Here is a 72,089-nt window from a genome sequence, read left to right as displayed (position 1 = left end):
ACTAATTCTGGCAAAGTATTTCGTAGAAACCGTTAATACTCGTCACCATTTAGGCGGGGTGGAAGAAACACAGGTCAGAGTAAAGTGTTACCAACAATGCCACACCAGACATTAAGGCTAAATTGCTGTTGGTTGTTCTACAAATTTTCTAAAGAACCCGGCAAATGGGAAGGCAATTGGGGGTGAATCACGTCATCTTATGGCAAATACTTCATGGTCACCAGTTACACCCTTGCCATCTGCAAATGTCCAGTCTCTGAACAAAGCTTTTAAAAAATACGGTTTAAAAATCCTTAAGCCTAAAACGGCGTACGCGCACGCCACAATCATAAAAAAAACATAACACTAGCGCCAACTAAAGTTTGTCAAACCTTGACGCGGAGCGCTGGGGAGATTAGAGAGACGCCTAAACGCGCAAGTGCCATATCCAGAAGTCCTATAATTAATCAAAGTGGAGAGGGTCACTGAAGATCCACTGTTTCCGGCTATAATCCTAACGGCTGATGAAGCCAATCTGCACATTAACCATCAGTGGACTCAATTGTCAATGGAGTCAAAAAAAGCTCACAGCAACAGCAATTTAGTCTTAATTTCAGTACATCATTACAAACTTTCAATCGATATCTTTGCATTCTGAGTAGCTTGCTTTGAAATTCCCTTTCGAGAAGTGTATCTGTACCAGAAGCCACATTAGTAGTAGTGCCTTGTTTACCGGGCATGTGTTTAAAAGGGGTGGGTTAAAAAACCATCACTTAAGAGAATCGTTGACCGTAAATATACCAAGTGCCGTGGCGACGCACATCAAGAAGTGCAATTTCATGGTACTAACTCGGAGGCGATCCAACGAAGACGTTACTTATGCGATAAATGAAGTTCAGCTGACCCGAGTTAGAACAACCGGTTTCCCTCGAAATTCTACCACTCTCTTTCGCTCGATGTGTTTAGCGATTTTTGACTACGCGTCTCCAGTATGGAATCCTTCTCTGAAGAAAGACATTACATCGTTGTCCAGAGCGGATACAACGCAACTTCACTCGTTTCTACATGAAGTCTCAGCGCCCACATTTGCCAGTTCACATACCCTATAGCAAGCGTCTTAATACTCTCCGTCTTTTACCGTTATCCGTTCGACGCGACGTTTCTAACTTACTTACACTTATAAGACTCTTCGAGGCTGACATTTTCAATCTTAGTGAGTACATGAATCTGCGTTAGTCTTGCCCGACATACTACGAAAAATTTGGCAGATGAAGAACTCTTTTTTTTTTTACCGCAGCGCTCGCACTTGGAACAAGTTGCCCTCTGACATCCTGGAGAAAGTCACCGAATATTCAGTTCGTCAGTTGCTTTTAATATTTTCGTAAATTCTGTTTTCAGACTGGAATATTCAAAATTCTTAAGTTCCCTTTAGTGTTTTATTTAACCACATATTGTCTACCAGTGCGTTGAGTTTGCAAGTTCTCTCCCCACTGGTTTAAGGGGTTTTCCCCCGAGCTCTTCGGTTTCCCCTTCCATAAAAACTTGTTGAGGTTAACGGTAATAGTTAGTGTAGGGAGCTGTTGGCTCGCGTGGCTTGCAGGGCTTGCCACCACCCACCTGCCTCCTACGCATTGTAACCCGCCCACCTGAATTAAAGGCTTTAAAACTCGCTCGATGACTTAAGCCTAAGGTGGTGCCTTGGGTATTAGCCCTGCTGATTATTATTATTATTATTATTTATTATTATTTTTAATTTATTATCTTATGTTTGAATATGCTTTGCCTCTGTGGTTGCCAGCAAAGCACTATTTGCTTTGCAAAATAAATATTATTATTATAATTAAATTCTAGTGCTCTATAGATCCGGCACCGTAGGCCAACTTCATCTATCTAATTTTGGTGGAGCCGGAGCTTCTTGTATGCTTCTGGACCGATTTTCAAGCGACCTTATGTCACGTGATGAAAACGAAATCGAAAACGATGTAAAATTTTAAACTACTGAAACTGGAAAAATTAGAACTAATGAACAGTCGATTGCGACGCCTCACCAATCTTTAAAACCTTTTTTGGACGGACAGCAATGATGTTGCTAAAATAGCTGATACGATAGAACAGTGTTGCCAATGTGTGGGATAAATCCCACATTGTGGGATTTTTGGCGATTTTCTGGGCTGTGTGGGATAAAGGGATTTTTAAGCGAAAATCATTGATTTGGTGGGATTTTTGGCCTGAATTTTTGAAAAAGCACTATTTCCAGAAATTCATAAACCGAAAATATCAGACTACTATTTCTCTAACGCTATAAAAATTATTAGTAATTTTTATTTAATTTTTTTCCCGCGCTGGCCTACGAAACTTGAAAATATTTGGCATGTTTTCCGCTGAGTTTTGGGAGGAGCCGTGGCTGAAAATGTGTAGGGGGTTTGGCTGGAAATTTTGGAACTGGACTGTGGGATTTTCACTCGTCAAACATTGGCAACACTGATCGAATAGAGCTTGCCGATGACGATTTAAGTAGGCCTAGAACACGTAAATTTATACCGAGTGAACTTTCACCACAAAATAACACTTAGAAACAGAATTTAAAGTAAAATTACTGAGAATGCTTTAAATATAGAATAATTCATACACTACATTATTTATTAAGCGACGTACATCTTAGAACAATATTTTTGAAGCACTTACGAATTTGGTTTTTTTTTTCTATCGCTTCTCCAAATGCATAGAGGTTACTTAAATATGCGATGTAGCCGAACTGGCGAAGTACATATTTATTGCTAGATAGTTTGACAACAATTGATTAATAATAAAGTTCTTCGTGAAGTTCTTAAAAAAATAAAAGTAATAATTTCTTAAAATTTTACGGAAACTTTCATCCCCAGTACTGTGAGAAAAACGTTTCTAGCGCATTAGTCACTCACACGGGTAGACCAGTGTGAAAACAGAGTAACTTACGCCGAGGAGGGGGATGACATATCCCGTTTGTAAATACTCTTCGCTTAGAAAGAGTGATCATCGGGAGTTCGAGGAGGGGGAAGATAAACCGCGAAAGGACGGGTGGAAACAAAGAACTTCCATCTAACGTTAGAGCAATAGGGTTTTATAATTACGTTAATGTATTTCTGACAAAGGCATTTTGTTCAATTTTCATTGACTTATTTTCAACATAACTTTCTACACATAAATAGGTATATATAATATTGTATTTAACCTCATTTTTAATTTTTGAGTAAGTGTGTATTCGAATTGCAACCAAATTAAATTTACGCCCAATTAGGGAATCGCGGCTGCCATACTCCCAGTAAACACAAATAGATATACGGATATCCCTCGGGATATCCCTAAATATCTACATATCACGGTTTTACATCATATAGATATTCACTATTTATCCAGATATCATGGTTTTGGAGATCCAGCTGGGGGCCTATATCTTGTCTTGGCGAGGCGATACGCATGTCGTTATGGCGGAATCGATAAAATATCGCCATAACGACATCGACCGGCGAAAACCGTATTCTTGTCTCCAAAACTCACTTCGACATCGCCGTATCGCCAGCGAATTATAACGACAGGGCTGGGGATGTCGGAATCGCGTTTCTTTGTCGTTATGACGTCATTTTTCGCTTCGAATCGCGGTATTTTCAAAATGGCTGCTTTACAGCTCGCATGTTTTGAGTTTTGGCGTCTGTCAGAAATGGAAGAAACGAAGAGTTTGGGGTGGGAGAGAGTTCTAAGAGATAGATCAAAAGCTTTTGAACTTTCGGAAAATTAGTTTAGAAGTTTATTTCACCTAGATAAGTATTTAGTAATAGAGATTTGTGAGCATCTAAAAGCGACGTTAGAGTCAAACGCGTCTAACGTAAGAGTTACGGATCTCCCTGTAGATTCAAAGGTGAGCCATGAATTTAAGAATTAAATTTCGTAATTATTAGCGTTTTAATAATTATATGGTTCATTAGGCGTTAGTGGCTGTTCGATTTTGTGCTTACCAGAAAGCAGCTAGTTGGCAAAGATTTGTTTCTTGATGTCAGTCAGGCCACGGTCAGTCGCTGTCTGCATCAAGAAACCGATGCAATAAATAGCATTTTAATGCCAAAATGGATAAAATTTCCACTGAGTAAAGGGAAGCCATAAAGTTGAGGTAATTATCAAATCATCTCATAGCAGATAATTATTAATTTAACAATGCGTATAGATTTATGGAGAAGACCAGATTTCCCGGGGGCCATTGCTGCAATAGATTGTACGCACATTGCAAATGTTGCTCCAAATTCACGAGATTCAAATTATCGTGAACATTTGTACATTAACAGGAAAGGATGCCATTCCTTAAACGTGCAATTGGTAAGCTTTATTTATATATCTAAATAATATACATGTACATTCAAAAATTTACATAGTTTTTATAGGTTTGCGATTGTGATATGGTAATTTTGAATGTCAAAGCCAAGTTTCCTGGGCGTACTCATGATGCCCACATATACAAGGCATCAATGGTTTCAAGATATCTTTGAAAAAAGTTACCTAGCAACCAAGAACTCTAGAGATCATTCCTAAGGTAAGTTTTGAGTATTAACTTCTCAATATAAAGGTAAGTATGAGGGTGTATAGGTAACAGAAAAACAACTATATTTCTTTTCAAAACTTTATTAGTGAAATTGTAAAAGATTCTTCAAAATAAAAAATTTGAATTTTTCACTTACTTTGTTTTAAAACTAAGCATATGAAACTCAAATAGTTTTTACAATACAAATTCCCCTTTGAGAACTAGCTATATGGCACCAAGTTTCCAACTGATCTTCCATTATCTTAGTTTGCTTATCAAGATTTGAATTTATTTTCTCAAGAAATTGTTGAGCCCTTGCATATGGCCCTGTTGCCTTTGTTGGTTGCGACCTTAAACGGTTTAAGCCAAATTATCTTTTCCAAATTTTAAATATTTTTAAAGTAAATGATTTTCTACTTACCTCGTGCAGCTGGAGAAATATTTTTACCTTGGGAGTGATTAGAACCAAAGAATATAAAGCCCCAGGAATGGAAGGATTGATATTATTGGCCGCGTGTTTTGGCCGAGCTAGAAACTTCCGGCAAAGCAAATCAGAGTAACTGGAAACGGTTACCGCAACCAGGTCTCTCTTTGAAAACGAGAGGTGCAAAAGTTCCACTAGACGAAGCTACACCTTCCTTTCCTGGGGCTTTATATTCATTGTTAGAACTCACAGACGCTACTGGTAAACTATGATTAAATCTTGGAGATCTGCGGGAATGGGAGCCAGTGGGAGAAGAATGGGCGATAGTGACTGAATATGGAGGAGCCATTGTTGAAGAAGCTGCGGGACTTTGATCTAAAGTAGCCAATGCCGCATCCATTTTCTTCAATTATCTGTTGTTAAAATCAAGAAATGTTACCATGAAATGTATTCATGAAAGAATACTTACCCCAAAACCAGCTTCTGGTACTTCGTAGTGGCCAAATGTACCCCCTAGGCCGCTCAATAAACGAGAGCTGCCCAGCATTTGCTCGACCTTCCTCAGTTGTCTTAGTTCTAGTTTGGGAAGTTCCAGTCAGCCAAACTCTGGAACATTTATGCATAAGTAATAGAAGTAACAGTATTTCTATTCCAAAAAAATTACTGCACCTCCAGTACGGTCCACAACAAGCATTAAGCCTTTGGACAAGACTAATGCACATCACGGTGTACTGTACGCCTCGTTTGTACAGTTTGCATCAAACTTACGGCTAACGAAACGTTCATTAGCCTCCATGTATTCTAAAATTAAAACCTTTAGATTTCCGCAGAATTTTGTGGCGCGACTCAATGTTATTTTAAAAAAAACTACCAACGAAGAACAAAAATGACAACTGCGAAAACGTAAACAAACGCAAAAATATTACAGCAGCCGACAGAAATAAATAAGTGCGATTCGTATTGGACGATTAGAGGGGCACGTCACCGGATGTTGACGTCACAACTCGCCTGGCGGTATTTTCGTTTTTACGACATTTCTGATAGCGACAGGGGGACAAGAATAAGGTTCCAAGCGAATGTCGTTATCTCGAATGTCGGTATGGCGAAGTGATAAGGCGGAATCGTTATGTCGTAACCGAGACAAGAATAGGCCCCCAGTAGATATTTAATATATCTGAGGCATGTCGTAGCGATATACTAGGGATTTTAAATGCAACCTTTTAAGGTATAGATGTAGGCGCATTAGAACTCTGATACTCCTAAAAAAATTCAATAGTTTATTTTGGCTCCGTAATTATTTTGAACATTAACTACCTTACAATCTGCTAAGATATCGCTAGCTCATTACTATGAACTCATATAATATAATTAATTATTATCACACATCGATCATTATGCTTCATTTAAAGTCTGCGGTATTCTCCAAATATATTAGAAAAATTATATTAACCCAATTCCTTTTTGTTTAATTAAAGAAAAACACATTCTCTATGTAGTATTTACACAATTGGATAATTACTGAATATTCGTGGGACGTTATATGTCTGGAGACTAACTACACTAGGGTATATTAAAGAGTCGGTTACTTCAGATATAAAATATTTTCTTCAAAATAAGCTCTGTTTTTAAAACAAGCTCGCCAGAAGGCGGTAATATTATTATTTTGTTGCCCCTTGTCTCATTTAAACGGAGAGAAGCATATCCTCGAAATCATTGTTACATGAGAAAATTAAATTGGACGGCTTTTAATATCAATACATATCAGCGGAATGCCAATAACTGACCAGTAGATGGCAGTAATCGACTCATTATCGTAATTTTTAAATAATCGCACCCGCAAAACAACGACTATCTCACCACTAATCGTCGACTGAAATAAAAATGAACGTAACTTTATTTACATGGTTTTTGCTTAAAGCGTTATTTAAAATCTATTGTGATTTCTGAAGTGGCCTGAACCGCAGCCTTTTAGTCTAAAAATTCCTAAGTATTCTTAACTTTTTTAATTTTTAAATCATTATTATCTTAAATGCCCGCGAAAATGTTACTTGGAATTTGCTTTTAGGCTACGTTATGGACTCAAGCTCGTAAAGAAATATTACCTTGTTATAATTTACATAGAAAAATCAAAAGTTATCTGTCCAATCGCTAGTCATAGGTAACGTACTATTTTAACATTTGCAAACATAACTGACCAATTTTAGAAATTTATCTTACCAATTTTAGAAATTTATGTCACCAATTTTAGAAATTTATGTTACCAATTTTAGAAATTTATGTCACCAATTTTAGAAATTTATGTTATCAATTTGGAAAATTTATCATACTAATTTTGGAAACGTAATTTTCCAATTTTGGAAACGTATTTTACCAATTTTGGAAACGTATTTTACCAATTTTGTAAATGTATTTTACCATTAAAGATTGAATATACAACCAAAAGTGGACAAACTTGTTCCAAACGATGGTCGAATAGCTTTCCATATAAAAAAACATGTCCAAATTTGGACGGGTAAAGATTTAGCTAAAAATGTACTAAAAATGCTGCTGTCTCAGAGTCTACAATTTGGAAACATTTATTTTGAAAGAAAATATTGCTTCCGCCCAAAACGAACTCTTGGTTTTTAGTGCCAGAGACCTCTATAGAAGTGCCACAAATCTCCAGAGGCGTAGCGAAGGTTTGTTGCGCCAAGGGCAAATCTCTTGAATGGCATTTATTTTTAAACATCATATAAAAATGCGCCCCCTAATGACTAGTGGTTTGTTTACATAAAGGTCGTCAAACAGATTTTGGCGCCTCGAATGAGTGGCGCTCAGGGCATGACGCAACCTTTGCCCTCCCCTCGCTACGTTTCTGCAAATCTCATCAAAAATCTTGAAAATCCTTTATTCCTTTAGAAAAATTTTGAAATGGCACTTGTGTCTCTCGAATATTAGGAAATGTCGGCGAACGCGACCTTCAAATAATTATAAACGGAACAGCAGGTTCGCGGTAAAAAACTTTAAGAAATAACTTTTATCTGGAAGCATTACCAAAGGCTGCACAGCCTTTTATAACTCTTGATTCCCAATACTAGATTATATTGACTTCGCTCAACACCAGCTAATCGCGAAAGCGTCAGAGATAAAACTCGGCGGAATAGATAAAAAAATTCCGATTAATCATAAAAATGGCGGTTAACTGTAACAAAGTTGTAACTTAAGTATATCCGTCATGTTTAAGAGAGGTGGTCCAGCCTCATTCTGACAGAGATAGAAACATATCTAGAGCGGTTGTATATTCATGGATAAAATGAATAATTTCATGATATTATCCACGGATAAAAACGATTTAATATGGGAAAAAGCAATAAATTACTTATTATTGTTCGTAAATTTTTGATTATTTATATACAATAAATAAACGGTTAATTTTATCCAAACGCCTAGAGAAATTGCATACCATTCATCCCCTCCCTCCCCAGCCAGTCCACGACGTCACTGTTTCATCGCGTCTTGGGAGCAACGGCGGCCGCGGACGAGAAACCCAAAATCCAATATTTCGTTACCCTCCCTCGTCCCCACCGGCAACGAAATAAAAATCAACGACTCGATTACACACGTACTGCACACTAAAATTATTTTATTTTCTTGTTTCTAATTATTTACAAACGTGAATAGATGAATATTCAGATATTTATCGCCTTTGGAACTACCGTTTAAAATACTAACAGAATATATGGAACTCAAACTAAAACAACAATTCGAGGACTGGGAAACTTGTGAAAAAAACCATTACGAATACTGCAAAAGTAACTTTTCTCCCATTTTAAGTAAATATAAACATGCTACTACGGTCGAGAGTAGTAATAAGACTGCAAGTAAAAGAGCTCGAAATGGAGTATTCACTCCTTTGGACGAAAAACTCAAGTATGCAAAAGTTCAAATGGTTTGCGTACATTATGGCCTGTATGACTCGAAATCCAAGGGACAAAGAAAATCATCCACTTTTACTAACTTTTGTCCTGCTCATGTTACATATTCGGCAAGCGCAAAATTGCAATCTTTGTACATATCATCTATTGATCTGAATCATAACCACGACGTAGGGCCACAACTTTACGAAAAGTACCCAGCCAATCGCGCATTGCGCTAAGCAAATGTTGATCAAAAAGGGAAAATAATTGATTTCTTTCGAGTTAGAGGAGATAACAAACTCGTTCTTCAAGAAGTGAGAAACGAAACCGGAAGGTATGAAATTCCCAAGTCACTGCAAAACTTTAAGTCGAAACAGTTACTGAAAGACAAACCTGGTGAAAATATGGATTCGGCACAGAGACTACTTTTACAATTTCAGAAAGACCAAAACGATGACCCAGAAATGGTAATTTAATTAATATTCTGACTTTCTCACCCTCTTCGAAATATGGGCAATTTCACCAAACGTTTACTTATTACTCCAAAATAATCAAACATTCAATTTAGTCAACAATGCAATCTCTATCATAGCGCTAGCAGGAGCTAAGCCCTAGCCCCTGGGGCACCATGCTTCAGTAGGGTGCTCATACTAGAAATGGTAAAAATAAAGGGTTTTGATAATTTAACCATTATATTAGATTTAAACTGTTATGGGAGGGGCACTTTTTCATATCAGACGCCATCAAATTGCTCATATAATCACAGTAAACGCGAGTTAAATATATTTTTAGAGTGATGTACCCTCGGAATAGGTATACATGCCTTTATCAATATTCTAAAATACTGGAAATTAATCTTCCCAAAACATCTGTCGAAACCAATCTTATTTCCAAAAAAGTCAGTTCCAAATTGGCAGATCCCTTTCAGCGCAGTCAATAAATTTTCAACTCACTTAAAGCGTAGCTATTAAAAATTAGTAGATCGTTTAAAGTGCCAATTTTTAAAGGGTCGTTTGTGTAGATTTTTTAAAGCGCAATTTCGTGAAAGAGCAACATAACAAGCGCGCGATATTATTCAAGAATCAAGATGGGATTTCACGAACTGCAGCTTCCTCGAAGCTAGGTTCACACGTTCGCGGTAGAAAACGGCTTGATTCGGTTCAAAACGGATTAGCCTCGTTCACACTACTCCTCGGAAACGTGTTTCATTCGATTTGAATAGATTTCAAAGCTACGTTTGTATGCGGCTGGAGATATGTTGCGTTAATTTGCAGCTCCAAAAATGGCAATTTCTAAAACAAAAATAAGTTCGTAAAGATATTGCTCTTCATATCACTTATAGTGAGGTTCATGTAGCAACGACCCTGACTTTCGAAAGTGGTTTATCACGAAAACCTTTCATGGGCCATTTAGAGCTGTAAATTCAATAGAAATGCAAAAACCACGTCTTAGCGCAATTTATTTTTCTTACCTTAACAAATTGTGCGTACAGCCAAAGGTTAGGGACCTATAATGACAGGTTAATGACAAGGATTATTTAAATGTGCAAAACAAAATTCTGCGGCGTAGCAATTTTTGCAAAGTTAAAACCGGAAGTTACTGGGTTATTATAAGAAAATGGTTTCGACGGTAGTTTTTGAGATAAACTTAATGCTATTTCTAATGGTATCATAATTACCATAATTGCATAAGTACCACACACAACGATTTCGTATAATGATAGTCTGTCGTAGAGTAATTGTGTAAGCGGAAGGGTCTGAACAAGGAACTTCCGTTCTTACGCAACTCTTCAAGGCTTTAATTCAGTACTAAACTATAGCTTTTAAAATGTAAACACGCTAAAATGTCGTTGTCTAGCAGCAGACCAACAGTCACCTAACCAGCGATGCCTCGCAGCAAGAGAAGCCGGGTTCGATCCCAGCTTTTGGCACTGGGTGAAAATACGGAATCACTCCTTCTGCGTAGAGTTTGCAAGTTCTCTCCCCACTGGTTAAAGGGTGTTCCCCGAGATTTTCGGTTTCCCCTTCGCATAAAACCTTACTGAGGTTAACTTTAATAGTTAGTGTAGGGAGCTGTCGGTTAGATCGCGTGGCATGAAGGGCTGGCCACCACCCTCGGACGCATGGTCACCCGGCCACCGGTAATTAAGCCATTAAAAGTCGCAAAGCTGACTTGGTATTAGCCTAGCTAATTATTAATAAGTACTGCGACTTTATTAATGCGTTCCCCGTGCAGACTTTACACGCCAGCTAATTAATGTATTGAACAGTTACTAAACTTACTGCCACTGCACACCCGTCAACGGTCTTAAGAGTAAGGGTCATTATTGTTGTGATCATTTAAATTGGTAGATTATTACTTAGCTAAAATTATTTTATTTCCAATTTATAAATTAATTTGTAATTCGAAATAACAAGGTGTGCACACTATAGACGTATTACTATATTATCCTGATTTCGAGGGGGGAGCCACCGATTGAAAAAAAATGTACATACAGCCATACGTTTCGGGGGGGGGGGGAGTACGTGCCCTTGTGTCGCCCTGGCTACGCTACTGAGTTAAAACCCTAATGTCAGTGTTATTAATTCACACTCTTTTACACACCTTGTTGTTAGTATTTCTCTCTAACCTAGTTTTGAATAATTTCTCTCTACAACAAGATGATTTATATGTTCATTGGCGAAACAGACTAACATTTAAACACTTTCCGTTGTAAGAATAGGAAGTATTATACTTATGAATAAATGTTACTTGTGATGTCATGTATACCAATCTCAGTCTGTGACTCACTTTCGCATATAGTTGCCACTCTTAAAAGATGTCACACTTTTATATTTGATTTAGGTAATTGAAGTTTCTATCGAACCATTAACCAAATACTTGGAGTTTGTATTTTGGCAAACTGGTCGCATGAGAGAAGTATATGACAAATACCCGGAGCACATGCTCTGTGACGCCACGTTTTGCTTAAATCGTTGTGGTATGCCCTTGTATATCATAATGGTGGTTGATGGAAATCTCCAGAGTGAAATAGTGGCGCTATGCTTAACTAAAAATATGAAAAAGGATTATGTTCAAAAGCTCTTCGAGACTTTTCAAAATTACAATAATAATTGGAAATGTACAAGATCAATTATGGTTGATAAAGACCTAGGTGAAATAACGGTACTCAAAGAACTTTTTCCACGAACTGATGTCGAAATTTGTTTATTTCATGTACTGAAAGCAATGAAAGCCAAAATATCGTCTCTTAGGATGATATCAACCGCAAGTTTGGCTGCCCGAAACCACGCACAAAAACTAGCCTATTCTTTTTCAGAAAACATTTTTAAAGAAAATGTCGAACGCATGTTAGCTGACGAGGATCAATGCAGTTACCCAGAGTTTCTAAAATACATGAACGATAATTGGATATCAATCAAGGATATGTGGGCGCATGCCTAACGAAGGCAACATTTTAATCTGGGAGAATCGACGAACAATAGATTAGAATCATACAATCAAAAAATTAAAGCAATTTGCAAGCGAAACGCTGCACTTGACGACTTTTATAATGATATGAAAATATTTTGTGGCTACGTTGAAAATATAAATGATCACGAAAAATTTAAAGCAAAAACAAAAAACACGTTTCCTCGTCTGAACTTTGAAAACGACGATTTGAGAAGTGTAGCTCACGAAATTTATGAAAAGGTCGTCCCAGCGTTTTCAGACAAAATTGTTCAAAACCTCTTAAAAATTGTATCATGTAATAGTACCTGCACCTCGTTGAACAACTGCGATTCTCTGATCGTGAAAATCGACAACCTACCGGATGCAATTTCAAATTGAATTTCATGCTCGTGTTCAACATTTGTTCCATGTACTCATATTTTTATTGCCCGGAAATATTTGGGAAATACCATTTTTACAGAAGAAATTTTGTCAAATAGGCTCCACAAATCGAAATGGATTGACGGCTTAAGCTCCAAAAGTGTTACACTGAAGCGAGTGGTCTTTCAAACCTGGCACCCGTCAAGACCAAACAAATGCAGGACTTCCCAGGAAAAATATAGTGAAGCCATGCCAATTCTGCAGACTGGGGAATGTTTTGTCTTCTTGCGGCCAAGAAACATTTCGAAGGCGAATGAAAATTATTAATAAAATTGCCAGGTCTTTGGCAGAGAGATCTGAGATTAAAGTCTTTATTGATAATAAAGAGTATGATCCCGATGAAGACACAGTTGAAGAGATCGAAGATCGCGAGGAAAGTAGCGACAACGAGCAGAATGGCGATTTCAACGACAATGACAAGCGCAGTGAAGAAAGTGAGCAAATCTTAGATAAAAAACATGAAATGGAGGAAAGTGACGAAGACGGGGTCGAGTTTCAAACTATGGATGGTTTCAACGTGGCCGAAGAAGAGCGTGAAAAAGGTGAGCAAAGTGATAACCAAAGACAAGAAATGGAGAAAAGTGACGAAGACGGGGTCGAGTTTCAAACTAGTGACGGTTTCAAGATCGCCGACGAAAAGCGTGAAAAAAGCGAGCAAAGCGATAACAAAAGACATGAAATGGAGAAAAGTGACGAAGACGGGGTCGAGTTTCAAACTATGGACGGGTTCAACGTGGCCGAAGAAGAGCGTGAAAAAATCGAGCAAAGCGTAGATAACAAAAGACATGAAATGGAGAAAACTTATGGTTTAAACACCGAACACAAGGAGAATAAAAAAATTCTGCAGAACGAGAGTAGTAAAAGTCAGGAAACGCAGAAAATCGTGGAACCCGGGGAGTTTCGAGATAATAAGGAGATTCGGCAAAATGAGCACAGATATAGTTTCAAAAACAGTAAAATTGTTGAAAATGACAAAGTTGGGCTATATCAGTCACACGAGGAACCTGACATCGGCACAAAGCAGAAAAACTTTAAACGTGTTACGAAGTATCCGAAAAAATTAAATTTTAAAAGGAAAAGACCTGATATTAATGAAAAAAAAAAACAGTTTAAGAAAATAAAACTGATGAAAGATCCAGTCAAAATTAAAAAGACCCTCTTTCAGGTTGAAACGGAAGATAACACACATAAACTCGGTTTAGTCAAAATCTATAAGAAAAGTAATTTAACATTACCAAATGTGAAAGAGCCTTTAAAATGAGGAATTACTGGAAGACCGAAAGGAATTTTCCAAACTGTCATAGGTTTAAAAAGAAGCAGATTAAGTAAAGTCAAAAATAATTTTGAACGAAGTCCTCTTCGGATACAAGATAATAGACATTCGTTAACCCCAGTTAAAGTTCAATCTGAAGATTACCCAAATTACAATGAAGACATAGAAGAAAAAGATATTTGGCTAAAAATTCCATTTGTTTTGACTGAAAATCACAAAAATAGTGTGCTTTCAAGAATTAAAATATACATGAATAGTGAAGTAATTGACGCAGCTCAATTGATTTTGAAAAATCAATTTCGAAACGTCACTGCTGGACTAAACTCAACGTTTAGGGTCAATGTGGATTTCGGAAAATATAGAATTCCATTTGTTCAAAATACAGTACCAAACGAAGGCTATTTTGTCCAAATATACAATATTGAGCAACATATGATTTGTGCCGCCGGTTTTTATAAAGATGTAGAAGCAAACATCTGAATTTACGATTCCCTAAAATACACAAGTATACAACACAGAATTCATCGATTGCCTCAGATTGTTTCGCTCTTAAGTAGCCAATTTAAAAATACTAATGTCGAAAATTTAAACGTAAAGTTTATTAACCCATGTAGCACAAAGTAGTCGGCCCGACTGCTACGAATTTCGTCGGGAAGACGGTGTCGGATGTGCTGTCCATTCAGTGGCAACTGAAGAGTCGGGATGTCCTACCCAGCCTACTGTTGGCCGACTGGTTTTAGATATACTGTCGGCCCGACAGTATAACGACCCTTTACCGACTCAAATTTGTTAGGTTGGCCGGCAGTCGGCATCAAACTATATTTTAAACGAATTGAAAAAGCCCTCAATACGACTGCAGAGCCGACTTCAAAAATATAATTTTAAATTAAACTTTTTCGAGCAGAAAATAGTCCCACTTTCCACGACAATCCGCCCGATTCCCGAAGCAAAGACTGCGCTTGGACTCCCTCGAAAGTGTATCACGTGGTATATGTATGACCTTGCCCTTCTAGCTGTTTAGAAGTGTAGCGGCGTAGGTGGAACCGTGGAAATAGTGTTTGGGTCAATTCCGATCGGAACTTTCTATGGGAAACTTTTGAATTTTAAATATGGCACCTCTAATATAGTAAAAACATGTCTCTTAAATAATAATATAAATAAATAGTGATATTCCGATGTTTACAAAATATAACTGTCTATTTCAGAAGAACTTAAGATCAAAAACCGTCAAATATATGAGGCCGTCGTAATTCAACGGAACAGCACAGTAGCGTAGACAAGGGGGGTTTCCATGTCAAAACAACTCCCTTGGGCCTACCTTTGACTCTACTAAATTTCCACTCCCTTTTCAACCCTCCTCTTAATATTTACATACATGAAACCGTCCCTTTGCAAAATTTCTGGCTACGCCACTGGAATAGCAAATACGAAACCAATTTTAACCACTCAAAGAAGTATTGGTGTAAAGTCGGGCTTTAAGGTGAAACGTCGTGTGTGAAGTCTTTAGTCGGTAAACCCTACAATATTTAGGCCAGAGTATTGCCTAGACGTAATTTTACATTCTAATTTCTACAGTAGGCAAAGAGTCGAAACATTGGACCAATATTATTATCTGTAATAAAACTATTGGTCGGTATTGCCGACTTTAAATTTAGAGGTGGAAAAAAAGTCGGCAAATGCGACTTATCTGAAACTGACTGTCGGAGAGCCCGACTCATGCATAACTATTTGAACAACAGACGGCAAAGAGTCGAAAATTGGGACCAATATTATTATCTGTAATAAAACTATTGGTCGGTATTGCCGACTTTAAATTTAGAGGTGGAAAAAAGTCGGCAAATGCGACTTATCTGAAACTGACTGTCGGAGAGCCCGACTCATGCATAACTATTTGAACAAAAGACGGCAAAGAGTCGAAAAATGGGACCAATATTATTATCTGTAATAAAACTATTGGTCGGTATTGCCGACTTTAAATTTAGAGGTGGAAAAAAGTCGGCAAATGCGACTTATCTGAAACTGACTGTCGGAGAGCCCGACTCATGCATAACTATTTGAACAAAAGACGGCAAAGAGTCGAAAAATGGGACCAATATTATTATCTGTAATAAAACTATTGGTCGGTATTGCCGACTTTAAATTTAGAGGTGGAAAAAAGTCGGCAAATGCGACTTATCTGAAACTGACTGTCGGAGAGCCCGACTCATGCATAACTATTTGAACAAAAGACGGCAAAGAGTCGAAAAATGGGACCAATATTATTATCTGTAATAAATCTATTGGTCGGTATTGCCGACTTTAAATTTAGAGGTGGAAAAAAAGTCGGCAAATGCGACTTATCTGAAACTGACTGTCGGAGAGCCCGACTCATGCATAACTATTTGAACAAAAGACGGCAAAGAGTCGAAAAATGGGACCAATATTATTATCTGTAATAAATCTATTGGTCGGTATTGCCGACTTTAAATTTAGAGGTGGAAAAAAAGTCGGCGAATGCGACTTATCTGAAACTGACTGTCGGAGAGCCCGACTCATGCATAACTATTTGAACAACAGACGGCCAAGAGTAGGAAAATTGGACCACATTTTTTTCACGTATTTCATATGTCGGGCTTGAGTCGGTTGCAGTCGGGAGAACCGACCTGACTGTTATCCGACTATCAGACTCTTAACCGACTACTAACCGACAGTGCTGTGCTACATGGGAAGTCACAGAACAAGAAGAAGTCGATTGCGGTGCCCATGCCGTAGCGAATGCCGTTAATTCCTGACTTCACGCCGAACCTGTTGTCTAGTTTACAACATGTCAAAAAACATTATGAGGAAGCACCTACACGATTGTCTAGAGATAAATAGTTTTACCCCCTTCCCGACTCGAAAGAAGAATCCCACTGATATTACGGTACTGCACGAAAGCACCTACAATTTAGTTTATTGCGTTTGCAGGCAGCCTTAACATTGAGTAGTATCATCAAACCTGCGTAAGCAGAGTAAAAAAACCCGAAAAAGGGGTATGAATGGTTGTGTGAGTTCGTCTGTGATACGAAGATGATTGCCTTATCGTAATAAGTCTATTACGACATCGCAAATAAATTTGGTACTTATAGCATAATAAAATATTTTTAGTAAACCTAGACTAGTTTTAAATTAAATCTATTTGTCATACATAAAATACACTTTGTTTTTGTGCTTTATACCAAGGACCTATTTAATGGGAGTTTGGAGGGTTCAACCCCAGAAATGTAAACGTCCTGGGGAGTGAGTTGTCAAATCATTTCAAATATGACCCTCTCCGTCAATGCACCCATGGTTGAGATGTTTCGCGGAATACTATAACATACACATCGTATTTCCATTTCGGGGGTGAAAACCCCCTTTTATGAATAGTAATACCTCGACACTCACTTTAATCAAATCGAATGAAGCCTGAATTAATTGGAAATAAAGTGCCATTGAACGAGCTATAGACGTTAGGTAGTACCTACCCAAAACTAGCGCCGCGGAGAACATACATTATATTCATTTTTACCATCGTCAACTTACTAGAGTATCTCCTAAACCGATCATGGACTTAGCTACATTCAAACAAAAGGTCGAAATCTCGTTGAAGCGGCTAGACATAAATTTAGCCTAGTTAACACTTTGAAATTATTTCTATTCTGACGTAGGTTAAATAAGCCTTCACTACATAGGGGGCAGGGAATTTGGAAATATATTGCAAATAGATCGAATTCAAGAGTCAGTGGGTGAAAATTCCATTCCCCTTATGAGGACCCCTAAAGTAATTTGATCAGAACTTTGTCTTCTCTTAAAGGGAATATAACCTCTGGTATTTCTGTCGCCCTTTGAGGGTTCCAATATTGTAACACCTGCGGCGCTGATAATCGCTGATTGTGAGTGGAATAAAGGAAATTGATGGGGTCTTCCATAAAGAACGCGTTGGAGGCTCTATTCCCTTTAAGCTTAGAAAAGTGGAAGGGAAGACGCTGAGCAGACGACGATATCGTCGTTATGACGTAAGGAAAGTGAATGCTCACTTCATATGAAAAAAAAAAATTTTACCCCACTGAATTTCGGAATCAACTCATTGATACTCGGTTTGGATAAATTTATTAAAGCTATTATAACGTCCAACGTTTTCTTTACGGAAAACCCCTACACATTTTGATAATACCTCAAAAGCAATACGACGGAGTAGCCAATATTGAAATTCTTTGAGAGTGGGGGGCCGAAATATTACACGTCGCTCAATGGTCCCTCACTCTAACTGAAAATTAGTTCCCCGAAGTTACTTCCAGGACTACGTTCAGTAATGTTCCATAGAGTACAATATTGCGCATATGCGGTTTTTGGAGTCACGTTGAAACCGTTCGGTCAAAAAATTCATTATTTCTTTGACCATTTGTTTCGTAACGTTACGGGGCTAAATAAAAGAGCTGTAGCAAAAGACCATTTCCGACGTAGCTTTGGCAAAAAAACTTAATAACTTAACGGATGTCTTGAGCGTTACCAGGGTTGTAGATTTTAAATAATTTTCTACCACGGATGGCGCTAGTGACGCTAAGTAGCCCCTACAGATATTTTGTAGGCTTTACCTCATTACACTGGAGTACCTACAGAAAGGGAACACTACCAAGTTTTCGTGTCGATCGATCTCGGTTCTTTATGATCTAAATTAGTTGATTGTCGCTTTGTTATAAATTCATAGCCAATTTAATTTTTGAAATTTGCGAACAATCTAAGCAAACCTAAGCTAATTAAGAGCCAAAAGGCAAAACTACGGTCAGTTTTATTCCTTTATTAATTCTAGTACAAAATTTGTAATTCAGTTCAAATATATATCTGAGAAACTGAAATTTAATGTTCGCTAATTATAAATATTTAAAAAATAAATTTCCTTAAAATTCACACGTGTAAAAACGAAACAGAAATTAAAGCGATCCCAGTTAGCTTGTAAAATTTAAATTTCCCGCTATCTCCTATAAGACAGGCTGCACCTCAGTACTTCTATGCATTGGGGGAATGCCCATAAGCATCTAAAGGGGCTACACAGTGTCGGGCGCGCCATCTATTTGCCACTTTTTCTTTAGCCAAACTCTCCTATCGTAGAATTGCTAAGTGATCGAACTATGCGTTACTGAACACAGCCTAATCGTTCACTTCAATGAGCATCAAGACGACTACCTGTAGTTCGAATACTCGAATTTGAATCCGAGAACGAGTATCAGTATTCGAACTCGATTGCTGTTTTTCTAGATCTCGAACTGGTACCAGAGTTCTCTGCCACAAGACTTAGTAATTACTGGAACACGACTAAAGATAATAAATAAAATGTAAAATACTTGATAATGCCCAATTTTTTTAGACGCGTCAAATTTTGTTCAAGACTGAGTGAAACAAGACGTACGACCGAGGGGCTAACCGCTCTTAGAAAATCTGTAAACCGATTTTGCCGGATTACGCTTAGATTAGCACTGCCAAAGGCAGGGACTTCAAAGATTACGCGTAATCACATTAGTACAGTCAAAGCTACGGCTCTGTACACCGATCACGCGGAGTGATCAGCCCCTCGCGTACTACGGTGAGAATACAAAAAATCCTCATGATGTATTAAGTTTGTTTGACCTATACACAGCATTCTGCAACGCCTGGTAAATGTATTGTCACACTTATTTGATACTTCTGGTCAAACGTTGAAAGCGGCGCGGACGACTTTGAACAGTGTCACACGACTTCGAACGGCCTTGAAAGATATTCTGTATAAACCGCGAATTTACAATGTTGAAAGTTACGGGGTCCGTATTCGCGGTCCAAAAAACCTTACTTTTTATTTAAATTAAATAACGTAGTTGCAAATCTAGGTTATATGGCACTCACATCTATTCAAAATTATAACTTTTATGATAATCAAACTTCAATTAAGAAACGTTATGTAGACCTTTAAACGAAAATATTAAACCACGAAAATTGGGGTCCCGGAAATTACTCCGAAAACCATACTTAAAAGTAATATTTACTGATAAAACCGAAGATATAGGTCCACTACACAGTACCTAAAACCATATGTAACATAATCACTTATAAGTATGCCATAAAAGCATTTTCGTTAATGAAACCTTGTTCACGGGATATGACGTAAATTACGTCACTTACAACTCTGTGACGAAATACGCGTCATCAACTTTACTGATGGGAAACGGAAGTTAGTGAGAATTCCTCGCGCGTTTCTGGCTTTGCCCATGTCAAGTTTAGCTCGTGCCTCGTGATCACATGATTTCATTTCCATGGTAACCTTTTCAATAGCGCAAGGATTATAAGCATTTTTGCATTTTTGGGTCCACTTAATGTATGTTCCGCGTGAAACAAGGTCTCATTGAATTTTTTTCAATGGAAATGTTATACAGAGGCATACTTATGAGTAATTATGTTACATATGCTAAAACTAATACACATAATTCCTTAAGATTGTGTGTAAAAAGCAATCGTAGAGCGATATTTCGCGAATTCTAGGAGGCCTAACGTAATTATACAACTTGTTTTGAAGTTTTCGCGAAGTTAATAATAATATAAATTAAGGTAGGGAATTAATTAAAAATTATTAAATTTTAAATGGCTGGGATAAAAACAATTGGAATTTAAAAAGTAGAAAAATGAACATGAAAATTATAACAGGTAAGATATAGAAGAAATGTGCGAAATATAACACATAATTAACACATCTTCAGGAGCTATCCGGTTTCAGACTGACCTCGAAGATATTTTCAAAAATAGGACCTGGGCAAAATTTTAAAACATCATTAGCAGAGTTGCGGGACCCCGATTGTAAAATGGATGTAATCCAAATTCATTTGAAAATTTCTTATCGATTAATGTATAATTTACTATTATTCTTCCACTCACGAGCGCCAGGATTTCAACCCATGCACCCACCTCTCGAGCTACTACACTGATCCCTTACTGTTGCGGCCCCCTACCTAATCAGTCCCTTGGGATTGTGTCGAATTAAATTGTATTGAATAACCAACTTCTTGTTCTTCAATTCTAAAATAATGATATAAATCATTACGCGGCTAAGGACTTTGAATTCAAATAACTATTGAATTGTCTATTATGTAGTAAGTTAATTTTGTGAATTTGAGAATTAAATGCGTTTTTACTCGTATGTATTGCCATTAAACTAACTGTAGTAATTTAGCCAACCAAGACAATACAAGATACGTTTTTCGTTCCCAAACCCAATACATGCGACAAGGCTTAACTACTGGAAATATAGAGGGGAAAAATATGTCGTCTGCAGCAGAATCTTAAACGGAATAGTTTAACATTACGCAACATAAATCATAACAGACGACGTCAAGTTTTTACCGGAAATGGTCCCCCTATTTTAATTCGTTAAGCCTTGCCGAGTTTATCGGGAATAAGGTGGGTTGAAATTGAATAAATATTTTTTTTTAATTTTTAGCGTAAATTCCCATTTAACACCAACGATAGATGGTAAGATTAAATAATATAATTTACAGACGTGCCCCGAAATGTCTCTAAATTAATAAAGACAATTCTAAAAGAAGAAAGGTTAATGTGTTTCTCAAGTAATGCTTTTTATACGACCCCTTAAAATATCAAAAAACATATCCTCAAAGATTAAAAAGTTGAAGATACCACGTCGTTAATAGACAATCCCAAACACTTCTTACAAATAAATGTAATTTGAAAACAGACGGAGCCGTGTGACACAATTTAGTAACGACCCCCAACAAGAGAGTGCTTAATCAATTTAACAAGATTAAAGGAAATACAACTTCAACGCGTTCTTTATGGACGACCCCTAACAATTTTAGATATAATTACTAGCTAGCGCCATGAGGTTTTGTACCCTTGAAGTAAAAATGAGGGGCGAAAATAGTGGGCCCCGCGCGGCAAACACTATTTTGTATGGCACGCCAAACCGGACAAAATTCGTTTTACTCTCTCTCGCTCTCAGAATGGTAAATACGCCCTCTCTCTTATATCGTTTGCTCTCTCACTGTCCCAAATAACGAATATATCGCCCTCTCTCTGACATGCTCTAGCGCGCTCTCTCTAACATCGTCTTTCACCCTCTCTCTAATATCCTCTGGCGCGCTCTCTCTGACATCCTCTAGCGCGCTCTCTCTAACATCATCTTTCACCCTCTCTCTAATATCCTCTGGCGCGCTCTCTCTGACATCCTCTAGCGCGCTCTCTCTGACATCGTCTTTCACCCTCTCTCTAATATCCTCTGGCGCGCTCTCTCTGACATCCTCTGGCGCGCTCTCTCTGACATCCTCTGGCGCGCTCTCTCTGACATCCTCTAGCGCGCTCTCTCTGACATCGTCTTTCACCCTCTCTCTAATATCCTATGGCGCGCTCTCTCTGACATCCTCTAGCGCGCTCTCTCTAACATCGTCTTTCACCCTCTCTCTAATATCCTCTGGCGCGCTCTCTCTGACATCCTCTAGCGCGCTCTCTCTAACATCATCTTTCACCCTCTCTCTAATATCCTCTGGCGCGCTCTCTCTGACATCCTCTAGCGCGCTCTCTCTAACATCATCTTTCACCCTCTCTCTAATATCCTCTGGCGCGCTCTCTCTGACATCCTCTAGCGCGCTCTCTCTGACATCGTCTTTCACCCTCTCTCTAATATCCTCTGGCGCGCTCTCTCTGACATCCTCTAGCGCGCTCTCTCTAACATCATCTTTCACCCTCTCTCTAATATCCTCTGGCGCGCTCTCTCTGACATCCTCTAGCGCGCTCTCTCTGACATCGTCTTTCACCCTCTCTCTAATATCCTCTGGCGCGCTCTCTCTGACATCCTCTGGCGCGCTCTCTCTGACATCCTCTAGCGCGCTCTCTCTGACATCGTCTTTCACCCTCTCTCTAATATCCTATGGCGCGCTCTCTCTGACATCCTCTAGCGCGCTCTCTCTGACATCGTCTTTCACCCTCTCTCTAATATCCTCTGGCGCGCTCTCTCTGACATCCTCTAGCGCGCTCTCTCTAACATCGTCTTTCACCCTCTCTCTAATATCCTCTGGCGCGCTCTCTCTGACATCCTCTAGCGCGCTCTCTCTAACATCATCTTTCACCCTCTCTCTAATATCCTCTGGCGCGCTCTCTCTGACATCCTCTAGCGCGCTCTCTCTGACATCGTCTTTCACCCTCTCTCTAATATCCTCTGGCGCGCTCTCTCTGACATCCTCTGGCGCGCTCTCTCTGACATCCTCTAGCGCGCTCTCTCTGACATCGTCTTTCACCCTCTCTCTAATATCCTATGGCGCGCTCTCTCTGACATCCTCTAGCGCGCTCTCTCTAACATCGTCTTTCACCCTCTCTCTGACATCGTCTAGCGCGCTCTCTCTAACATCATCTTTCACCCTCTCTCTAATATCCTCTGGCGCGCTCTCTCTGACATCCTCTAGCGCGCTCTCTCTAACATCATCTTTCACCCTCTCTCTAATATCCTCTGGCGCGCTCTCTCTGACATCCTCTAGCGCGCTCTCTCTAACATCATCTTTCACCCTCTCTCTAATATCCTCTGGCGCGCTCTCTCTGACATCCTCTAGCGCGCTCTCTCTGACATCGTCTTTCACCCTCTCTCTAATATCCTCTGGCGCGCTCTCTCTGACATCCTCTAGCGCGCTCTCTCTAACATCGTCTTTCACCCTCTCTCTAATATCCTCTGGCGCGCTCTCTCTGACATCCTCTAGCGCGCTCTCTCTAACATCATCTTTCACCCTCTCTCTAATATCCTCTGGCGCGCTCTCTCTGACATCCTCTAGCGCGCTCTCTCTGACATCGTCTTTCACCCTCTCTCTAATATCCTCTGGCGCGCTCTCTCTGACATCCTCTGGCGCACTCTCTCTGACATCCTCTAGCGCGCTCTCTCTGACATCGTCTTTCACCCTCTCTCTAATATCCTATGGCGCGCTCTCTCTGACATCCTCTAGCGCGCTCTCTCTAACATCGTCTTTCACCCTCTCTCTGACATCGTCTAGCGCGCTCTCTCTAACATCATCTTTCACCCTCTCTCTAATATCCTCTGGCGCGCTCTCTCTGACATCCTCTAGCGCGCTCTCTCTAACATCATCTTTCACCCTCTCTCTAATATCCTCTGGCGCGCTCTCTCTAACATCATCTTTCACCCTCTCTCTAATATCCTCTGGCGCGCTCTCTCTGACATCCTCTAGCGCGCTCTCTCTGACATCGTCTTTCACCCTCTCTCTAATATCCTCTGGCGCGCTCTCTCTGACATCCTCTAGCGCGCTCTCTCTAACATCGTCTTTCACCCTCTCTCTAATATCCTCTGGCGCGCTCTCTCTGACATCCTCTAGCGCGCTCTCTCTAACATCATCTTTCACCCTCTCTCTAATATCCTCTGGCGCGCTCTCTCTGACATCCTCTAGCGCGCTCTCTCTAACATCATCTTTCACCCTCTCTCTAATATCCTCTGGCGCGCTCTCTCTGACATCCTCTAGCGCGCTCTCTCTGACATCGTCTTTCACCCTCTCTCTAATATCCTCTGGCGCGCTCTCTCTGACATCCTCTGGCGCACTCTCTCTGACATCCTCTAGCGCGCTCTCTCTGACATCGTCTTTCACCCTCTCTCTAATATCCTATGGCGCGCTCTCTCTGACATCCTCTAGCGCGCTCTCTCTGACATCGTCTTTCACCCTCTCTCTAATATCCTCTGGCGCGCTCTCTCTGACATCCTCTGGCGCGCTCTCTCTGACATCCTCTAGCGCGCTCTCTCTGACATCGTCTTTCACCCTCTCTCTAATATCCTATGGCGCGCTCTCTCTGACATCCTCTAGCGCGCTCTCTCTAACATCGTCTTTCACCCTCTCTCTGACATCGTCTAGCGCGCTCTCTCTAACATCATCTTTCACCCTCTCTCTAATATCCTCTGGCGCGCTCTCTCTGACATCCTCTAGCGCGCTCTCTCTAACATCATCTTTCACCCTCTCTCTAATATCCTCTGGCGCGCTCTCTCTGACATCCTCTAGCGCGCTCTCTCTAACATCATCTTTCACCCTCTCTCTAATATCCTCTGGCGCGCTCTCTCTGACATCCTCTAGCGCGCTCTCTCTGACATCGTCTTTCACCCTCTCTCTAATATCCTCTGGCGCGCTCTCTCTGACATCCTCTAGCGCGCTCTCTCTAACATCGTCTTTCACCCTCTCTCTAATATCCTCTGGCGCGCTCTCTCTGACATCCTCTAGCGCGCTCTCTCTAACATCATCTTTCACCCTCTCTCTAATATCCTCTGGCGCGCTCTCTCTGACATCCTCTAGCGCGCTCTCTCTGACATCGTCTTTCACCCTCTCTCTAATATCCTCTGGCGCGCTCTCTCTGACATCCTCTGGCGCACTCTCTCTGACATCCTCTAGCGCGCTCTCTCTGACATCGTCTTTCACCCTCTCTCTAATATCCTATGGCGCGCTCTCTCTGACATCCTCTAGCGCGCTCTCTCTGACATCGTCTTTCACCCTCTCTCTAATATCCTCTGGCGCGCTCTCTCTGACATCCTCTAGCGCGCTCTCTCTAACATCGTCTTTCACCCTCTCTCTAATATCCTCTGGCGCGCTCTCTCTGACATCCTCTAGCGCGCTCTCTCTAACATCGTCTTTCACCCTCTCTCTAATATCCTCTGGCGCGCTCTCTCTGACATCCTCTAGCGCGCTCTCTCTAACATCAATCTTCACCCTCTCTCTAATATCCTCTGGCGCGCTCTCTCTGACATCCTCTAGCGCGCTCTCTCTGACATCGTCTTTCACCCTCTCTCTAATATCCTCTGGCGCGCTCTCTCTGACATCCTCTGGCGCGCTCTCTCTGACATCCTCTAGCGCGCTCTCTCTGACATCGTCTTTCACCCTCTCTCTAATATCCTATGGCGCGCTCTCTCTGACATCCTCTAGCGCGCTCTCTCTAACATCGTCTTTCACCCTCTCTCTGACATCGTCTAGCGCGCTCTCTCTAACATCGTCTTTCACCCTCTCTCTAATATCCTTCAGCGCGATCTCTCTAACATCATCTTTTTTTTTTTTTTTTTTTTTAATAATAATAATCAGCTAGGCTAATACCCAAGGCACCACCTTAGGCCTAAGTCATCATGCGACTTTTGAAGCCCTTAATTCAGGTGGCCGGGTTACAATGCGTAGGAGGGTGGTGGCAAGCCCTGCATGCCACGAGATCGAGCCAACAGCTCCCTACACTAACTATTACCGTTAACCTAGACAAGTTTTTATGGAAGGGGAAACCGAAGAACTCGGGGGAAAACCCCTTAAACCAGTGGGGAGAGAACTTGCAAACTCAACGCAGAAGGAGTGGTTCCGAGTTTTCACCCAGTGCCACAAGCTGGGATCGAACCCGGCTCCTCTTGCTGCGAGGCGAAAGTGCTAACCACTCCGCCACCCCACTCTCTAACATCGACTTTCACCCTCTCTCTAACATCCTTTGGCGCACTCTCTTTGACATCGTCTTTCACCCTCTCTCTAATATCCTCTGGCGCGCTCTCTCTGACATCCTCTGGCGCGCTCTCTCTGACATCCTCTAGCGCGCTCTCTCTGACATCGTCTTTCACCCTCTCTCTAATATCCTCTGGCACGCTCTCTCTGACATCCTCTAGCGCGCTCTCGAACATCGTCTTTCACCCTCTCTCTGATATCCTCTAGCGAGCTATCACTGACATCGTGTTTCACCCTCTCTCTAACATCCTCTAGCGCACCAAACCAGACAAATTTCGTATTTGGTCTCTCTCTCAGACTGCATTTGCTACGTAAAATCGCCCGCTAGTTGACAGCGAAAATCGCCCGTATTTCTTTCCACAATAAAAAAAGGCCTTTAATTTTTCTCGGCCAAAAAGGACGCAAATTAAAAACAAGTTGGCAAGCCAAAATATACCTCTCCTCGGAAGAGTTCAGTGAAGCGTAACTTTATCCGTGGTTCTGCGGTAGAACGCTCACCTGTCGTGCAAGAGGGCTCGGCTTCGAATCCCGGCCGATTAAAAAAATATACTACACCCAATGACAAAAAGAAGGCGCTTTTGGAAAAACCTTTTCCCTGATTCTAAGAAACTGGGTACGCAGTGATTACCCTTTGCCCCGAAAATGCGAACGCGTTCGCAGGCCTGACAGACAGACAGACAGGGTGGTTGTATATCCCCTTCTAGGGTACAAAGTCCCCTCGGAGAAGTAAAACTTGACGTCAATAACTTTATAACAGCGTAAAGGACTATCGCTTAGCTGTTTTTGAAAGTTAACAAGCGTCGGTGGCTGAGGTGTTAGATTAAATCTTTCCACGCAGCAGACCGGGTTCGATTCCCGGCCGGCGCCAATAAATCGCAAATAGACACTAAGACGAATACCGTGAACTATTGCTGGAAACCCTGCCATTGGAAGTTGAGAGGTTGTTAAACACTCAGCATTCGGGCCGTCCCAAAAGTCAACAAGAAAAAGTTTGGAGAGAAAATGCACGTACACACAACCAACACAAACATAACACAACCAACACTAACATAACACACTCAACACCCACAACCGCCATAACACAAACTAAACATTCACACCCTACACATAAACATTAAAATAACGTAATATCCAATCAAACTGCATCCACACTGTCGCGACGGTGAGCGTAAAACCATCAAAACCGAACCCAGCCGCATTGTAATCCGTTAACGCTCACCGTCAAACGGTGGTTTTGCCATCCGTTAGACTTCGCTCCCTAATTCCTAGCAACTGCGAACGCAAAGAGCCCTAGCAACTGCGAACGCGGTGATTTCAGCGTTGCCAACCTGATCGAATAGAATTATCGTACCAACACCCGAAAATTATCGTATTTCAGTTCTTTTTATCGTACGCTTCAAAAATATCTAGAGGTCTGACTAGCGAGTACAAAAGGGGGGAGAAATTAAAAGAGGGAACGGTTCTTTTCTCTCTTTAGACATAGAGGAATAGAGAATCACCGGCAGCGTTGCCATACGTACTATAATTATGGTACAAATACCATTTTGCATAATATTATAAATGGTACTATTTTTTTGAGAGCGTACTATAATTTAGCGTCAAAACTGGTAGTTTTCAACAACGTACATAACAAAAACTCATTCTTACTGAATTATCGTACAATTGTCAATATCGTAAGTTGTAATATCGTACATCCTACTGAATTATCGTACAATTGCCGATATCGTACGTTGTAATATCGTTCATCCTACTGAATTATCGTACAATTGGCGATATCGTACGTTGTGATATCGTACATCGTACGGAAGGTGAAATTATCGTACAAAACGATAATTATCGTACAGGTTGGCAACGCTGGGTGATTTCAACACAAAGCGTACGCAGTGATTACACTTTGCCCCGAAAATGTGTACGCGTTCGCAGGACACACACACCCACCCACAGACACGGTGATTGTATAACCCCTCCAGGGTACAACGTACCCTCGGAGAGGTAATTAAGAGTTGCTACGTGTTTTGAAGTGATGAAAGTGTAATACGTCATACATAAACAGAACATATTAGGCGATTAATGTATCGAAAATGATGATTAAAAAGGAAACCCTGCTTAAAAGGTATATTCGGTCATTTTATAGGTGTTTGAATGAAAGTAAAGTCGTTCTGTTTTCTGAAACGTGAACTGCAATATGGGCCTCAGATTTCAGAGTAAACCGATTTTTTATTAACTCTTTTTTTTAACGTAATTTTTTACAATTTTACGGACAACGTGTGATAACAGTATAAGATGGAAGGCTGTGGCTGGTTTTATTTTGATAAATAATTAGACCAGGTTTCAGAGTAATTTGATTTTTAATTTAGGGCACTATTTATTGTCTAACAAATATTTTATACCGAAGTTTAAAATAACTTTTTAAACATCATTTTCGATACATTTATCGCCTAATAAATTCTGTTTATGTATTACGTATTACACTTTCAACACTTCAAAACACGTAGCAACTCTTAATTTTTAATTTGCGTCCTTTTTGGCAGAGATTGATAAGTTAAAAATACTAAAATTTTAAGAAAAATATGTACAGTTTTTTTCTGGTAGCAAATTTTTCACTCAGTACAGTATCAGTCTGTAGAGCGTGACGCTAAGAAAATCTAATTTTAAATTTAAAACGCTGTTTCCATCTAGTGATTATTTTCAGTACTAAACATTTGACGGGTTTCGCCTTAAAATATATTATTTAAAATAGAGTTGACAAAGAGCCACGAGCTCGAAAGCTCCTCCGAAAATTTTATTATTATTTTACAAACGTCGAATTTAAGTTTTTTAAATTGAAAAATATATTGCATGTGCAATTCTTCTATTTTAAATAACTTATTTAAAACGTATGATTTCAAATATTGTCTTTCATAACCTATAAATAAGACACATTGAAAGATATCCAATTGAAGAAAAATATACTTAATTAATACAATAGACCTTTTTATTATGGAAAAAATATTTGAAATATCGGAAAACCAATTAAAAAGACAATTGAAAAAGTTTCAATAAATTAAATATCCAACAGTAATTGAAGAAAATTATATTAAAAAAATTAAAGGCCTTTTTTTATTGTGGAGAAAAAACGACGTCAAATAGCGGGCGATTTTACGTAGTAACTGCAGTCTGAGAGAGAGAGACCAATACTAAATTTGTCTGGTTTGGTGCGCTAGAGGATGTGAGTGAGAGCTCGCTAGAGGATGTCAGTGAGAGCTCGCTAGAGGATGTCCGAGAGGGTGAAAGACGATGTTAGAGAGAGCGTGCTAGAGGATATCAGAGAGAGGGGGAAAGACGATGTTAGAGAGAGCGCGCTAGAGCATGTCAGAGAGAGGGCGATATATTCGTAATTTGGGACAGCGAGAGAGCTAACGATATAAGAGAGAGGGCCTATTTACCATTCTGAGAGCGAGAGAGAGTAAAACGAATTTTGTCCGGTTTGGCGTGCCATAATTTTGGCCTGAAAACTTCGAGGCCCGAAAAACAGGCGAAATTAGTGTATTCCGCGCGGCCAAGTAAATTTTCGCCTGTTTCTCGGGCCAAAATAGTATTTATCTTATCACCAGCTATTTTAGACAGAAAAACAGGCCAAAATAACCCTAGGCTAATTACGCCCGAAAAACGGGCCAAAATAGCAACGGCCCAGAATATTCCCATAGCAAGCCTTATTTATTAAAAGATCATCTGCTGCTTTTTATTGGCGTTTCGAAAGAATTAATTGATTTATTTACAAATTATAATTAAAATTAACCTTATTTTAAATTATCACGGCCGAAATATTCGCGAATCACGTCAGAGTACCTAAAAGATTACAAACACGATACACGATCACGATTTTCTCACCTAATCGACAGGCGTCACCATAGAAATCTCATAGGTAACTAGAATGCTGCCGTGTAACTGGCAAATGGACCAAACGCCGTGGCAGACGATAGCCAATCAGAGCTCAAAAAGTGGTTCTGCCAAGAATTTAATGTCACCAGAGATGGTTTGAATACCTTACGTTACGAAATTTATATGAAGAAAATTGCAACTGCGAAAAACGAGTTGGACATGGCTCGGTTGCCGCCCACAGAAAACGCCGCCATTTTTCATTTACTACGTGTGCCATGGCAATGTGTCACGTGGATTACGCTAACTGAATGAGTGCTTGACCCCATTTTGTGGGGTTGGACAAAAAACAACGAAGAACTGCTTCCTTTTGCCACAGATATTGGGCCAGCCCCTGAAAAATTATTAAATATGATAAGGTGCTCGTGCAAGGTAACTGTTGAAGAACCATGTGGATTAAGATGTTCTTGTAGAAAATTCGGAGTGTAATGTTCAACAATTTGTAAAAAGTGTTCTGGTGTTGATTGTTTTAACAGTACCAAATGTGACGCGGTCAAAAGTGAAGACTTTTTAATTGGTGTGTAAAAAATTTAAATAAAAATAAAAAAGGTTCCAAACTAATAATCATTGTAGTTTCAAATTTTTTTGTTAAAAAATATTTAGTTTTATATACGTATCGCAGTGTAACAGTAAACATGAAAATTAGCGGGGAAAACATGAAATTGGTACTTTTGTGGTCCACCATCTTCAATCTATGACGGTCATCGTTATATTTTTACGCGTGTTTCATGTCACGCATGTCCAATATACTGTATTCTATGTAAGTTCAAAATATTTCGTCAATACGGCAAGTAGATTCACCGCAATAGTTGAAAAACCGCAATCCCAGATATGCCTAAAAAGAGGGAAAACAGATAATCGTTTTTCGCGCGTAAAAAAAAATGTGCATTAAGTTACGCACGTAAATAATTTATGTGTTAACTAACTATACTATATCTACCTAAAAATCCAAATATAGTTTCTGTTGCAAAGAGTTCCGGGTACACCCCCTTTTTTGCTGTACTATATGGTGCTTACCGCGCCCGGAACGAACTCTTGGAACCGGAAGTGAAAAGAGTCGTTAAACGGCTAACCGTACTTTTTACTTTTCGGTAGCTTCGGTACCGTCATCACCGGTCCGCATCGCTGATGTCTATGTAACCGCCTTAATTTTTCTATCCCACTTATGTGATTTCTATGATTCCACTACAGTATATAAGCCAGATAATATTTAGCATAATCACATAATGAGTGATTATTTTACGTAAGGCAAGGGTGATATACTGCTGTCTAACAATACACCAAGAACAAAATTAGGTGATTCCGAAAAAGACTGGTGGTAACATGATTTGGTTACTTTCTGCCGTATGGTTAAAGCACGCACGTCTTTTTTCATTTTCAACGCTCGCGAAATGGCGCTAGCTACAATCTACTAATACATCAAGAGCACGCACCAAAAAAAAACTCTTTTATACACGTATTTGTCGACATTATTTTTCAGAATCACCTATTATTGGCCTGTTGCACGCGGCAGTTTAACTTTACGCCCAATTTCAAATCGACCGCACTTTGGTAACTTGGTAATAGCAAAGATACCGTCCGAAACCCAAAATTTGTCGACTGCTAAGAAGTCTGCTCCAGTAATGACGTCTTTCTTCTACCGTCGTCGGAAAGTAATGGCGGTTTTTTCAGCGACTTCAGTTCTTGATTAAGGTTTTATTTTGTGTTTCCGATAAAATATATTTCACTTGCGTATCTTAAAGAAAGTAATTTCTTGGTAAGATTTTACTCACCATTGTCTTTTAAAAACTTTGGGGAGGGATATGCCCCATTTGCACTCCCTCTGGGGCCCTGGAAGACAAAGAATCGAGTAACCCCAGAGGCTACTCGATTCTTTGTCTTTTTATTAATATAAATCATTTATTTTCTGATATCCAAAATACTTCATGCTGGAAAGTTATTCTTAAACAGCTCTATTGGTGTTTCGGAATTGGAGTTTTAATGAAAGAAGTTGGATTTAATGAGTTAAAACCTTTATTACAGTTTGTTTTTTAAATTATTGAAAATGTTAACATTACTCAATTTGACTTCCTATTCGGTTCTCTTTCAGTGGATTTTTTATGTCCATTGAGATTAGTTTAATATCATTTATTGGAAGTATCTTTAAATAATATAAATCACAGTTTTGACTGAGATAAATACTATTTGCCACATGGGTTTTTTCACTTCACAACACTATGTCCAATACGTATGACACTCTTCTTGTTTATCTATCTCTTTGAAGTATAGATAACCTAAACTTTCCTAAAATTATATATTTTTTGAAACTTTGGAAGCTAAACATTTCAAATGTTGTCTTCCATATTTTTTGCTGTGAGACATGTTTTGTTAAAATTAGAGCTATAGCAATGCAACTGTTACTGAAAGACAGTTAACAAAATTTGTGGCAAGGGGGCTTAAGCCTTCTTAATAAACAATGTGTGCAACGTTTTTGAGGAGTACAATGGTTATCTATCCAAATTCCCAGAATGTGATCTTTTTTTTTTGAGAAAATTTTATCTTGAGGTGAAAGCTGTTGCTTTAGAGAATAAATGTAAATAACTCTCTACCCTTCCTTGATCTTGTCCAAAGGTTATATCATTGTAGATCATGCAAGTTTTTATTTAAAGCTTGCTGTAGTTTTGTTTCAAATTGTTTTATTTCAGTTTACAATGTGGACCCCGAGTTCTCAACAGTCATCCAAAGTGCAATATGATGATGAGCTGTGGGACGAAGAAGTGGATTACAAACCAGTTACTACCTACCAACCTACTAGAACATTCCACAATACTAGTAGATCCAATTCAAATGGTTCTAGGGATGATTACAATTCAGCTAAACCTGTACCGAGGTGAATATCTAAAATCAAGTTTAAAAAAGTGCATTGTGAAATTATTATCTGTTGTAATTATAAAATCATAATTTTTAAAATGAATATGATAGTTGGTTGTTAGTTGGTGTTGCAGGGCCTGCTAATCGGTACCTTTATCCCAACATGTAATCAAGCATCACATTAGAGTGCAATAGATTTTATTTCACTGGAATACATAAAAGCCAAGTGCTTATTAGGCCAGTATCATTTACTAAAACTGTACAAGGCAATTGACATTAAAAATTTGATTAGGTACAAAAACATGTAAAAAAACCTAACCTACAAAGACGGGCTGAAATGCATATTCCAATTTTTTTTAAACATACTAATGGAAAAGTGAGTTTTGACTAATGTAGGGGGGGAATTTAAAAAGCTGAGACATTGTGGTACGTCCGTTCTTTGTGGAATTTCTTCTGCTCCACATTGCACAAAATAATTTCTATTTAGATTACCATCACTTTGGCTTGATATGAGATCCCAGAGTGATAATATTCTAAGAAGATAGGAATCATCTATGCATGCTCCTAAACCCTGTTCATTCCCCTGTACCTCAAATACAGCATTTTTTCTCTCTCAGTCTTTCTTTAGACTGTACCCTTACCAAAAAAAAAGTTGGCTAAAAACCACTTAGGACAACTTGTATTTCAACTTGGTTTTCAGTTTGTATTTGGGACAAATGCCTACTTAAAAATAACTTAAATCCTCTTTATTAATCAACTTATTTCCAACTAAACCAGAATCAACATTTACATTTAACTACTTAAAAGCAACTTAAAAATATTATGTAATTTCCTGACTACTAAAAACCAACTAATTATAAACTTAGCAAAAGCAGTATTTTCCTACCAACTGAATAACAACTTATTACCCCTTTAATAGTAACTTGAAATATGCTGACAACTTGAGCCTACTTAATACCAACTCAATATCAACTAATAATGTGTATACAAACTAAATACAAACTGAAATCCAACTTATTTTTTGGTAAGGGTATGCACAGACCCAGTTTATATCTGTAAGATATAATCCATATTGATCCCCCTGCATCACGACTTGCATTGCATTTTAATTATGTCACTTCCTTTAGCCATATCACTAAAGATGTTTTACTGTGTTAGTGTGAATCTATTCTCTTATACCCTCCTTATTTCCTGAAATAGGGACAGAGGAAGCTGGTCTGGAGACTCAGCTGGAGTGAACAGAACATCTAGGGACTCAAGTGACAGGAGCAGTGCCAATAATTGGAGAGGAGATGATGGTGGCAGGAGAAGTAACAATTCTAAATGGAGGGGAAATGAATCTGGCCAAGAAAATAGTGCTCAGGAAGATATGGAAATCTCAGTGGATTCAAGCGTGGTTGGCAGAATTATTGGCAAGTTATGGTATTAGTTTAAAGCAACTGTCAGCTATATCATTGCCACCTGTATTATGATAAGGCCCTTGCTATTAGAGATGACAATGAATCTAACCGATTCTTCAATAAAAACAGCTTTACTGGAGAGTTTGGTGCCCTCTATTAATGGCAAAGGAAGCTAACATTCAAAATAGCGAAACAATAACATTGTCAGAGAACCATTGTAGAGTATTATAATTAGACTGCTTATACTCTACTTTGTGTACTTTAACAAATTATATATCCTATGTAAAACATATTGTTCAAATTACTATAGTTTAAACTATTGTTAAAATTACAATCGGGCCAACAATGCGAGAGATACCTTTATGTCCCACCTTTTTGGTCACATAGTAGCTTAAATAGGATTGGGGTGTGTTTTACAACATTTTATCTGAATTTGATTTTTTTTTCCAAAAACCTTTTCAGGGAGTGGTGGATCAAAAATAAGAGAGTTACAAGATGAGAGTGGAGCTCGTATTAATGTTATTAAAGATGGGCAACAAGGAAATGAAACCAACATTAAAATAAAAGGCAGTGCAGAAAATTGCAAAAAAGCGAAGGAAATGATCGAAGAAATTGTTAGTTCCTGTAGTAGAAGTAAGTTGACTATGTTTTATTTTTGTAATGATCAGGGAATTTAATTGTGATCCAAATATTTTTGGAGAGATTTTATTTTCAAAATATTTATTTTCTATTTTTGGATAAAGAAGTAATTGGAAAAAGTATTTTTTTTAAACAAAATCACTATGGTTTTCATTTTAAGCCGGAAAGGGTTTAAACTATAATCCCTAAACAAATTTTCTAAAACCTGTTGTGTACTCAACTTTGTAGCTGAATGGCAGATTCAACTAAATCCTAGTATTTTCCTAAGCTCTTATAGATTTTCTGGGCAACGAAAGTGGTTGAGTGCAAAAAAAATTGGAAGGCAAAACTCTGGTACCACATTCATTTCAGCACTGTGCATTTTCCATTTTTTTCGATGTGTGATGAGATAGACAGCTACATGTTTTCTGTAACTGTCCGCAATTATAATTACACTTATACTTTTTTCTAGTCTTTTCCCTATGACTCGATTGAGGCTAATTCACTTGCGTTAATTGCTCTGTCAACTAAATATTGTTAGACCTTCATTTAGTTACTTTAGACCGTCACTGGGTCCTTAATATGCAAACTATAATGAAAATTTAATGTGAACTTGTTTCCTTAGACTCATATCAGCGCAGTAGTGGTTATGGATCAAGTACCAGTCAAATTGAACCGTCCAGTCACACCACTGTCTCTGAAGATGGATTTGTACAAATAGATTGGACTGCTGCTTATGAGGAAAGTGCTAGAATACAAAAGGAGAAATGGGAAAGTAAGTTTCCTCTATTAAATTGCATATGGCATCTATGCAGTACATCCTGTGAAGCTCATGATTGGGTACCGATGTGGCTTAAACAGCGAAACATTGGAAACAAGAAGTTCTATTTTCTTGAGGTTCTTGGAATTTTATACATACCAAGACAAACTTATGGAAAATATTATAGACTTATGGCGCTACACAACCATAATTGGCCGTCCCATTTGTTTGCTACACAAGACAACACGTACTGATTTTTTTATTACATGTGAAATATTTCATTGCCTTTAATGTTGCGTAGTGCCGCCTTTTATCTATAAACATGACATATACCTCATTTCCATTTATTGATTTCCCAGATTTATTGTATTATATTTTGAATCGCTGCAGTTTTGGTTTTGTAAATGGGTGCTCATTAGTTGAATAAGATCAATGAAGAAATGTAAATTTTCTTTATTTTTATGAATTTTATTCGTTTTTGGGGAATAGTGGTCTTGTGCAAGAAACGATTGAATCTGACATTCCACCAACCACTTGAAAAATCATTGACGATAGTCGTATTAGTGATCGCACGGGGTGATATCTGAGTCGGGGAGAAAAAACCATGAAAAACCGGGGTTTTTTGGAATTTTTATTTTTAAGAGTTTTCTAATTACAAAAGTGACGAGAGTAGTCGCTTCAAAGGCCGACTATTTAAAAGTAAAAGTAAAACCATAAGTGTATTTTATTGTTACATAAGTGTGACACTTCCTATTCTTCACATTCAAAAGTTTTACTGAGAGCTACTCACAAGACAGACTGCATTAGTGGCTTCGTCACCGTTTTGCTTCCACTTGCTCCCGCGTCACACAGCCTTTAACAGCGCCTTGGTAGGGGGAGATTTTGTTGTGATGACGTAACTTCGTTACTAGCTCTCAGTACAATATTTCAAAAAGTTACAAACTTATTGAACAATATTATAGACTTATGCTAAAACCAAAAACTAAATCAAAACCATGGCGAACAAGAGGCGAGTGTGACGCGACCTTTGTACCTTCGAACAAGAGAAGTCGCTGAGAGATTAGGCTGCTGGCTTGCCCGGTCATTCTCCGTTTTGGTTGTAGGCTATAGCTAAGCACTCGCTCGGGCGTTTATTCTATTTTTTTATATTTAGAATACCCAACTAAAAAAAACCCGGGGATCCCCGACCCGGGAAGTCAGAGTCCCTGTACGATCACTAAGTCGCATCCCGTTCCATACCTTGTAATAGCAGATTTTGATTTACCAGTCTTATTTCTGGAATTTAGTTTAAAATAGAATAGTAGGATTAAAATAAAACATTTTTATAGTACATTTTTTTATTATTTTTTTAAATATTTTAACGTATGCTTTGCTTGTTTTTTTTCTGTTAATTTACTTACAAATCACTGAAGTTCAATTAGATTGATTAAATATATGGAAATACAATTGCCTATTTTATCATAGAACTACCTCCTATCATCAAGAACTTCTACCATGAAGATGAAGAAGTGGCAAATATGTCGCCCGAAGAAGTCAAGCAATTCAGGTGAATTTAACATGCCTCGAAAGTATATTAGTAGGTCTACTTCCTACCAAGTTTCCAAAGAAATATTACTGAAATTGACGTATTCAGTTTGTAACCCAGAAACTTCATTTAAACTACAGATCAATTCTGAAAAAATATTTCAAGTGATAAGCTAAGGGAACACCTAAGGGATCGAAGGTCTTGGCGTATGTAACATGTGTGTAGATTAGGGTATAGTAAACTACAGTGGCCGCAAATTATTTAATTTTTGAATTTAATTGGTTCTATAGGTTTTGCCGATTTTGGTTGAAGCTATCTAATCTTTTATTGGCTTGCGTCTGGTAGACATTAAAATTATCGAATAAGTAGATTAGTCCATTAAGAAAAGGGATTAAAAAGTTAAACCGTAAACAAATTTGAAGAAATTTAAATACTTACAAATAGCTCGTACCATCCCTTACCAAAAATTAAGTGGTCTAGGAACTTGGTTTTAAGTTTGTATTTGGGACAAATACCAACTAAAACCATACATAAAAACAACTTATTACCAACTAAAACCATACTGCCAACTTAATATCCACTTATTACCCCTTTAACTAGTTAATTGAAAAATGCTGACAACTTAAAACCAACTTAATACCAACTAAAATGTGTATACCAACTAAATACCGACTAAAAGCCAACTTATTTTTTGGTATGTGGCAATAGGTCTTAGAGCAAACAAAAAGACGCGAAACTCGGGCCAAATAAATCTTCGAGTGAAAACTAAACTAAATTAAATAAAATAGCCAGAAATTCCAATGGTAGACCAGTTTCGTCCTATGTGGGACTTGTCAGTACCGCAAAACTACTCTCAATCTTTTTAATAGAGCTTAGAGGTCGGTTGATTGGTCATCCTATAAGCAGACACTCACTTCCTATCATAAGGCCCCCTTACCAAAAAATAAGTTGGATTTCAGTTTGTATTTAGTTTGTATACACATTAATAGTTGATATTGAGTTGGTATTAAGTAGGCTCAAGTTGTCAGCATATTTCAAGTTACTATTAAAGGGTTAATAAGTTGTTATTCAGTTGGTAGGAAAATACTGCTTTTGCTAAGTTTATAATTAGTTGGTTTTTAGTAGTCAGGAAATTACATAATATTTTTAAGTTGGTTTTTAGATGTTTCCCTAGTAGGATTTAAGTTGCTTTTAAGTAGTTAAATGTAAATGTTGATTCTGGTTTAGTTGGAAATAAGTTGATTAATAAAGAGGATTTAAGTTATTTTTAAGTAAGCATTTGTCCCAAATACAAACTGAAAACCAAGTTGAAATACAAGTTGTCCTAAGTGGTTTTTAGCCAACCTATTTTTTGGTAAGGGCCATCCGAGAAGCCAAACAGGCTTCCTGGAGGGATTTCTGTGAGAGTATCTCTGATATACCCACTACAGCCAAACTAATGCATAGGCTGGAAACGAGCGATCTTTCCAACATCATAGCGAAGCAAATCTTGTGCTTTGTTTCAGAGACTATGCTTTTCCATGTTTAAAAGGCAGGGGCTGCACAATGAACCTTTGCTCAAAGTGCTAGGTTGGGTCTAACCCAACCAGCCCAACTATCACTAATTATAACCTTGGGGGAAATCTGGCTTGCGACTAATACACTAAAAAGAGAAACTTAGCCTAAACATTAAAAAACTCGAAACGTGTTGCGTATCAATGGAAAGCCAAATGGGGGGATCGTGGTGGAGAATAGGGTATTTAAGTTAAAAGGAACCACCTATGGATTGCATTGCAAAGGATAATAAAATTTGCGAATAAGTAGATTAGTCCATTAGGAAAAGGGATAAAAAAGCTTAACCCTAAACAAATTGAAGAAATTTAAATACTTACAAATAGCTTGTATTTTTTTTGCTGCAAATGAAGATTTAATTTTTTAATTTATTTGGTAAGGTTAAGTTAGGTTTTGCCGATTTTGGTTGAAGCTTTCTAAATTTTTATTGGCTTGTGTCTGGATGGAATTTACCCCGGATCATGTTCTCACATAGGTATTTATTTTAGCTGCGTGAATTATGTACAATACATCATGATTGTCACTGCCCAAGAACTTCCCATTGCGAATAACTTCCAGGTAAAGCCAGATAAATTTCTGATGCGAACTTCCTAACGCACTAGCGGCCACAGTTTCCAGTCACCAAAGTAATAGTTAGTCTCCTGTCCAAAACTAGATGCAGAAAGCCAAAAAGGGCAGCAAAAATCCCTCTTGTGTTTTGTTCCCACTGTCCCTATCTGAACTGTCCTTAATGGGGTCACTGGATCCCCAGGTGCGATCCATACTCGACATTCTAAAACCTTTCTGGGAGGGCTGTGCGAGGGTGGGTTCCGGGCAGTCCATGGTGTCGCCTTTTGTTGGGCCGTGATGAGGGTGTTTGTTTGCTATATGTGAGGCAGTCACTATAGCTGTCTCACTGGCCGAATGTGGTTTCGCAAAGTGCACTTTTGTCCCGGCCTGGTTAGTTTCGTAGGTCGCTGTAGTGCTTAGGCGGAGCAGCGGGGTACAAATACATAGTATTAGTATTATTTGTTTTGGTCCTCACGACTCCCTACTCCAATGTAAGATTAGGCCTATATTCACCAGCCGCTTCCACGCCTCTAGTCTCCTCAGTCCTGTAGGTCAGAGACTGGAGACTATGTTAGTGGCCAAAGCAGATTGATAAATTTAAACGCCTTTTATAGTTCAAACTTAACAAAATGTTGATGAATTTGGGAATTGTAACATAAAATGGTCTATTTGAGCAATTGTAAAATTACTGAAAGTAGCTAACTTGAAACTTTGAACCTAAATGTGTTTAATGTGATATTTAGAATTCTCTACCTAATTTGGTCTGGCAAGTATGAGAATATATTTGGAGTAGAAATTTTTAAAAGAGATTTGACTGCATCTTTGCAATGTTCATTCAATTTCTGCTCACATGGACAGGACCATTAATAGGAAGCACTATTACCTTATAATCGGCATATATAGTAGACCTTAATGTGACTTAAGACTTAAAATTACTTCATAATGCAAGCATAAAAAGTTAGTTTTTATTGTCAACTATTAATTTTTACGTCTTTCCACTAGCAGTGCTGGCAATCTACTGTTACCTTTAAAATGTTTGTATTAGTTAATTCTTTGCCTGCCCACTTTTTCTAAAAGCTATGTAAAGTTCACCTTTATTCTTAGCTAATTCGAATGTGATTGAGCTAAATAAATCTTATTATCTAGCCTGTCGCTTTGTAGTGGGTGGGCAAAAGGCCGGGCTGGAAAATATTTACTTCTCAATTTCAAAAAATATGACTCCGTTAAATCAAGATGTTACCTTCTCAGTGTGAATGGCATTGTGAAGATTGAATTGCTACCCAGAGCCAGATTTTCCATTGTACTAACGAGGAGACTACCCGAGGTGATAATCACCGATTTTGTTGAAACTAAGTGGGTATGTAGACCTTATGGTAACATGAAATTTCACCAAGGGAAAAATTGTAATGGGCATTAGTTTTGCCATGGCAACCGAAAATGTTTTTGAAAACACAGTATGTATATTTTCTCATTGAAAATATCATGGGAATCTGAGCACTTCTAAAAAAAAAAAAATTAAAATTTCAAAACAAAAAAATAGATCAAAATTGACAAATGAATTTTATGATATTTTGATGAGTTTTGGTCAATTTGATCAAAATATGTAAAAATTGATCAATTGTTATTTTCAATGAGAAAATATACGTACTGGGTTGTCAAAAACATTTTCGGTTGCCATGGCAAAACTAATGCCCATAGAAATCTCATAGGTAACTAGAATTTTTGCATTTTTTCCCTTGGTGAAATTTCATGTTACCATAAGGTCTACATACCCACCTACTGTTTGGCCCAGTATAACCATGGGAATGGAAGGGGAAAAAGTAAAAGAATAGCAAACAAAAATTAAGTATAAAATTATATGGGGTTTAGATACTTTTTTTAGTGCAGCTAGTTAATCCATGCTTCAGTTATCCTAAAATGTTATTTATTTCTTTGCAGGCTTGACAACATGAGTATTTGTGTCACAAAGATTGATGAAAATGATGAAAGACCCATTCCAAATCCAGTTACAAATTTCCATCAGGCTTTTTCTCATTTTTGTAAGAACCCTGTTAGTTTTTCTTCTTGGGATTTCATATTTATATCTGAGGCGTCACTATACTTTATGGGAGTTCTAATAATCATAATTAAATTATTTAATCATTTAAACCTTCATTAAATAATTTTATTCACAAATAAATCATTTCAATCACCATTAAATCATTTTATTCACAAATAAATCATTTCAATCACCATTAAATCATTTTATTCACCATAAAATCATTTTAATCACCAATAAATCATTTTAATCACCAATAAATCATTTTAATCACCAATAAATCATTTTAATCACCAATAAATCATTTTAATCACCAATAAATCATTTTAATCACTATTAAATCATTTTATTCACCAATAAATCATTTTATTCACCATTAAATCGTTTTAATCACCATTAAATCGTTTTAATCACCATTAAATCGTTTTAATCACCATTAAATTGTTTTAATCACCAATAAATTGTTTTAATCACCAATAAATCGTTTTAATCCTATTAAATCGTTTGAATCAAGATTTTATCGTTTGAATCAAGATTGGATCGTTTCAATCCTAATTGGATCGTTTCAATCCTAATTGGATCGTTTCAATCCTAATTGGATCGTTTCAATCCTAATTGGATCGTTTCAATCCTAATTGGATCGTTTCAATCCTAATTGGATCGTTTCAATCCTAATTGGATCGTTTCAATCCCGATTGGTTCGTTTCAATCCAGATTGATTCGTTTACGTTTGGATTTGAGTATTTACGTTTGGATCTGATTGTTTAATTTTTTTTTATCGTTTACGTTTGGATTTGATCGTTTACGTTTGGTATTGAATTATATCATAATATTTTGATTTTCAAAAGTCAGTGAAGGCATAAATTGAATTAGTTGTGTTTGTAATATCAGAAAGACCATGATTAAGATAAAAATATTACTACTATAAAATGTTTAAAATATTTGTTGCATGAAAATGCAATAGAAATGAAACTTATGAAGGCCTGAAAGTATTCTTTCATTTTATTTTTTTTATGTAATTCTACCGCAAAGTGTTTTATTTTCTGCTGAAGCATTGAGGTACACAGGGGCTGGCTAGTTCTTTTTAATCCTTCAGCTTTTTTTAACTTTGGTACGATTTACTCTAAATTATTCCCAATTACTTGTACATTTTTTTACTACGAAACTAATTGAAATGTCTTCTTGCCCAAAATATTTATATAAGTAATCAAAACTAAAACTAAACATTTTAAAACGATACTGAGGTTCTATAGTTGTTGTTGTTAAACATTTGTGTTAGAGTTACGTTGACATTTTAAACTGCATTGCTTATGTTTCACTCAGTTACTTATGAGCTTGTTTGTTGACATACGTAGTACACGTTTTGGCCACGTGATGGCGCAACCAGTTAGGTGGTGGGCATACAACTAATAGAAAAAGCATCTAAACTTGTTTTAGTAAACAACAGTATGTACAATAAAAATACAGTTAAAAATAATACAAGCGAAAAAATAGTTGAAAAGTAATTGATCTATGATTTATATTAGTTCACTCTATCTTATCATGCCAGCTCAGCCTGTCCACTCTCATTAATCAGAGAGGTGTTTCTGCCCCTAATTATAATGTATAGGTTAATTTCTATTAGTTTTCTCTATGTAACAGAAGATCAGTACTTTAAAATTTTTATTGTATCTCAATATAAATTTAATATCTGCTAAACCTTCAGGCAAGAAATGTTAGGTATACAATATAGGAAATATTGAACTTTTGTGGATATATCATGTCAGTTGAGGGCCATAAAATTCTGTAGATGATATTTTTTACACAATTAGAACATCAATTCATGAGAAATTGTTCCTAGGGCTCAAAACAAGTCCCTAGAATGACACAAAATCCGAATCAATAAATAAATGGAAAAGCACCATGGTGGTTTAGAAAAATTTCATTTTAAAGAATGGTCAAAGGAAATTGACAAGAAGTAATATTTCCGAGAGCCAGGAAAGGTATTGTTTTAATAGTGCTTGTGGAAAAAATGGAAACTTTTTACCTGTAAACAGAACGTCGTGTTTTTGCCAAGCCGTAATATGTCAAAAAAGCTACCTGGTTAAAAAAGAAAGCCATGAGGAACGCTTTTTGCTATCGTAAAGCTAAAAATTTCAATTATTTTGACAAGCACTATATAAACAGTGACCTCCAAGTCCTGGTTCTCAGAAATATTGCTTGGCGATGTCCTTGGAGGATGATTTATTGAAGTGTCTATTAAAGATTATATTTGGTTTTACTATGTTGAGACAATTTTAAACGTTTATCCCAGTCAAAGAGTAAGCTCCTCCCTAATAAAATCAAAACAACCTGATATCTTATTGTTAATTCCCTCACACTTGTTTAGCTCGTTGCAATTGAAGCGCTCCTTGATGCTATTTTTCCTCCCCCCTCTTGGCCCTTGCCACCACAGTATCAGTTTGATAAATTGTAGGCTCAATATTGAACAGGAAATATTTTGTGCTTTTTCATTTCCCTCTATGTTTATTGAATTTAGGGTGGAGCATGTCGTTTTGGGTCATCCACGAATGGGAGTAGAGGGCCGAGGTGGAGTGTATTATTCTTATTTTTCGAATATCATTGCACAGATAATTTTAAAATCATTTTGTTGTAGAAACTCTTGATTCTTAACCTTGAGGAGTTTTTTGATATTTTAATTTATTTTAATCTATTTTAATATTGTAGCTGAAATACTGCAAGAGATAAAAAAGCAAGGTTTCACTACACCTTCCCCTATACAAGTACAGTATTATTTTCTTAGTTCCGAAGTTTTACGTAATGGGATTTTAATTATGTACTTTACGAAATTTCAGGCTCAGTCATGGCCAATTCTATTGCAAGGATATGACTTAATTGGAGTTGCACAGGTATGTCTCATTGACTTAATGTTAAGCTTGGGACTGAGTGTGTGAATGTTAAATTATATTGTACTTAAGTTGTATACTTAAATTGAGTAATTGTTAAATTTAAGGCACAGTTCAATCAGTCTTTAAGTTGGCGCTAACACTGCTGAAACTAGTTGACAATTTTCTTTTAACTTTGAATTAATTTTTCTTACACAAAAATTTGATCACTTTTTACTTAATTGCAAAACAAAAGGCATAAGGTTAAAACTATTAATTTAGGGATAAAAAAATTAGCATTAAGTTATCTAATTTTATTTCTAAACAGTTCTCTATTTACTTTATTGACTTGTTTTTTTTTTTCAGACTGGAACTGGAAAAACTTTAGCATTTCTACTTCCAGCATTAATTCACATTGACAGCCAACTAATGTAATTTATTTGAATTGTATTTTAAGTAGAAGTAAATAGGGGAAGTGTCACTTTTTTCTGTTTCAATTTCACAATGGTAGCATTTAGTGTAAGAGAACGTCAGACCAAGAAATACACACTAGGAAGGAATTCTATTCCCCCATTCAACTGCTTAGGTTGTTCTTTATTTGGTTAGAGGATTTTTACTACTACCCTGCATAATATTAAATGAAAACCTCACAAAGTGATTGCGAAAATGTATTTATATCTATGAAGGGAGAATGACTATGTCAACATGATTTTTAGCTCTCAATCCCTTTCATGCCCAAAGTCATTTCCTTCTCGTTGGTTCCCTAAAACTGCAGTTTTCCAATTTGATTAATAAATACATTCTTGGTCATTGAAAACATTTAATTAAATATTGGTTTGGTCAATTGATTGCATAGTTGTTTTTAACTCTCTTTAACCAGTGTCACTAGGTCAAGCGGCGCAGTGGTTAGCACTTTCAACTTGCAGATAGAGCAGCCAGGTTGAATCCCAGTTTGTGGCACTGAGTTAAAACTCAAAACCACTCCTATGTTGAGTTCGCAATTTCTCTCCTCACTGGTTAAGAGGTTTTCCCCCGAGCTCTTTGGTTTCTATTTCCTTAAAAACTTGGGCAAAATTAAACTACAGCGGCCTCGTGTAATTTTGCTTTTTTTTTGGGCGGAGAATGTAGCACTTGACGCGTAGATTACGAAACTAATTTTTTTGGGCCGCAAATGATAATTTTTTTAATTAACTTAATTTTAAAAAGTAGTAATTTTAGAATATTACCGTTTTTTTGTTTTTTTTTTGGCGGAGAATGTCGCGCTTGACGCGTAGATAACTAAGTTATTTTTTTGGGCCGCAAATTAAAAAAAGTGATGGGCCATCTGTAACGCGACCTAGAGGACAGTACCAAGCCTTACGCATCAAGTATATACTTTTAATATCAACCAGAAAAAAGTGTTTGTGGCCCAAAAATACAAAACACCTAGAAAATGAACAAAAACTGTAATTGATTTTATAAAGTATGGGAATATCACGTGGAAATTATTAGGACACCGAAACTGTGGTGTCGGTGAACACACGACTGAAATAAGTACAACGAAACATGTGAAAATGCCCAAAAATGAGAAATTTTTAAAATTACATTAAAAATTGAAATAATCATTTGCGGCCAAAATAAAAAATACCCTCGGCATCTACGTGACAAGGTCTATCAGGCGCAACCAAAATTAATATAAAATTCAATGAAAATGATAAATTTTTAAAATTACATTAAAAATTAAATAATCGTTTGCGGCCAAAATAAAAAATACCCTCGGCATCTACGTGACAAGGTCTATCAGGCGCAACCAAAATTAATATAAAATTCAATGAGGCCGCTGTAGTTCACTTCACCCAAAACTTGTTGAGGTTAATGGTAATAGTGATTGTAGGGAACTTTTGGCTCCTGTGGCATAATGGTATTAAAGGGAATATATAATCTTTATGGAAAACCCCTTCAATTTTTCTTATTTCCCTGTACAGTGGCGCCAAACATTTCTAAAGCCAAAGGCAAGAGCGGCCAGAGGTGGATATGTAGGTGTTCTACACCAAATACCTTTTAAGGCCTGACCACCACCCTCCTTTGCAGTATAACTTGGCTACCTTAATTAATGGCATTAAAAGTCACTAGATTTTTTGGGTATTATTATAATTATTATTATAATTTCTGTTCTATCGATTTTTAGAAAAGGCATAGCAGTTGTTTGAAAATAGATCATTATAGCAAACTTTTCCTTAAGGAAAACAGCTTGTCTTTGATTTATCTTAGATCTCTTAACTGTTTTGTTATTATTTTATTTATGGGTAATTCATATGATGTTTAAGTAAGTTTTTGTGATTCATATGTGTATTTTTTTCTAATATTTAGGCCAAGGAATGAGAGAGTGGGTCCTAGCTGTTTAATTATGGCACCAACTAGGGAGCTTGCTCAACAGATTGAAAGAGAAACCAAGAAATACGAATATAGAAACATAAAGTGGTAAGAATCCTTTCTTTTATAAGATGTTTTTCTTACACAAAAGATGTTCATTATCTTTTACACTTTGCCAATCAATGAAGAAATAGATAATTTTTACAAAATGTACATAAATGAATAGATTTTATACTTTATTTTGCAGTAAAGCAATCTACAAAGTTCTTAACATTAGAAATTTGAAAAAATTAAGTCTTTAAGGTGAGTGGTCGAGTAGTAATCTTGCCTCATTGCTTGTGGTACTGCGTGGAAATCATAAACCACGTCTTGCTTTGAGTTTGTTATTTAGTTAAAGGGATTTTCCCCAATTTGTAGTTTCCATTTTTCATGAAAATCTGCTGAAAAATCAAGTAATAATAAGTGTAACCCATCCACTTAGAGCAATGGCATTACAAGGTCTAGCTTGTATTTTTTAAGTATAGATAATTGTAGGTAGTTCATATCAATAGCATTTTATGAATATCAATGGTCTTAAATATCATTAGTAAGCTGCTATGATGTTAAAATTTCTCATTGACAATTTTTGTTTAACTCATATCATTTAAAAAAATATAGGCTATTTTCAGAAACATGTTGATTTTTCAAATTATCAGTGTTATCAGAAGTAAATAAACCGAAGTTATCAAAATAGCGCTCAGAATCCTTATGAAAATGATGAGAAAATCGAGTAAAATAAAAGCTAATTTCCATCCCCATCTTTTGACGCGATAAATTGCACGTGGGAATTGTGTATTAAAAATGGTTTCTTAAAAACGCAAAATTTCGAATTAGAGGTCAAAATGTAACTTAATAAGGAAAACTCCTCCAACATGGGGAGTATAGCAGTCTGATAACTTCGGTTCAGGTACATAACGCAAATTTTTTCTAATAGGTTGTCCTTCTTGTCCGTAAGAATGTAATTTGTCTCTTATGAGAAAAGTATCCATTTTGTCTGTAAAAATTAAGCTTGTTCTTTTGTAAGCTTGAGGCAGTTTTCAAGGAATGGGAATTTTCTGTTTACACCTCATCATTGCCCAAAATTTACCAAGGGTAATGCTTCCTTAATGATAAAATTTACCATGTGTACAACTTCCCAAATAGCCAAATATAAAAGTTACCCATGGATATTTGCTTATAAACTACATTTATTTAATTTTTATTCAGGGAAGTATATATAAGGGGATCTATTAGAGAAAAGTATCTGTGTTATTTTTATGTAAATGTATAATTTTAATTTTTTCTTAATAAATTCATATCCTTTTTCATAGTGTCTGTATATATGGAGGTGGAAGCAGGCGTGATCAAATTAATATAGCGACCAAAGGAGTGGAAATAGTTATAGCAACACCTGGAAGACTCAATGATCTAGTCATGAATAATATCATTAATGTTACCAGTGTGACCTATCTCGTATTAGATGAAGCTGATAGGATGTTGGACATGGGTTTCGAGCCCCAAATTAAAAAGATTTTGCTTGACATCAGACCAGACAGGCAGACTGTGATGACGAGTGCTACTTGGCCTGAAGGTGTTAGGAGGCTGGCCAGTAAATACATGACCCAGCCAATGCAAGTTTTTATTGGAAGCTTAGATCTAACCGTAAGTTAAAAATCCTCCAAATTAATATTTAAATTAACTAGCCACATTTAGTACAGCCCTTTTCAAATCACCCCTAATTTAACCTCATCATCATTACAACTATACTAGCTTGCAAAACCTTTCATTTTAAATTAAATGAAATTTACTTCAATGTCATTATTTTTTTGATTAGGTCTAATTAATTTTTTAGCCTACATAGTATCTCGTAACAGCAAACACTAAAAACTCAGAAGCTGTTGGATTTTTGTCTGATTTATCGTCTGCAGTAAAATTGCAGCAGCTTATGAACTTCTCATGTTGCCTGCTATGTGGCTCTATGTAAACTGAAAAGGCTAATTATTCTATTCATCTATATAGGTTTACTTTCCTTAAATGAAACTTAAAATAAAATAAATATACGCTCACTCAAAAGTTTATACAATTATTAGGCAAAACGAAATTGACTTTGCTTATGACAAATTCTCCCTGCGTTAGAAAAGCGTGAAGTACAAGGGGACAACCTTATGGAATAGCATTCCCAATAGTGTAAAAACAATAGAAAGTGAAAACGGTTTTTAAATCTACCATTGAACCCCATAGTCTTTTAATTTATTTTTACATATGTATTAAGTATTGATTAATAATTCGGACCCTATTGAAAACCAGTGTAAAACTGAAAAGGTGCTCCAATAAAAAGCTATTATTATAAGAAATTAGTGTTCAACTTTGTTTCTGATATTTTTTAGGCAACTCACACTGTGACGCAGCAATTGGTTTTTATGGCTGAAGAAGATAAACGGCCTAGTATCTTTCAATTTATTAATGAAATGGGACCTTATGATAAGGTCATAATATTCTGTGGAAAAAAAGTTGTGTAAGTTTTATATTGGCAGTTTTGCACTCTTAATTCATGCATCAGAAGGTACTTAATTAGTTTACTTTTGTTATTAGTGCAGATGATGTATCAAGTGACTTAGCCTTAAATGGAATTGAGTGTCAGTCATTACATGGTGACAGGTACTTGTTTTTTAGCCATTCTTGTGATATTAATATTTATGTACTAAATTTCATCTGATAGAGACCAACATGATCGTGAGCAGGCATTAGAGGATCTCAAATCTGGAGCTGTTAGAATATTAGTTGCCACTGATGTTGCTTCTAGAGGATTAGATATAAAAGACATAACGTAAGTTATAACTTGTTTGTTTCTTTAAGACAATTTTATATGGAATTTGGGGTGAAGTGAACTACAGCGGCCTCATTGAATTTTATATTAATTTTGGTTGCGCCTGATAGACCTTGTCACGTAGATGCCGAGGGTATTTTTTATTTTGGCCGCAAACAATTATTTAATTTTTTTAATTTTAAAAATTTATCATTTTCATTGAATTTTATATTAATTTTGGTTGCGCCTGATAGACCTTGTCACGTAGATGCCGAGGGTATTTTTTATTTTGGCCGCAAATGATTATTTATTTTTTTAATGTAATTTTTAAAATTTCACATTTTTGGGCATTTTCACGTGTTTCATTGTACTTATTTCCGTCGTGTGTTCGCCGACACCACAGTTTCGGTGTCCTAATAATTTCCACGTGATATTCCCCATATTCCCGTACTTTATAAAATCAATTACAGTTTTTGTTCATTTTCTAGGTTTTGTATTTTTGGGCCACAAAGTGATATTCCCGTACTTTATAAAATCAATTACAGGTTTTGTTCATTTTCTAGGTGTTTTGTATTTTTGGGCCACAAACACTTATTTCAGGTTGATATTAAAAGTATATACTTGATGCGTTAGGCTTGGTACTGTCCTCTAGGTCGCGTTATAGATGGCCCATCGCTTTTTTTAGTATGGGGTTGGGGAGGCGCTGTGCGCCCCCAGCGCTTGAGCGAAGCGAGTGCGCGGCGCTGTCAGGCGCCAATACGCGGTATCTCAAAGTGCGTCAGGCGCCAATACGGGGAGTTACTATTTAAGTTGGTATGATTCCACTAATTACGATGCCACTAGGTACGATTACAGAAGGGCCACCGTCAATGCTCTCGGAATGGGGCTGAGGCGCGTCTGAAAAGTTGTGTCGACGGATACACGACGAAACTATTTTTTTAAAAAAACGTTACTTATCCCCTAAAATGACTATTTTTTTTAAAATTAAGTTAATGAAAAAATTATCATTTGCGGCCAAAAAAAAACAACTACGTAATCTACGCGTCAAGTGCTACATTCTCCACCAAAAAAATACAAACCAACTAATTCCCTAAAATGACTACTTTTTAAAACTAAGTTAATTAAAAAAATTATCATTTGCGGCCCTAAAAAAATAGTTTCGTAATCTACGCGTCAAGTGCTACATTCTCCGTCCAAAAAAAAAGCAAAATTACATGAGGCCGCTGTAGTTCAATTTTGCCGGAATTTGTAAAGTTTAAAATTGTTAGAAATCTTTGAATTGTAAATTTGGTAATTAAATTAAAGCATTATTTAAAGGCATGTGCTAAATATGGATTTTCCGAGAAATATTGAAGAGTATGTTCATCGTGTTGGACGAACTGGCCGTGCTGGGTAATATATTTTGTTCCATTTGGGGCATTATTTAACTTGTCCTAGACAACAGAATTATTTGTAGTTGATAAACTGTTCTGTATCTTGAATTTTTTGGTATCGAGATGGGAGGTTAATTGAATTGTTTTACAAGATTTACAAATTATTTTTTGCTTGGTTTTATCCTTATTGGTTTAATAATGAATTTCAGAAACGAATCGAATTCGAATGTAATAATAAATCCCAATTCGATTCGGTTAGTTGAAAATTCTTATATTCGTTTGAATTCAATGAATCAGTTTAATTTAAAGAAATAATATGATAATTCATTTTCAAAGAAAAGTTTGGAAATTTAACCTAAATCTTTGGCCTCTTTGCTTTAGGAATCAGAATTAATTGGAAATATGTTGTAAAATAGTTAGAAAAAGTAAAAGTTAGACATTGAAACAAATTTTATTTTATTTGTCTCTTTTCTTTCAAAAATGAAATTTGAAAACCAAACCGTATGCCTAATTCATTTTTAAGTTTACAGAGATAATAATAAAATAAATCAATCCGAAATTACTCTCTATTCTTGAAAGTATTGAATTGTAGTGGCTGCGTGCCAAATCTTTGAGTAAGAACACTAAGCAGAGATTCCCTCCCATATACTATGTTTTTTGACGATGAAAGCATTTCCTCTTTTGCGACTAAATCTAAATAACTCCTGCGAGTCAGGTCTGGGCGCAGCCATTGTTATATTTAAATTTCAGTAATTTCTTGTTAAAATTATTTAAGCTTTAGAATTAAATTCAATTAATCTGCCTTACACTTAACACGTCACTCTCGCAAACTAAACTAAATGTAACCAGTTGCTGAATTGCCTGACGCTATGCTATAGAAAGAAAAGTTTGAAGTTTTACTACCATTTCCAAACTGTTATTCGATTTTTATTGGTTTTCAAACTATTATTTGTAAAGATTAGAGGTATTCGGAATAATAGATGAAGTATTTGGATAATCGTTTTTCACAAAATTTCAAATTTGAAACAAACTAATACTATTTGGAAATTCGATTATTCACCCACCCTATTTAATTTTGACATGCTAAATTTATGAGGTTGAAATGTTATCTTAACTAGACCTCAATCTGTATTTGTTTAAAGTAAACAATTCTTATATGAAACCGTGGAAAATATTTTAACAAACGTCAAAGGCAAAAAAACCTTACAAAAGTTTTTCCTTGTTGGTATTTTTTTTGTATTAGAGCAAGTGGAAAAGCGATTTCATTTATTACTAGAGAAGATTGGAGACAAGCGCAGGATCTTATTGATATCATGGAAGAAGCAGAACAGGTAAAGTGTGATTTTTGAAATAAAATTTAGAACCAAACAGACAATTGTACTATTTTAAAAGATATTAATATAAATATCAACCTTTCTTGTTTTCTGGTGCATTAGAAAAAACATTATTATAGCAAAGTGTGTATTATCAGTAGTGTAATTTGTTAGGTATACTTTCTTTAGTATAAAGGTGTTTAGTTTGATTTACAGCAGGGTGGATAATTGACCAAAAATGGTTAAGTTTTGGTCACATTGATGTACATTTTTTCTAGACTATTTGATCTTATTTGCATTTAGTTTATGCAATTATTTTATTTCTATTGATATTAGGAAATTCCTCGAGAACTTTATGATATGGCAGAAAGGTTTGAGGCGTATAAACAAAGGAAAAAAGCAGAAGAAGACTCGTTACGACCACGTGGTGGAAGAGGTGGCCGTGGTGGTAGAGGTAGTTTTGGTCGCGGTGGTAGAAGAGACAAAAATCTAGGTTCGGAGTTTTTTTAATGCATTGCATTTTCGTATTTTGTAACAGTATTACATTTTTGTACACTAAATAAAGAATTTAGTTTGGTTTATTTTCTCAGTTTTAAACTTCAATTATGGGGGTTTACATAATTTATAAGTATGCTAATTGCTATGAAGGTATTACAAATAAGTAAAGCAAAAAATTTTTTCATGGCACAACTCTGGCATTAGTTTCAAAATCTAATTTCTATCAGAGAAAAGTGCTGCTGTCATGTTGCAATGCAGATTATAAATAAGATTTATTATTACATGCTTTTTGGAAATTAAATCAATTTATGACGAGATGTTTTCAATTTAAAAAAATTAATCTCCACATTTATTAATACCAAATATTAGATAGCTGCAGAGGAACAGATTTCATATACCACTGATAGTATTACAGTCCGTGCTTGTACTAATTTTGTCATTTTCCGAAATACCAAGTTAAGAAAGCCTCCAATTCCATTCAGCCCTTTTCAAAGACCATTACAATTTCAGCGGAAACAAAAAGAAATCCAGTTTTTGTATCTGATATAGTTTTCTTGTCTGAAATGAATTACATTTCCGTTCGATTCCATTTTTTACTAATAATTTTGCTCCGTTTCCAATCCTTAATGTACGTGAAATTTAAAATTGAATTACTTGTAACAAGTATGCTAAATTAGTCATAGGGGACTTGGACTATAAACTTATGAAGTATAGCGCAAAATTTTGTCTTTCACCTAAGTGGTCTACTCCTTTGCCCTGCTTTATAACCTATGGTTCTGTGAGCCTGGTTTAGAATGGACCTTTCAATTTACATTTTTCCATATGCCCTCAAAATGGGTAAACGTGTTTTCCTTAGATAATAAAGAAATATTATTTTTCTGCACTGAGGAAGTTAAAGGGAAGGCCTTGAACACCTTAGTGTTCTTAAAGTATAGTTCAGTGTAGCATTGACTGTATTTTAAGCTTGTCTTATAACTGGTAAGCTGCATTAAATATGTGAAGTTTATATAGTTCAAAAGATACTGTTAAAATATTGCTGCAACATTTTCAATGCGTTTCCTAAATTAGAAATTTGGTGTGTATGCAATAGCCCTCTTGGAAATTCTTTTAACAATTTCCAAAACGTAATTAGTTCCTGATTTCATACTATTGGGATCCAAGCCTGATATAATATCAGTTGGTAGCCTATTGGTTTGGAGTCATAATTCTTATTAGACAAGTCCAATTTAAATCCAATTGGTAAACTTGGTTCTGGACCCCAACTCCCTTTTAGAAAAACTATTGGAAAGTATTTGAAAAGGAAATAATCTGTTGGTTTGAAAGCTATTGGTGCACTACTTCCAATATATTTCTTTTGGAATAGAAGGTACCTAATATGAGGCGATCCAATTGTACGAGAAATTTACTGGAAAAGTCTATAATATGGAAACATTGGTTTCCAATATCTGTGGCTAATTCTCATAATATTGAAACTAATGTTAAAGAAAATTGGCATAATGCAGCTATTGGTTTCCATTGGACTAACTAATCTGTAAATTTTTTCGTTTATTTCCTATTGGAATGCTATTGGGGTCCATGTAGGAAAACTATTGGGATTTCTATTGGAAAATGATCCAATTGTTTTTCCCTTAAGGCAAATTTTAGAGCAACACAAGTTTTGAACCACAGAGATCAATGAGTCATATCTTGTAGATAAACACTGCACAAGCGCTTTTGCCAGGGGAGCAGAAATACCAGGATGAATTGAGAGTTAGAGAATTCTTAGATTAGAGGTGGAAGGGAATGAAAAAGGTATAGGGGCAGACATTGTATGAACTGTAGACCCATAGAGGATGTTAATTCAATGGTACAGCACTGGGCGCAGATATGGTTTTAATCGTACAAGCCATGATTACAAGACAAATAATTATTTCTAAGATTTTACCGTTCTTAGTTTTAATGTTAATTCCAAATATGTTGCCCATTATTTGTATGGAAATATTTTTAGATCTGTGCAATTTTTTATTTGAAGTACAATTTACATCAAAATTTAACTAAGCGTATGTTCTCATAATTGCTGTTATCCAATCTCTTCTAGTTGAAACTTTTGTAAATATTCCTGGTCTGTTGGGAGTAGCGCAAACACCATCTATTATGTTGGTTTCTGTCATTGAGCTAGTGATTCCTGCTAAAAACCATTTACCCCCTTCTTCACATACCAAAGGTCCCCCACTATCGCCCTGTAATATGAAAAGTATTTTTTCATGTAATACAAAATTGAAATAAGAATAGAAAAAAAAGGAAACGAAATGGCATTCTGGTAGAAGCAAAAGTTTATAAAGCACTTTTTGGGGGAAGTATGGAAGGGCCAATACCCGCTGTGTTAAAAATAGCAAACAATTAAAATATTGCCAAAAACTAAAGAATCAAAGCTCTGAAGATAGCTTAGTAACATAGCGTAAGCTCTTGTCTAACAGCATATGGTGTGGGTTCAAATTCAGGGACCAGGCTGAACATTTAATTTAGTGAAAAACTTAGTTACAATATTTTAAAAACATATGGTTTCTATATTTAAAATATTTCTTGTTCAACCATCCTTTTGGCAACAATTTTAAAAATGGTTGCACTCTATTAACAGCTCATTGGTTTTTATAAGCTTGATAAATGTGGATCTATCATTAAGTTAGTATTGGTATTTTCATATTCTGCATGACCAAAATATTTTTAAACAGAGGTATTTGTTTTAGCTTGGGCTCAAGATCACGGTTGGTAAGCTTATGGATATTGGTTACCTATTAGCAATGATTTAGGATCTCTAAACATGTCTGTACAAAACCACAATCTAAATAAAATACTATAAATTTAGGCCTTCACACCAACATTAAGTATTTCAAACAGAAAAAAACCTACATGACAAACACCATGTCCACCATTAAGGTTTCCAGCGCAAATCATGTTTAAATCATTTGTAGAAACAAACATATTTTCACATCTTGATATGTTATGAACTTCCATTTGAACTTGTTTCAATACATGACTTTTTCCTGAACCTGTAAGTATTTATGCCTACATTTATTGCTAATTCATTATTTGAAAACAAAATCAAAAACCTACCTCTTGTATCACCCCAGCCAGTAGAATAGCATTTGGTATTTACTTGAAACTGGTGATTTTTTGGTGGCAAACATATTGGCCGCACGTAGTTAGTAAACTCCACCGGTGAATTCAGTTTAACCAAGGCTATATCTGAGCTTTCATTGTGCTCACCAAAATCTTTAAACTGAAAAATGTGTGCTATAATATTTTTGATAATTACTGGCCAAGGCAAGGGTGAAGCAAAGCTATTTAATATTAAAATGGTAATTAGTCATCAAAGCCTCTCTCCAGAGCCCCACACTTCCTAGAATAACTACCATATTGAACAAGTAAAAAAATTGCCATTCTGTAGCTAAAGAAATAAACACTTGTTTAAGTAAGTGAACACCATAGTTACTGTATGAATTTAAAAAAATAGTTTTATATATATAGTTTTACTTGTTAGTGCCAAAAACATTTAGGATTATATATTTGTACAAGAAACAGTAGTTACGATTTCTAAATCTCTAGCTTATGACCAATAATACTGCTTTATGACTAACAAGGAGACATCCCGAGGTGTTTTCTCCACGATTGTTTTCAAACTCTGGGGTTAAGTAGACCTTGATCATGTACCTTGAAAGCTCCTAAAGGGAAAAGCTTCAATGGCCATTCGTTTTGCCATGGCAACCAAAAATGTTTTAACAACTCAAGTTTAAACTTTCTCTACGTAAAATAGCATGGCAAAATCACGGCTTGTATTTAATTGATTTAACCCAATTGTATCAATTTTATAAATTTTCCCAAATTTTTAATTTTTTAACTTTTAGATCCATGATTTTGCTGTTATTTTACGTAGAGAAAGTTTAAACTTGAATTGTGAAAAACATTTTTGGTTGCCATGGAAAATGAAATGGCCATTGAAACCTTTCCCTTTAGGAACTTTCAAGGTACATCCAGGTCTACTTTACCCCAGAGTTAACTGTGAATTTCTATACCAAATAAGCGCACAGCACCTCAACTGAGTGGCTAAGATGGCTTATCATTGCTGGTATGTGCCATTCACAGCCTTAAAATATTGGTTGCACAGAATTTGAAAGTTACATAACTTTTCATAACACAAGTTTGTTTGTACCTATGGGGATCATAACATAACCTTTAACTTTTTTATTGGAATTGTAAAACTGAATGCACTTACTTCTTTTTCGCTAACACCAAATATCACAAATCTTTCGATACCTCTAATTTGTTCATTGTCATTTCCGGCATATTTTAAATGACTTCCGAGTCTCACTCTCCAATTCTCAAATTTTCGATTTCTGAAATAAATCATTTCTTCATAGCTTGCTTGAACAAAATGAGTATGTTTCCAAAAGTTGGTTTTTCAACTTTTAGCAATGTCAAGTAGAAGCTTACTAGTTATTTTCATCTCATTAAATAAATGAGAGTGTACAATGTTATTGTAGGATTATATTACAAAATTCAAATTGAAATTAGCTTCCTAAAGTAAGATCTATGTTCTAAAATTTGGCAAATTCATTCAATCAAAAATCAATGTAGCAATACCAATGTGGCTCTTTTTCTCACATTTGGTGCCATTTATATGTGTATTTGCATTTTTCAATAGAAAGAATGATCCAAACCAAAAACAGTAGGTATGATTTTTCACTCTAAGATACCATTATTATAAATACTCACGATCCAAAGCAATGGGCTGCGGTGAGTATCCATTGATCTGTGAATAGAGAACCTCCACAAACATGGCCACTCGGTATTGTAGACCATATTTGAAGATCCACTTGCCAAGGCCATGAGCCAGGAATAACTTCTTGACCTCCAATTATTCGATCTGAACTTGTAGATAAGTCTGGTTTTATTGGGGTTGTTCCGCAAGCTATGTCATTTTGTCTTGGACGGTTAACTGTCATGCATACATAATATGAGACAATTTTGATATAACCAAGAATACAGTTATTTATTCTCTGGGAGAATGACTGTTTTAGGATCATCCTTCGACATCATGGTCAAACTTTCTTACGGCATGAGACGGGGGAGAAAAAACATCACGGGTGCAGTAATAAGTTTTAGGGAACCAATGAGATGCTGGGTTGATTTTATGTTTTTTCGGGGGAAGGAGCATACTCTTCGAACATGAGAGGGAATGCGAGCAACAATAAAAATAATCTCAACATAGTCATTCATCCCTAATTATAAACAAATACATTCTTGTCATGACTATATGAAATGAATTCTGCTATACCACATTTGACCTCATCTGAGCCATCACCACAATCTTGGATTCCATTGCAAACAGCTTTCTTTGCTGGAATTAAGTAATAAAATTAGGGACGTACACATAATATCCTGTTATACATCCAAAATCTTACCAACACATTTGTCGTTTTTGCATCTGAACCTTAAAAACCCACAAACTCCTAAGACATCAATTCAAAATATTATTTCATGAATCGTTAAAAGTCTAGTAGTTAGTTTTCAAAATGCAAAACAAAACCAAATATACTTTTTTGCTTGTTAACTATTTTGATAACTGATTTATTTACTTGACAACACTATCCAGATTAAAATTTTGCCTTGGAATATGTTTCAGTTTTGTTTTATTTAAAACAGCGTTGCCCAATTTATTTTAAGTTAATAAGAACCGCCTATGAACTGTGTTGCTAATAGTACTGTTTTATCAATTTATTTTAAGTTTGGTTCTATAGTGCATGGCTGAATTAAGTATGTGACATAGTATATCTAACGTTTTTAGATGATGCTGCTATAAATTGTAGTACATGCACTACATATCAGTTTTTAATGCCTAAATTTTGTATGCTCATGTATATTATTTATAAGTGGAGTAATCTTAAAGAAATAGTTTTAAAAACCCTTTTACCCTTTAGTAAAGAAAAATCAAACTCACCGTCCCTTCCAATTCCCTTATACCTATAGTGAATGTGGTAACCTTTACCAGTGCCCATAAAATCACTGGTAAATTCAAATGATACCGAGCTTGTATTGGTGGTGAAATTGACAGGTGATGTAATTGAAGCACAGACGGTTTTGAAAACAAGACCATCATCGCGGAATCTAATTCGGTCTGCTTCGCAAAGACCACTTGCCTCCAGATCCACGGACATTAATGAAAATTCTATAACCTTAATTTTACAAACGTCAAATTAATATTTGTTATAAAAATAATTGTAAAATTATGATTTTACAGGATAGTACTTTCCTCAAGTAGTATTTAAATCAGATAAAGCTTAAGTTATTGTTACCTGTCCAGGCCGGTTCATGAAGATGTAGGAGCATTTGGCATTATTCTCATACTTCTTTCCATCTAAGAAACCTGGACTATAGATATCACCTTCATCATTCGTAATCAAACTTGGTTGTTTGGTACCACATGCTTCTGTGTCGGATTTGGTATCTGCTGTGACCTCTGTAAAATTCAAAAATGTTTGAAATAAATTATTTCCTTCTAAAAGAGTCATTTCTGTATAATTATTTAAAGTTATTTGAAAAAGCAGCTCTGATCTATGAGATATTATTGTTGATGTAAACTTCAATCGACCATCCCATTTCTATCCCTTCGAATTGAAATGTTTTCTAAAAGATAGATCCAGTTAAATAATTTCCGGTGATTCCTGTCCAATCAAAACCAGATGGTCTGATATTGGGGAAAAACAAGTTTGTACTTACAAGGAGACGACCTGAGGTTATTTTAACCAATTTTGTTTAAATTTGGTGGATAAGTAGACCTTTGAAATGGCAACAAAAAATGTTTTTGATTACTCAAAATGGAAATAAACATGGATAAATCGCGTGTACATTTCGTTGAAACTTTTCCTTTTGTGAAAGTTCAAGTTAAGTAAAGTTCGACTTATCCCCAGAATTTAAACAAAATAAGTGAAAATCACCCTGGGTCGTCTCCTCATTTGTAGTCTGAGTTTAAAATTCAGGTTTTTATGTTAAGTTTTTTTTTTAAATTGGTAATAGCTTTAAATTTATAATTTTTTCAGTGAAATAATTCCACCAGGGATATTGTTAAATGAATTTCCCTCAATTTCTTAAGTTCTTTTTCCAATTTCAAAAAAGTATTGTTGACCCTTTTAAGAGCTATATAGGTTAGGACTAGTCTGTGTTTTAAAAATTAAACTACTTATCCATAGAATTTTCAGTTATTTAAATTACTTATGTGGACAAAAATAGACACCTATTAAAATTCTTTTTATTCCTAATGTTCAATTTTTTTTCTACTTTTTTGAAACTATACCTAGTTACATTCCCAACACAATTTACAAACAAGTTAGTTATTGCCGACGTATTATTCAATCTAAACTACTTTTAATTTAATATTACGCTATCTGGAAAATAACATTTATTTACCATAAATAGTGAACGTTAGTCCGTAAGCGAATATTGACCAAAACAGTGTTTTCAAATGCATTTTTTGCTGCTATTTAAATATATGAACTGATGTGGCTGCTGGCTATTATAAAAGTCTTATGTTTCAGATGTTAGGTCTTTCAGTTGTGCAAAGATTATATCAATTTCAGTATCTTTACTTACATGGGAAAATAAACATAATGGCTACTAATCAATATGTAACTTAGTTTGATATGGCATATAATTATGTTACAGGCAGATAATATGAGATAAAAGACAAACAAGATTAAGCAGCAAATAATTATAATTTTGAAGGTCTTTTATCTCAGTTATTTAAATTTGGTTGCTTTATGATTCACTAATCAATGGTGCAGGCTTAAACGACCTATAAATAATGCATATTGTTCTGTTTTTTGAAATGTGAACTACAGTGGGAACAGATTTTAGTCAACTAAAATAAAAAAGCAATATTAGATAATTTTACTAACCTTTTTTGAGATAAAATATTGGGGTTTCGTTTATTTTGTTAAATAGAATGTAGACTAGGCGCAAGAGAATTTCCATTTTCCATTCAAGGCCTTTATAAGATTCATAAAGTATTTTATTTATGTATGTAAATAGTACACTTTAGCCATCTTTTTACATGCTTAATTGCATATAGCGCCTAAAATTTTTTTTATTTGACCCATAACACTTTCAATATTCATTTTAATTTCTTTATGATATAGTTAGGAGTTATTTAAAAGTTTATGTTTTAGACGTATAGAGAAATTAATTCATTGTAACACGGCAATACAGCAGATGTCAAATATCAAATATAATAAATAGGCCTAACTTTTATACATCTTTTTTAAAATTCCTGATTTAAAAAAGTACATCGATTGCTAAGCTGCATTGAGCTTATATGCAGTCGTACAGAATGAAATGGTTGGATATACGTAAATGGTAATAGAAGAGAGAATGATAATACAAAAACCTGGGTGGGAATGATATAATTTGGAATGTCTTAGTTATCGAAGTTAGGGCATATATTTTTTACTGTTGGTATAATTAGCTTATAATAAATTGTAGTAGAATTATATTTGGTCGCTTAGGATTTTTATCTTTTAATACATTTCTGTTTTTTACAAAGTACTTTAGTTATACATTCCTTTTGACAAAAACCAAATAAACAATTTCAATGAACAATCAAGTGGGTATAACCATAAGTTTATAATATATCTGTTAAAAGAGAAGTATCCTTCTAGGTCGGCCATTAAAATGAAACGTGCATTTTGGTAGGCTCGAGGCCGATTGAATTTGCATGGACTCCTGGATTTGTACAAAACATCCATGTCTAAAATTTACCGTGTAAAAGTGTAAATTGAATGCGTAGTTATATTTTCCTATTGATGAATCATATTTTACCGATGAAATAGTATTCTAAAATCAATATATGACAGTCTTCACCCCGCACTATATTTTCTGCCCAACCATGTTTGGGAAAAGGAATTGGAGCCTGTGAAGGTACGTTTCAAGTGAATAACATTAGCAGGATAAGTAGATGAATACTTCTCTGATAAGATATGCATTATATACTTCTGGTATAATGGAGTCTTTTTTTTGCAAAAAAAACACAAGGAGAGCGCTATCCTATATGTTCTGATACAAGTTTCATTAAATTAAATGTTGTACAGAATAGAAATAAGTCATCCCCAGTTTCATCATATTCGTTAGCATTATTACAATTTATGTTTAAAGTCCATAATAATTGCCAACCAAATTATTTACAGAACTTGTTTGATAAATCAAATGCATTTCATAATCATAACACTCGGAATGGTGCCTCCCACTTTTTTAGATTAGCTGAAAATTCACATGAAACATTGTGTAATAAATGCATCAGGGAAAACGGTATTAGACTATGGCATGAATTACCTAGAAATATAAGAGATAGTTTAAACTTAACTACTTTTAACAAAAATGGATTGTCTTTTTTGGCAGTAATTAGTTAGAAAATAATAATTTATTTTAATAGTATTGTATAAAACAACCCACTACTGTGTATATAATTTAATTTAATGTCAAGACCCTTTCGTAAAGCAGTGTATCTCTGAAAAGGATATCTTAAATAAAAAGCTTTCATTATTATTATTATTATTATTATTAGAGTTTGCCACATTTTTAGTTGTAAAATTTTAAACCTTGTTTTCTGTTACGGTTTCTGGCACCATGCAGTGGCGTAAATAGCGCCCCCGCAGACCCCGCGGCGCGGGGGGTCCCGAGAACTAGGGGGCCCCCAAACGTTTATGAATAAAATCGGTGCTATTTCAAAGGGCCCCAAGTCGTTTTTCGCTGGGGGGCCCCGGAGTTCCTATTTACGCTACTGGCACCATGTAATGGCAAATTGGCCACGATTCAAATTCCATGGCTGTAGCAAACTTAAACCGGAAATGTTTGACCTGGACCTATTGACTCCCATGGTGATTTGCAAATGTTTCGCCAAGCAGCGTGTTAAAGTACTCGTTGAGTTTCTGTTTAAACTTTTACAGGTCTTTGCTTAACCTTTTTTATAAATAGCACTTGAAAACTAAGACTTAATTATAATATACATTTACATTGTAAGAACAAGGTTTTAATTCGATTTTATGACGCTATTTATCCAATCAGCGTAATAGGCCACGCTTCCAAACCCTGAAGGACTGTTAGGTACTGCGCACATGCCAGAAATGAAGCTAGTATCTGTCACGAAACCAGAAACACCGGCCAGGTACCATTTTCCATTCTCTTGACAAACCAGGGGTCCGCCACTGTCACCCTTGTAATAAAGATTAAATTTGTGTAAAACTAGTTGCCGAAATCTAGTTATTATTTAAATAATTCGTTCTTACGTGGCAAACACCATTGAAGCCGTCCATGTGACCAGCACACAACATTGTCTCGTTATTAACCTCGACAAAAATGTTTCTACATTTATCCATATTTTGGATTTCCAACGCTGCCTGCTTCAAAAATCGATTGGAACCGGTTCCTATTAATTAGGAAAACGAGTGTGATAAAGTCCCGAAATTATAATAGAACACTCATGAATATAATAATTAATACTTCGGGAAGTTCGCGAGAATGACAATGTTGAGTCGATTTTTAGTGTTTCACCCAATGTAAATCATGACCTGCCAGCTACGAGCAACAAACGTGTACAACTCCTAGCTACCATTATACCCCTCGATCCCATTAGGTGGCAATAAAATTGGTCCCGTATCTCATTGGCTCCTTACAGAGGCGATTTGGAACACACGCGTGTCATTTTCTTCTCAATGTCTCGTGACCATGGTACTCGCGGATCATCTCAACATTATAATTCTCAATTTGTTTAAATAACCATATAAATACATTTTTGGTATCATTTACTCACCTCTAGTTTCGCCCCAGCCAGTAGCGTAGCATCGTGTCCCTGGCTTGAACTGATGTCCCACTGGAGGAAGGCAAGCCGGTCGGACATTATTCGTCATATCCAAGGGTGCAAAGAGCTTGATCAAAGCTATGTCTGTGGTCTGGTTGAATACTCCAGTCGCTAGGAACTGTGATAGTTTGTTGTTGGTTAAATGTTTTTCTCAATTTATGCATGAATCATTAACTCTGAAAACTTCTCATTTCTGAATTACTAGCTAGTTCGTTCAAACATGGGCCTTATCATTTCTTAGCCCATGGTTCAAACTTCAAAGGCTTAGGCAAGGGGAGAGTTTCCGTGTCCAAACTTTGGCTGTACCAAATTTCACCTCTCTCATGTATTTAACATATTGCACCCCTCCCTTGAAGGATTTCTCGCTACGCCACTGATTTCGTTACCAGAGATCGGTTGCATTAACATGGTGTTGTACTTGATTATTCTAATTAAGTTATTTATTGACCTGAAATACATTTTTTTTTGACATAATATCAAACTGTATTTACTGAATATGTAATGCACCTTACGGTCTACTAGTGCTCTCCTCTCCTTAAATGTCAATCTAATCGGTCCAATTTCTCTAAACATACATTTCCCGACTCACGTGACAAATTTGAAACACACGGCTACGTGTAAAAATAAAAACGGCTCCGTTTTCCCTTCCCCCATTCCTGGTGCCCGCGGAACGTCTCTCAACAAATTCATTCTTCCTAAGTGTAAATAAATACATTCTAGTGTTGTGCCAGGTGTTGATATAAATCTCAATTGCAGTTCATATACCACACCCGTGACGACCTTGTTTTCGGAATTGGTTATCGTTCTAATAGCTTTGCATAAAAGAAAAATCGCTCCAAAAAACCAAATAATAAGCAAATCTTATTAAAATTGCCATTCGAAAATTAAGATTTTAAGAATGCCAAATGTTTCTAATTTTTTTTCCGTTTGTTCCTAGATTTCGGAGTAGGGTAAGAAAAGTAGCCGATGACGTCATTTCACTCCGATTCTGTGGTGGCTTATGAGTTTTAGTCGGAGTAAAAACATTTTTTTCAAAATGGCTGCTTGTGGCCTTTTCAGCAGATAAATTCTGGTTAGCTGACGCATGGAACTAATCAGCAATGCTAGGGACGGTTTGCAGCATAGAGATAGAAAAGAAATAGAGGCACTATTGTATCTGGCGAAGTTGACCGCGAGTGCCGACCCCCTTTTCGCCAATGTAGGAAGCCATGAGATGGACAGATTACGTGGCGCCATCGACGCGCGGTGAAATGAAATACATTATGCCTTTTTGAAAATCAACTGTCCATTTGACCGACTGAGAAGTCGGCCAAATGGGCAGTCGGACAAATGGACAGTGCATTTGACCGACTGCTCATTTGACCAACTGCTCATTTGGCCGACTGCTCATTTCGCCGACTGCTCATTTGGCGTGGCCCTAAATGGGTTAGAGTGTGCAATAACTGGTGTGCTACTGATTGGGTAGCCTGCTGTAAGGTGGCGGGCCTCCGTATGAGGGCACGGCAGTCCTGTGTCCCGGCCTTTTGGACTCACACCGGGATCTCCGGTGCCAGCTGTGCCAGGTTACTTGGGATGGTGTGTGCTCGTCGTTCCCCTTTAGGAGCACTCTCCAAAGGGTTTGACTCTTTACCTACGTAGGCAGGGTGTCGGCTGGAGTTGCTATAACATCCACTCTTAATCCCACTGCTGTGTGCGAAGTGGGGATTGGTCCACCCATTGCCAAATGAGCTGTCGGCCAAATGGGCATTCGGACATATGAACAAGACGTCGAAGTGGGATATTCCACCAGCGTTTTTAAAACCCATACCGAGCCTAGAAGAGTTAGGCCTAGGCTCAAAATAATCTGCAATGACTCCAACCTTGTAGATGTCCCAGAAAAGCTCAACCTGAATTTCAACTATTTTTTCCAATAAACCTGCTTCTTATCATTATTTTATTTGACAATGCAAATTTATTTTAGAACGTGAGTCTCCGAAAACTTCATTAATTTGCAAATTCATTGCATTAACAGCACTGGACACTATATTGTATCTCATTTTAACTACTAAGCCTTGGTTGTTCAAACAGTTTTGTTTACTAAAATAATGGCCGTCGATTTAATAATAATAATAATAATAATAATCAGCTAGGCTAATACCCAAGGCACCACCCTAGGCCTAAGTCATCGAGCGACTTTTAAAGCCTTTTAATTCAGGTGGCCGGGTTACAATGCGTAGGAGGGTGGTGGCAAGCCCTGCAAGCCACGCGAGCCAACAGCTCCCTACACTAACTATTACCGTTAACCTCAACAAGTTTTTATGGAAAGGGAAACCGAAGATATCGTTGGAAAACCCCTTAAACCAGTGGGGAGAGAACTTGCAAACTCAACGCAGAAGGAGTTGTTCCGAGTTTTCACCCCGTGCCACAAGTTGGGATCGAACCCGGCTCCTCTTGCTGCGAGGCGAAAGTGCTAACCACTCCGCCACCCCACCGTAGAGCTAATTGTGCGATGGCATAATCGACATTTGAGATTCGATGACGTCAAATATTACATCAAATATTACGTAGAGTACGGATGACGCAATATCAGTGAAACAAACCGTTAGTGAAGAAATAGAGCTAGTGGCATACTTATGAGTAATTATGTTACATATGCTCTGAGTGACGTCCTTCCCTCCTAAAAAACTGAATCACCATTCCGGCGCTCTGCGAAGATCCGATAGGGAACGTTGTCAATGGACTTTTTTCAGATTTTGCTGCCTGCAAACCGTCCCTAGCGTTGATTAGTTTAGTTCCACGGCTGACGATAAAATCCGATTTACTCCTATATAGGATCCTTGCTTTTACCTCTCTTTCTTGCGTTCCGTAGATGAATTTCTTCTCAATTCCTCTGATTTGTTCAGTTCGATCTTTCACGTATTTATCATGGCTGCCCATTCTTATCCGCCATAAAGCGTCATGACGAGCCCTACCACAAATTTAATAATTAGTTATCCCTGGCAACGTATCAGACACAGTGGCGGCCTAAGGGGGGGGGGGGCGGGGGGGCGGTCCGCCCCAGGTACCAGGGCAGCAGACAACGTTTCAGATACGTTTTAGCACTATTAACAAAAGCAAACATGGGATAAAGTGTTTTATGGACCTCATATCCCTCATGATAATGTTCAAATTTGGATGTTCAAATCGAATCAAAACACATCCAAATCTGTTTATCAAATAAATTTTATCTAAACGAACAAAATAATTTGATGCATTGTGTTTTGATCAAATTAAAACATTTGGGAACAAAATTTCGATCAAAGTCGGATAGACCTTTCTATAAAGTAACAATCGCCTTCGTGTTTTGATGTTGCTGCTGCGTCACGGGGGACGTATCGATGAAGGTTTAGTACGAAAATCTCTGGACATAAGAGTAAATTCGACGAGGCACCTGGTTTTTACGCCTAAACTGAACTGAACATCTACGTATTTAGTGATGAATAAGCTACAAGTTCAGCAAGCGTAGCTTAATTTATAGAAAGGTTAATTAGATATGACCAATTTTGGATATAATTTTGTAATCAAATTTGATCCACAATTTTCGTAAGGGATTTTAGCTTCCACTGTGGTTGACGTGTTTTAAAGACCTCCAGAACACGTTACTTAAAGAGCCCATGGACTTTCTACAAAACTTCCGCTCCTGGATAAGAATTGAATGATGCCAAATTATCCAATTATTGCATCTTGATTAGTTTTAGTGAAACACAAATATCTCAGCAATAGAAAGAATTAACAGAGTAATAAGTAATAACATAAGAATAATATTGTTATATAAGTGTGACGCTTCCTATTCTTCACATGCAGACTAAGTTTTACTGAGAGGCTGAGAGCTATTCACAAGACAGACTGGCTTACCGACTTTGTCACCGTTTTGCATCCGCTTGCTAATGCGTCACAGATAGCCTTTTCTGCTGGTGATGACTTCACTCCGTTACTAGCTCTCAGTAAAATATTCCCCAAAGTGGCAAACGTATGGAACACTATACTTATGATAATAATAACTAGAGGAGGTGTTTTTAAGCACTCACAAGTTAGATTTTACCCTATAAAAATCTCAAAAAGAAGATAGACTACTTTCTACCGCGACAGGTTTGTATTAAAATTCCTGTAAATAGGAATAACGGATGGAAGCAAAATCTAATAAAAATAGTTCATCTGTCTTACCCACCCAAGTCCAAGACTTCTCCCACTATTTACTTTTGCTAAAATCTATTTTACTGAGAAAAACAATGGGCTGCTGATAAAATCCACTGATCGCTTATGAGAGTTCCTCCGCAAACGTGGCCACTCGGAATGACCGGGGCGATTTGTAAATCAGCTTGCCACGGCCATGAGCCAGGTCGAGCCTCCTGACCTCCAACTACGCGATCGAACGTTAAATCTGGCTGCGTAACGGGCTGTCCACATGTCGCTTTTGTAGACGTGGTTCTTTTGCAATTTCTTTCGTCCGTGCCGTCTTCGCAATCGAGTACACCGTCGCAAAATCTCGATACATGGACGCATTTTTCGTTGGGATCTGTTACGCATTTTTGATATCCCGTTTGGCACGGATCTAAAAAAGTCAAAAAATAATAATAATTCTACGTTCAAATACAAGGAACATAATACCAATAAGTATGACAATTTGAAGACAAATATCACTGTAACGATAGCTTATCGTCATCTCTAGGAGCAGATCATTTCGTTATTGGAAGTCCCAATAATAACGATTGATATAGTTACGATATAATCATAATGCAGACCAAAGTATTTACAAGCCAACATGCTCGTCAAACATTGTTGGACTACATGTGTCGCAAACCAAGCTAAATTACGATCTTAATCTTATCCACTTTTATTAATGTAAATTCACATATTTTGTAGAAGTAATGTTCTTTGCTGGTGAACAAAAATGCTAAATGTTTTTTTTTAACTTGAGGTGAAAACTGTGCTCTCCAATAAAGTCAGCTAAAATGGAGGCAGTTGTGAATACAACTTGTTTTGCAAACTCATGGCAAACACTGTGCTCACCGACAAAGTTGGCAAAAAGGTCGACTCGTGTAAATATATGCCTTGATTATTAAAATAATTTTGGTATTAATAATCAAAGTATTGATCTGTTCCTCGATTACTACGGATTCTTACAGTTTGCACCGACGAAGTTATTGGTGATTTTGTAGCTGATGTTGAAGCCTCGGAAATTGTTTTGGAAATCGCTTTTAAAGAGCAGCTGAATCGGGAAAGGAGGAGTAGTAAACTTAAAGGGTGTTTCGCCGCCACAGATCATTTTGACCGACTGCTGTTGAGCCAAGATGTGGACGTGATCGCCTTCGCATTGGTCCTTCGTTTCCAGTTTCAAATCGTTCACGGTGAATTCAATGACCTCCGCGGATAAAATAAAAACAACTGGTTAGTTGCTTGGTAATTACTAACTATATATCAGCTCGCCCTAATTAAGCTATTCGGATCTACATCATTCCTAACATCTTACATTCAGTCCCAGCGAAAGAGTAGTTCTAAATTAGCTCGGGTTCAGTGAAAATAGTATTTGCTATTCAATAACTCAATTACCACACACCTATGATACCTCACATAACATACTAGTAGCAGGAGGTTTTTATGAATATGTCAGGGTACTTTCACTTCTTCGCACTACTCTGCTGTTGCGCGCCATCTACAGGTCCGTGCTTAGAGGTCTCGCGGCCCCAGGCGAAATGCATGGGTGAAACTGAGTGTAGCGGCCCTCTGGTATATACATCCCTAAGGTAAAATTTTAGAGGCCCTCGGCGACTGCCCGCGCGAAATTTTTCGTTAGCAATAACGCTCGTGCATAATATTTTTGTATAGACTAGTATAATCTCTAGATTTTTTAATATTTTTGTTTTAAATTCTCAAGTTTTGACTTTGCTGGAAATGTTCTGCTCTAGGCGCAAGGCGGCGGGGGCCCCGCTCCTATTAAAATAATTAATATATTAATATATTTAACTGTGCTGCGTTGCGGATATTTCAATTCATTTTTACGTCTTACTGTTTATTTCTTAATGTTGCGCTCCTTTCGTAAGAAAGGAATCGAGTCCTAAGGAGGGGGGTTAAACCCCCTAAACCCCCCCTTATATACGTCCTTGCCCTACACTAACTATTACCGCTAACCTCAACAGGTTTTTATGTTCAGTAGTAGTCCGATTGTCATTGAATTTCAAAACGTACGTTGGGACTCTCGAAATAAATCTTTCATAGGGGTCGAGGGGTCACCAGGTCCCCAAATTTAAATCAGAAACTTTTATAGAAAATTTCGAAATATAGTTTATACATAACATCTGACTTTTATATTTCGTTCTTCCTTATATAATTTCTTAATTTGCATCAACATTTCACTCGTCCAGATATATTCAAGACACGTCTTTTACGATTCAGGACGTTGATTGTATTAAATTAGTATTAGCTAAAAGTGATGCTTATAGAAGGATAAACAGATATCTAAAAACGACCATTCTTGGTGAGCACAGATGCCAAATTATTTCTACAGTGTGTTGGGCTCAAGCTGTACGTTAGCAATTAAATCTTATTAATATAAGCCTACTTCATTAATGTAATTTGTTGGAAATTGGCAATTTTCTTGTGTTTTTAAGAAAATGCAATTAATAATCTTCACCAGTAAATGCATCGGAACTTTTAGTGGAACGTGCTAACGAAAACGAAATGTGTTTGGTAAACATCAGTCGCAATCTGTGTTCAACAACAAAGTGTGCAAAAAAGTTTCCTAACGATGTTTCTTACGACGTTAGTGAGAAAGACTTTGTAACCACGACAGATAAACATCCAGTGAAGAAAATAAGCATAATCGAAGCCTTCATAAAACTTTTTTTGCTTATCATTATCTATAAATGTTGTGGGACTCATAAAAATAGCTTTTGGCCCAAAAAGTTTAAACGAAAAATAACACCAGGTGTTTGGGTTTGAATTTTCGCCGCCATCTTAGGGGCTGCCGTCAGCGCCCCTAACCCCGTATGAGCGATTTGCGAACTATCCAAACTTTTAAGATTTAGGCTTAGGTCTCTTATAACTGGAACACGCCGCGCGTGCAAAACAAATTTTCTGCGTCTTCAGCAGCGTGCACTTTTACGTTGTTTTTCTGTCTCACCGACTTCTCACCAGGTGTCGCGGCGCACGTGCGCTTTTCGATTTCCCGAAATTTCTTTATTTTATTAAAAATTAACCACTCAATAGTTTTTGATGCAGTTTTCGCCATAAATTTTAGTTTTTAAAGGGCTATAGGGCTATCTAACTGGTTAAAGCTTAGCAGTTCCCCTTTAAGCTTCAATATTTCCCACTAACAATATATGGCGCTGCAGACCTAACGAACCGATTGCATATACCTCTATCATCTTTATACTTGAAATGGCTTTTCTAACCCGTTCATATGAAACAAATATTAAATAGCGGAAAAACAGAATATCCTCAAAAACGAGCAATTTAAAATTTTAGCTCATACCGTATAATTTTTATACTAAAATATCACAATTAGACGTACTTCAGATTTCTAATGTTAAAGCCAAACTATACTAAACCTTTTGGTCCGAATTTCTATTTTCACATGTAAATCCAAATATCAGGAGCTAGCTATAAGCATCTCTTTATATTACTTGCTTTCTATTAGGTGCTGCCTATTTCCTTTGCCATTTCGATGAATTTGCCTACATATTTTATTTATACGTTAACTGTGGTCACCTGATAGCTACTTCGGTGAAGAAAGGTGTAGCTGCAGTCCAAGTTGTTGGGATATTTCTGTCCATCCTGATATCCTGGGCTGTAAATGATGCCGGATGCCGACGTGAGGATGTACGGCTGGCTCTTTCCACATGCCAATTGCTCTATCGTGCTTAACCCTTCACTTCCAAATATAAATACAGCCAGCACTATCGAAATTGAGAAAACTCCCATGGCTATTAATTGTTAAAGGCTTTTAATAAGATCAAAACACGATTTTGGCCTCTTTATAAATTTATTTTTCCCCGCGCAGCAGGTAGGGATTATCTATGTTCCCACGAAGAAGGAGAAAGTTGATTTCAAAAGAATCTGACCTTCCATCATTTTTAAGATAAGCGCCAGAGAATGTTTGAGTTATAAAATCTATATCGTGGGAAATATTCAAAATGCTACGCCTTAGTTCCGTCTTTCTAAATTTGTGTTAAATATCTGTTGTTTGAAATCCAGGGTTAATTACTTGAAATGAACTGATTGTATGGTTTTAAAAGAAATTTCAGGAATATGGTGCGTTCATAAAAACATAGTAAACGC

The 72,089-nt window shown here is 36.7% G+C and overlaps 4 protein-coding genes across 6 annotated transcripts; 2 read left to right on the top strand and 2 right to left on the bottom strand.

The window, feature by feature from the left end:
* The first annotated feature begins 8,670 nt into the window (after positions 1-8,670).
* LOC149955622 (zinc finger SWIM domain-containing protein 3-like) lies at positions 8,671-12,292 on the top strand. The gene is made up of 3 exons (XM_090166716.1): positions 8,671-9,059; positions 9,135-9,315; positions 11,693-12,292. The coding sequence occupies exons 1-3, from the start codon at positions 8,671-8,673 to the stop codon at positions 12,290-12,292; spliced, it is 1,170 nt and encodes a 389-aa protein (XP_090022842.1).
* A 19,679-nt stretch (positions 12,293-31,971) lies between these two features.
* On the top strand, positions 31,972-52,992 carry LOC149955621 (putative ATP-dependent RNA helicase DDX43). Of its 2 annotated transcripts, none has more exons than XM_090165340.1 (18): positions 31,972-32,150; positions 33,079-33,263; positions 34,445-34,656; positions 35,107-35,277; positions 35,888-36,037; positions 37,487-37,568; positions 41,586-41,686; positions 44,392-44,447; positions 44,520-44,573; positions 44,916-44,980; positions 46,899-47,009; positions 48,251-48,581; positions 49,307-49,434; positions 49,512-49,577; positions 49,639-49,746; positions 51,043-51,117; positions 52,342-52,429; positions 52,748-52,992. In XM_090165340.1, exons 2-18 carry the CDS (start codon positions 33,085-33,087, stop codon positions 52,919-52,921), a joined length of 2,151 nt encoding a protein of 716 aa, XP_090021466.1. In that variant the 5' UTR covers positions 31,972-32,150; positions 33,079-33,084; the 3' UTR covers positions 52,922-52,992. The 2 variants fall into 2 exon arrangements, with proteins under 2 accessions (XP_090021466.1, XP_090021465.1); XM_090165339.1 differs by having other exon boundaries at positions 34,445-34,660; positions 35,111-35,277.
* A 1,897-nt stretch (positions 52,993-54,889) lies between these two features.
* LOC149955620 (chymotrypsin-like elastase family member 2B) lies at positions 54,890-60,477 on the bottom strand. The gene is made up of 10 exons (XM_090165336.1): positions 60,353-60,477; positions 59,242-59,405; positions 58,887-59,121; positions 58,351-58,398; positions 58,224-58,286; positions 57,662-57,884; positions 57,162-57,282; positions 56,003-56,168; positions 55,799-55,938; positions 54,890-55,128 (listed from the first exon to the last, which is right to left on the bottom strand). The coding sequence occupies exons 1-10, from the start codon at positions 60,411-60,413 to the stop codon at positions 54,943-54,945; spliced, it is 1,407 nt and encodes a 468-aa protein (XP_090021462.1). The 5' UTR covers positions 60,414-60,477; the 3' UTR covers positions 54,890-54,942.
* Positions 60,478-61,812: 1,335 nt separating this feature from the next.
* LOC149955619 (elastase-1-like) lies at positions 61,813-71,767 on the bottom strand. Of its 2 annotated transcripts, XM_090165338.1 has the most exons (8): positions 71,520-71,767; positions 68,937-69,174; positions 68,031-68,364; positions 66,621-66,741; positions 63,747-63,912; positions 63,223-63,362; positions 62,950-63,149; positions 61,813-62,269 (listed from the first exon to the last, which is right to left on the bottom strand). In XM_090165338.1, exons 1-7 carry the CDS (start codon positions 71,730-71,732, stop codon positions 62,967-62,969), a joined length of 1,395 nt encoding a protein of 464 aa, XP_090021464.1. In that variant the 5' UTR covers positions 71,733-71,767; the 3' UTR covers positions 61,813-62,269; positions 62,950-62,966. The 2 variants fall into 2 exon arrangements, with proteins under 2 accessions (XP_090021464.1, XP_090021463.1); XM_090165337.1 differs by having other exon boundaries at positions 61,813-63,149.
* Between the last annotated feature and the right edge of the window lie 322 nt (positions 71,768-72,089).

The sequence above is a fragment of the Leiobunum rupestre genome, chromosome 2, assembly GCF_980474605.1.
Source record: "Leiobunum rupestre chromosome 2, qqLeiRupe1.1.hap1, whole genome shotgun sequence".
Taxonomy (NCBI): domain Eukaryota; kingdom Metazoa; phylum Arthropoda; class Arachnida; order Opiliones; family Sclerosomatidae; genus Leiobunum; species Leiobunum rupestre.
The sequence above is the reverse complement of the archived record's forward strand: the minus strand, read 5'-3'. Positions and strand labels throughout refer to the sequence as shown.

Bases quoted from the DNA above. Each gene is read 5' to 3' on its own strand.
- LOC149955622 (XM_090166716.1), top strand. From the start codon at position 8,671: ATGGAACTCAAACTAAAACAACAATTCGAGGACTGGGAAACTTGTGAA. The intron at 9,060-9,134 runs GTACCCAGCCAA...CTTTCGAGTTAG, and splicing joins GGGCCACAACTTTACGAAAA to AGGAGATAACAAACTCGTTC. The intron at 9,316-11,692 runs GTAATTTAATTA...TATTTGATTTAG, and splicing joins AAAACGATGACCCAGAAATG to GTAATTGAAGTTTCTATCGA.
- LOC149955619 (XM_090165337.1), bottom strand. From the start codon at position 71,732: ATGGGAGTTTTCTCAATTTCGATAGTGCTGGCTGTATTTATATTTGGA. The intron at 69,175-71,519 runs GTGACCACAGTT...TTATCCGCGGAG, and splicing joins TTCACCGAAGTAGCTATCAG to GTCATTGAATTCACCGTGAA. The intron at 63,363-63,746 runs GTGAGTAAATGA...CCTAATTAATAG, and splicing joins TGGCTGGGGCGAAACTAGAG to GAACCGGTTCCAATCGATTT.
- LOC149955620 (XM_090165336.1), bottom strand. From the start codon at position 60,413: ATGCATTTGAAAACACTGTTTTGGTCAATATTCGCTTACGGACTAACG. The intron at 59,406-60,352 runs GTAAATAAATGT...TGAATTTTACAG, and splicing joins ACTAACGTTCACTATTTATG to AGGTCACAGCAGATACCAAA. The intron at 57,283-57,661 runs GTGAGTATTTAT...GATTTATTTCAG, and splicing joins GCAGCCCATTGCTTTGGATC to AAATCGAAAATTTGAGAATT.
- LOC149955621 (XM_090165340.1), top strand. From the start codon at position 33,085: ATGTGGACCCCGAGTTCTCAACAGTCATCCAAAGTGCAATATGATGAT. The intron at 41,687-44,391 runs GTAAGAACCCTG...TTAATATTGTAG, and splicing joins TCAGGCTTTTTCTCATTTTT to CTGAAATACTGCAAGAGATA. The intron at 44,981-46,898 runs GTAATTTATTTG...TCTAATATTTAG, and splicing joins CACATTGACAGCCAACTAAT to GCCAAGGAATGAGAGAGTGG.